At 40.1% G+C, this 69763-nt stretch overlaps 1 protein-coding gene across 1 annotated transcript; it reads left to right on the top strand.

Annotated features, from left to right (window-relative positions):
* Positions 1 to 13366: 13366 nt before the first annotated feature.
* LOC139448076 (thymidylate kinase-like) lies at positions 13367 to 56979 on the top strand. The gene is made up of 5 exons (XM_071229587.1): positions 13367 to 14111; positions 25893 to 26001; positions 35419 to 35509; positions 35985 to 36173; positions 56732 to 56979. Exons 1-5 carry the CDS (start codon positions 13802 to 13804, stop codon positions 56843 to 56845), a joined length of 813 nt encoding a protein of 270 aa, XP_071085688.1. The 5' UTR covers positions 13367 to 13801; the 3' UTR covers positions 56846 to 56979.
* The last annotated feature ends 12784 nt before the right edge of the window (positions 56980 to 69763 follow it).

Genomic DNA, 69763 nt, shown 5'->3' with positions numbered 1-69763 from the left:
GAGATAGCTTTGGTTGTATAATCCCCAGGGACTATAGAATGATCATAGGAATGCAAAAGTATCCTCTGGTTGGGGAACAAATAAACGCATTAAAGCATATACTAGTACCTGGATGAGTGTGGTATTTAATATTATTATGATCATGATAATGATTGCGATGAAGTGAGATTTGTGTAATATTATCCAATGGCTTCCAAATTATCATGCACACCAGCATCAGATGCCAATCTTTTTGTCCTGGACAACCTCTGACACTAAAAAGCATTCACTCTTCACCTCCTTTACAGGGGGGGAGGGGGTTTGGGATTTATAAAAAAAAAGAAATTGTTCCCTAATATTCTTGAAAACAAAATTATGCTTCAGACTGTTGGTGGGAAAGAAAGGAAATTGCCTGCCACCAAGATTACATTGTTGCAAAGTGTTTTTCTTTTAAAATATCAGGATCCTAGTTCTATCCTATATCTGGTTTTGTACCTGTAGCTGAAACAATATCTAATCTCTATACAAGCCCCCTACCCCATACCCCCGGCCTCATGGGATGACTGTCCTCGGATAGAACAAACATTTGACAACAAATAAAGAAGATTGAAATTTGCTGACAAAAACAACATTGTTACACAGGTACTCTTTTTGACTTAGACAATACCTCAAAAAGTATGGAGCTGCAGGATTAAGTAAACGAGTTACTTTTGATGTTTCATGTGAAAATGTTCCTTAGAGTCTCCACTTGACATAACACGTGAAACAGTTCAACAGCGGGTATAACTGCCAGGTGCCCGTATGACGCATTCCACCCTACGCCCTGTTAAGTTGCCCCTTGTGGTGACCAAATCCAACCTGCAATCATGAGAGATACGCCCCCAAACCATTACCGAGCCCCCGCCGTATGCAACAGTCGGTGTAATGTTCCTGGGGGTGTAGGCCGTGATCCGGTGCCTCGAAACTCTCGTTCACCCATCAGTGACGTGGAGCAGAAAGCGCCTCTGACCAGTGGATCCGCCTCGAAGTTCTCAGATTCCAGCTCTGTCGCGCAATACACCACGCTAAACGGCAGATTTGTGGTGATCTCTCAACAACGGACGCATTATGACTCGTTTAGCCCTCAGTCCTGCTGCTTTCAGCCGATTCCTGACGGTTCTGGTGCTGAAACGACGATTGGGCAACCACAGATGTTTCAGACGAGTACTTGTTAAAAAGCGTTCTCGGCGTATGAGAGGAAGAAGGTCCCTGTCTTCGCAATGTGTCGTCACAGGAGGTCTTCCGGATCTGGGACGGCCCTGTACATCACCGGTCTGAGCATGTTTCTCGACTAAATGGCTTACGACAGTGCGATCATACCCCAAATTCCGACCAATGGCATTACAAGACATTCCTGATGCATACCGATTATTTGCCATCTTGTGGCGTTTGATATTCGCCTTCGTGCCATTGTCACACAATGTCACGAGATAACTGTTTAAAAACGAGCTTAAGAAAGCAGTTTTATATTTGGATATACTGATATTAGAGATACTCGAGGGTAGCATGCTGCACGGATATACCACGCATGACTGATTACATAATCTCGAGAAAACATAATTCTTCCCGTAATTATATCTTTCATGGCTGTTACAGATATTGGGACCAAACAATAATGACATATAGTAGGGTGTACTTAACCTTTTTCTTTGTGTATACATTAACTGTAAAATGATAACCGCACTTCATATAAATTGGTGCAAATGTTATGTTATTGAAAATAACATCGATCGAAATATTTGGCAATTCGTCTGATCAATGTTTTATCTTAACAATCTCGTTGACAAAACCCATACTTGGTAACAGGTGACACAGCGACGTTAGACCCATGAAGATCCGGGATAGATTAGGTCTTCAGCAACCCATTCTTGCCGTAAAAGGCGACTAACGGGATGTGGTGGTAAGGCTCGCTGACTTGGTTGATGCATGTCAATCACTGGATTGTCTGGTCCAGACTCGATTATTTACAGGCCGCCGTCATGTAGGTGGAATATTGCTAAGAGCGTCGTTAAACAACAAACAGCGACATACCCTGAGATGCCAATGTCGGGTGTGACTACCATTTGCGTTGATACAGGTGAGTCACATAATTGGAAACAGCTAAGGGGATTTTGTTCCAAATGTCAACCAATAATCCCAATGAGCTAGCGGCAGTGTAATGTATTCTTATGATTGTATGTTTCTGTTGAGACTCAGTAGAAATGCACAGGATTGTGTTTTGACAATGGTTTGTTGTCAGGAATGTATTACTATCAAATGTAAGTGGTGGTGTGGGAGTTGCTATATGTAGATGCTTTCGGAGTCAAGTGTAATCTGGAATCTTCAAGAACAGCTAGACTAATCCAGCATGGAAAAGAACCTTCTAGAAGAGATTTAGACTGTACAAGTGGTCAAGACGCTGCCTCCCTCGTCTCACATCACATCAAGGGTGTGTGATGATCATTGCTTTCATCCTGGATATCCAGTTTATCCAGTTTACGCCTAATTTAGACGCTTGACCACTGTCGCTGCTAGGTGAATATTACGTGACGTTAGATCCCTGCTTCTGCATGGGGGTAGAACATGATCTCGAACGATGTCTTCCTGGTAGTCTACGCCATTTAAATTGCCTTCAACAGTACTGCGTTGTGTTCTCCCATGAGATGTGATGTGACCCCATACTATTACACTTCCACCCAAAATTGAAGACATTGACGAACGCAAGCGTATCGTCACACCTGGACGACTGGCCCATAAGTGTTGCCCTGCTGTAGATAACGACTCCAAACAAATGATATTGTGTTTCGATGAACATTAATATCTCTGTCAACTTCGTTTTGCGTCATTCCTTTTATTCATGCATACGAGGGCGGTGGGGTAGCCTTGTGGTTAAAGCGTTCGCTCTTAACGCCGAAGATCTGGGTTCGATTCTCCACATGGGTACTATGTGTGAAGCCCATTTCTGGTGTCCCCTGCCGTGATATATGCTGAAATACGAGGATTGAGGTAATGACCATCTGAACCAAACATTGTGTGCCGTGCACATTAAAAAACCACGTGTGTGAGGAGGCTGAATGAACATGTATCGAAAGATGCATTATGTAATTTCAGAATATATGTATTCTTATTGAAATGTATATGAAGCACAGTTATTTGTTTCGTTGACATATACACCACATACCCGCTGCATACCAATGCGCTTATAGTTTCTATTAGTAGTTTTAAAACAATGTCGTTTTACACACTTAAAGCATGGATTTCCCTTTGTACATGACTCCAATACAAGTATGAACTGTCGTTGGTCTTCAGATTTGACGATAAACAAGAAATCTACTCTCCGTATGCAGATAACATTTATCGACAATCACAGCCTGATGACCATCAGTTCATGTACGTATTGGCGAAAACACATTCCGAGGTCGATATCCTGCTGGAACACAAAACAAACCTGCTTTAAGAACGCCTTGAAGGTGTAATCTTATTTTGAATCCGCATGCAACTGAAAGTGTCTAAAGTAGACAACAAGTTTGTAGACAACATGACAACTAAACGCACTGTGCGCCCAACTTAAAAGTAGGCTTCGCCAGCCACTTACATGGACTACATGTAACCTTACATGCATGATGTGTAACATAACACGTTTGAAGTCAAGGCAGTAGTATTGAGCGCCCACGGCAAAATGTCGTGCGTACGATATAGTGAACTGTTCCCTGTTCATTTCATACGCAAGGTATACTATTTCGTGTGCATATTATAATGCATCGTGCGCAGAATGTAGTATCTCGTGCGCAAGATATGATGTAGAATTATTTTTAATCACGTCTCTTCATTCTTGCATTAGTATTAAGTGTGCACACTATACTACATCGTTTGCACGATGAATAATTATTTTTTTCTCCTATTCCTGTCCCTTCAGCGCTTCTGTAAAAGGCAGAAGGGAAATTTGCAGGCGATGGGAGGTGAGAAACACAAGAAAAAGTAAGGACGCCCTTATAATGGAAATGTAAACTTCAGGGCATTTTATTCACAAAAAAGTAATACAAGTCTTAACTTTAAATTCCTTTAATGGTAATATAAAAGTTCAGATTAATTTTAAAAATACCCCATAATAGCTAATAATAATAATAATAATAATAATAATAATACATGTATAACTTCCTCAGTTAATCAATCGTTCGATCACTGAGAGCCAGTGTAAAAATATAACAAATGTTGTATTTGGGATAACACTTTCTTAGTAAAGTACGGATTCTTGTACTTTTTGGGGTTGAGTCCCGTCCGGGATTCGAACCCATGCCGACAGAGTGAGGCACCTTATCGCCAGCACAGAAAGTACGTGATCTAGACTACCATTTGTCGGACTTTCATTTTTGTGGAAGCCAAAAAATTACGAGAATCTATACGTTACTAAGAAAGTGTTATCTCAAATATAACATTTGTTACATTTGACCACTTTATAAATGGCATTGTGTGTTCATAGTGTAAAAATCGCTTATCTTTTGTCACTGACCTTTGTTGAGCATCAATTACACCGATTACAATCTGTAAACGTTTGCGAAATCCGCGGATTGAACAGTCTGACATTCGTTTTAAGTTTTGGGACAAAAGACAAACGCAATGGTCTCATGTCACATATTTACAGAGAGAACTGTCAGTTTAAGAGCTGAAGGTCGTTGTTACACTGGCATTGCAGAAGTTTACAAAGGAACACGGAACGTCAAAGACAGATACCCTTCGTCGTGTAAAAAGAAAGAGTATGGCCGCCACAGACTACCACCACACAGGCGGTACAACGTCAGCGCATCGAGTTAGTGTCTGGAAGAATGCCCGAGGCAGGTGGTTCCACTCAAACACTAATCTCTGTTCCAATTCTGCAAGAGTGTTTGTCTGTCTACCCGCTGCAATAGTTCGGTAGGAGCCATATCTAGGCGAGAGAGATGACCATGTTGTTCTGAGCCAGATACGCCATCGACACCCTTGCTGAATGAGCACGTCGCGGACGTTAATGGTGTCGGGCCCATTGTCAGGGTCGCTGACGGTGATTCAAAATTGGTCCCACATACAGACGTCGACAGTGAGCATCGTGGAGACGTCGCCTTATCGTGTCTGCTGATAATGACCCGCTTGGCGCCTGAACTACACCTGCTGTTCTTGAGTGACCCCTGTGCAGGTATTGTTACTCTGGGTCGGCCGGAACGTGACTGATCAGCATTGTGACAGTGATGCGATGACATCCCAACTGTCTGGCTACAGCAGTTGCAGAGTTACAGACCTGCAGCATCCCAAGGGCCATTCCTCTTTCAAAAGGCGACAATGTCGACATCATTGACTTCAGCTATAGACCTTCTGGTTGATTGGTTAGTTGTTTTACGCCGCACTCAGCAATATTCAAGCTATATGACGGCGGTCTGTAAATAATCGAGTCTGCACAAAACAATCCAGCGCATGAGCATCGGTCCCTGCAATTGGGATACGATGACATGCATCAACCAAGTCAGTGAGCCTGACCACCCGATCCCGTTTGTCGCCTCTTACGACAAGTATAGTCGCTTTTTACGGCAAGCATGGGTTGCTGAAGACCTATTCTACACCAGATCTTCACGGGACTGGACAACAATTGCTACGGGGGGTTAACAACATTGAAATGAGTTTCTACCGGACACCTTAGAACCAGGCCATTCCTCAGAAGATTTGACTGAACAACTGTAGCATCTAATGGCAGATCCACATCCAAAGGTGGAAAGGGATAATACATCCCAGAGGCTGGAATTCCCCACAATTCCATGCAAAAGTTGACTTTTATGCAAGCCCCATGCATTTCACTACCCACGAGTGGGTATAAAAACATGTGCGTTAACGGGATTCCATATGCATTGTTTAGCATCGTGCTGATAACCACTCAGAAAAACAACACAATTACGCAAATATTCAACATTACGAAATGCCACGCCTTTCCAAAAATGAGCGTCTGCGAGCCATTGGTAAGCTTGAAGCAGGGTCGAGTCAACGTGATGTTGTAAGACAATTTAACGTTCACAGAAACACCATGCAGTTCCGAATGCAGACGAATGCAGTTCCGAAATCGATTCCAGCCGACAACAGTGACTGCAAGAATCATCCCTGGCCTTCGACGAATATTTTCACAAACCGTACATCGTCGCCTCAGATGTGCAGGGATTGTCACCAGAAGACCCATTTTGACAGGAAACCACAGTCAAGCACGTCTACAGTGGTGCAGACAGCATGGGGACAAGTTCTATCACTGACGAATCTCGTTTTCACTTCAGCCACAGCGATGGACAGATTCGAGTGTACCGACGCAGTTGAACGTTACGTCAATCATTGTGTGGGTTCGGGGGCGGCAGCGTTATGGTTTGGGGTGGGATTACAGCAAGACAGAGGACCCTTCTGATGGTGGTAGAGGGAAATCTCAATGGACAGCACTACCGCAACGAGATCATCGGCCCTGTTGTTCTACCGTTTTTTTGCGTCGTCATGGCCCAGGCATTACCTTTCAACATGACAACGCCCGGCCTCATATTGCTCGACTTGTTGAGGATTCTCTTCAACAAAACAACGTGAATGTCATCCCCTGGCCGGCTCACTCCCCTGATCTCTCACCAATCGAGCACACGTGGGATGAGATGGATCGGCGCCTTCGACGTCAACCACGTGTTCCACATACACTCCAGGAACTTCGAAACATGCTCCACAGATATGGACAGATATCCCACAGGACTTTGTGCGACCTCTGGTCCATTCCATGAGACGAAGATGTGTTGCTTGCATCGCTACCACACACGCTTTATGTGTATTCGTTGTTCATTTCTAAATATGTCACAGATACGTTATACTGGTTCTAGATATGACACAGATACGTTATACTGGTTCTACATATGTCACAGATACGTTATACTGGTTCTAGATATGTCACAGATACGTTATACTGGCTCTAGATATGTCACAGATACGTTATACTGGTTCTAGATATGTCACAGATACGTTATACTGGTTTTAGTTATGACACAGATACGTTATACTGGTTCTAGATGTGACACAGATACGTTATACTGGCTCTAGTTATGACACAGATACGTTATACTGGCTCTAGATATGACACAGATACGTTATACTGGTTCTAGATATGTCACAGATACGTTACACTGGCTCTAGATATGTCACAGATACGTTATACTGGTTCTAGATATGTCACAGATACGTTATACTGGGTCTAGATATGTCACAGATACGTTATACTGGGTCTAGATATGTCACAGATCCGTTATACTAGATTCTAGATATGACACAGATACGTTATACTAGATTCTAGATATGACACATATACGTTATACTGGGTCTAGATATGTCACAGATCCGTTATACTAGATTCTAGATATGTCACAGATCCGTTATACTAGATTCTAGATATGACACATATACGTTATACTGGGTCTAGATATGTCACAGATACGTTATACTGGGTCTAGATATGTCACAGATCCGTTATACTAGATTCTAGATATGACACAGATACGTTATACTAGATTCTAGATATGACACATATACGTTATACTGGGTCTAGATATGTCACAGATCCGTTATACTAGATTCTAGATATGTCACAGATCCGTTATACTAGATTCTAGATATGACACATATACGTTATACTGGCTCTAGATATGACACATATACGTTATACTGGTTCTAGATATGTCACAGATACGTTATACTGGATCTAGATATGTCACAGATCCGTTATACTGGTTCTAGATATGTCACAGATCCGTTATACTGGATCTAGATATGTCACAGATCCGTTATACTGGTTCTAGATATGACACAGATACGTTACACTGGCTCTAGATATGACACAGATACGTTATACTGGTTCTAGATATGACACAGATGCGTTACACTGGTTCTAGATATGACACAGATACGTTAGACTGGTTCTAGATATGTCACAGATACGTTACACTGGCTCTAGATATGACACAGATACGTTATACCGGTTCTAGATATGTCACAGATACGTTATACCTGAATTTAAATACATTGAACTGTTTATTTAAGTTTTCATATGAAATTCCCTCCATTTTTGTGATAAAGGTCATAAAAATGGGCTTATGTGAAACAAATGTTATTGGAGCATTGATGTGGCTGTTTGTGGATTGATCTGCTCAGTGTAACTGCAGAGTTACAGATTTGTAATGTTTTCATTTATATATAATGCAAACATATCTTTAAGAGTTGTATTTATTGTTGACAGAATGATTGTGCCAGTCATTGGTTATGGACCAGGTATGTGGGGTTATTCACAAGTTCAGACAGTTGAAAGTGTACACATGAGAACATTGTCTGTTAACACAAGTACAAATAAAGCGGTTGTTATAGTACAAGGATGTTTGTGGATTATGCACACAAAGTAAGCATATTTATGTAGAAATGTTTATAGATTGTGGATCAATATTTAGCGACAAACATGTAACCGTACTTTGGGCTGAATTCTGAATACAAACTTGAACTTGAAAGTACAACTGGAATGTGTGAGAAATGTTCAAATATAACAACTTTATTGTGTTTTAACAATTGAAATGATGAATATATGTACATAACACTGTACCCATGATATTACATAATGAAAAAATACCATTGAATGTCTCACATTTGTTTGTTGATCTGTGCTTAGGATATCTCTCTCTCTCTCTCTCTCTCTCTCACCACTTTAACAATGAATGCAATAGTACAACACCATCACACGGTTGTCAGACAGACATTCAGTCACCACCACATTCCCAAGGTCAGTGTTCGAAATAGACATCGGTCCGTATACCCATAGATGACAGATTTGTTCAAAGATGTTTTACAAGCTGATAATTTCCTTGATAAATGTATCACCATCCCTTACCACTGAGTCTCTGGGAACTCGGTGTGATAGCAGTAATAGCTTCTGGATGACTGGTTGTATTTTGTAATTTTATATTGCAAGAGTATATCTCACTGCTTCAGCTAACATGTTTGGGCCTACAGTTTTTCCATTAGGACTACAGCTAAGAATAGAAGTAAGTACTTTACACATGGTGTCAATCAGGGATATACCTACCGGTACTCATTTGTATCATTTACATCACCAGATTTCAATAGTTGAAAAGAACAAACTTTTATTTATTAAACTGTGAAAAGTCACTGATTTCAAATAATTTTTGAAAAGCGAGGCAAAAGTAAGTGTGATAAGACTCTTAGTACTTTTTAGATACACAGTCTTCACATGGATGTATTAATCCACAAAAGGATGTCTGTTCGTGAATCTTAACAAATGCAGTGAGTAGCAATGTAAGGCTTGAGGAAAGACTCAAAGAATAATGACAGTCTGGGAATCAAACTTCCTGTACAGTATTCCTCATCGTGTGATATTTTCTGAACAAAGAAGTCTTTGAACGTACAAACAGCAAATAAGCAGTATTTCCGCTTTGATAGATACATCTGACCCTGCACCTGAAAGTAGTAATTACTGTTTTCTTTCAGTTGCATGAGGCCATTTCTCTTACAAAGATAAGGAAAGAGTTTCCCAGGAGCAATGACCTCATGTCTAGCACTGTAAGGACATTTAACCTCAACAATGGTGTTGGAATCAATGACACCGTCTGGGGTTGCTGCTAGGAAAGGGAGTTCAGAGTCAACAAACATTCCACAACTGTGAACATGAACATTACAGGCTATCTCAAGTTTGGCAATAGCTTTGGGTTCCTGCTGTAACCCATGCCTCACAGAGTTACAAACAAGTTTTCTTCCAGAGACAATTTGTTCACATGATTTAGTTTTGTTTCTCCTTGTAGTACATTTGCAAATTGTCCCAAACTGAGATGTTGTCAACCTCCATCTCCTCTCCTCTCCTCATGCCAAAAGCTACACTTGGCCTGCTTTCTTGTCTTTGACTCTAAGTCTGCAGCCTGGTCATCTGTAATCTGTCAAAGATAGACAGAATAAAATATCACACAAAAACTTATCAATAAAATTCTTGAAACTCCTTTACAAATCAGAACAAAACATTTCAATCAGATAACATGGCTAAAACAGTTTAACCATATCGTATCTAGATCCAAGGGACCAGAAAAAATCCATTTGCATGTGATTCAACCTAACCATCAACTACTACACTGCAATGTCTGAAGATATTGTGGCTCCTGCAGTATAAAATCTGAAACAAATTTTACAATACACCTGTATATATTTGGAAAAAAATAATTTTTATTTGAAAATACTTTAAATTCAGTCGGGGTGGGGTGGGGGAAACCTATGAAGCTGACCTATGCATTGGATTACTATTAATAAAAATATTTTGTGCAACCAGACCCTTGGAACAGAAGTCAGATGTATTTGTCCAAAACTGGCGTCCAAAATTGTGGTTGTATGAAAAAAGTTAACATCACTTTTATGCATGAATCCTATTTAGTCCTATTGCTTTATAATGATAATATATCACCATGATAAGAATATCAAGTCATAAGCTACGTGTTGAAACAGGTCGTTTAGAAAGTGTAAACAGACAGTTAAGAGTGTGTAATTATTAAAAAGCACATGTCAATTAACCGTAATGAATCTGCCCAAATCTAGAAAATATTCCACCATTTGTGTACCATAATCAGATGTACATGTATAGTTCGGCCTCGAGCTACTTAATATTATGTGATATTAAGATGAGAGACTGATTGTCCAAATCTTTTTAATAAAACATATATGACTGTCTATTTATCTATTCAAGACATTATTTCATGTTGTGTCGAAAAGGCGTCAAATCTAGTTTTGCAAAACAAAATTGATCAACACTTACAAGTGTTGTTTTTTTCAAACTGGTTGAATATTTGCAGTAACATTTACACCACCAAATTGGAAATTTAATGTTCCCCATATCCTGGTAATTTTAAAGTCGGGGGTAGACCCAGCGCCACGCGAATGCAATTCACGCACAACGTTCACTTTTCAGATTTTATGAAAATGTGTGTCAAATAAAAACTCGGCATCTTGGGGTTTAACACATCCACTAAACTTATATGCTGCTGTTTGCTTTTCATTTCATTTTGGGGATTAGCTACAAAACATATCCACTTCAGCTATAATAACGGTGACGTTATTTTTGTAGGCATTATATCATTTGAAGAACCTCTCCGTCTGTTCACGCCGTGATATAGCGGCGTTGATCCCAACTCATTTAGTCTCTTCACCTACTTCCTTCGTCGGGCAGTAAATGGTAAAACCTCAGACTTCTGCAAATAATATTGCCCTAATAAATAGAGGTTAACACGCGGATTTGGGGGGTGGTAAATATCCTGTATCCTGTATAGTGTTTATTCCTAATACAGGACATTTACCGTCCCCATCCCCAAACACACAAGCGTGATAAATGTTCACTAATTTGGGGAAAAGATGAGTGAATAATTATTGGTTACCCAATGAAAAATGTAATAACCCAATTATAATAGAAACCCTGGAGTAAAAACTCAATTGGTCAAGAATTTATCTGGAGCTCTGCTCAATCAACGAAAATCCTCCTCCCGCGTACTGTTGTCAGTGTACACGCCATTTTGTAAAAGTCGGTCACCGGTACTGATGTCTTCAGGAAGTAAACATTGTTGTACATTTCTTTGAGGTGAAAACTTTTAACTCGGCATCCAGCATGTTCTTAGTTTTTGTCTTGTTTGCATTATCATCATCGCCTTGATAATCCACAGACAGAGCGGAAACCTTTTGGTGTAGGGTCACATTATTTATGAGTAGTAAGCAGTACATGGAACGACGTCACTTCAAGCTCCTCACAGCGATAGTCTGTTCGCAGAGCTCTCTATACTATCGCGATGTTACCGAGAGTGGTAACGAAGGTGTCACGCGCTGGGAAGGAGTTTGGACGTCACTTATGACTGGTGTAATGCGATCATGAGAATATACAAAATGCATCGATTTGATGCTAAAAAGGTGGGATTTTAGGGTGTTTAAAAAAGAGATTACTGCACTCGTGCCTGTCAGATACCATTGATCTTACAACTCGTTGTTACAATTTAAAGCGTATATAACTCGCTTTCGCTCGTTAGATACGTTTAGAAGCAACTCGTAAGATCAATCGTATCTGATAGATACTCGTGTAGTAATCTCAATCTCATTGAAATCAGATCTTAGTTCTCGTTGCCGCTAAACAAAGATCTGAGGACATCCCATTACGGGCCACGTAAGACCGACATTTCGCGAACACTGACCGACCAATGGAATTACTGACAAGAAGTCGACATTAGCCAATCAGAAGGCAGCTTTCTCGTGCTTTACGGCACTAATTTCAAATTGGCGATACATATTTTGACACATTCTCGCTTAAAAGTTTGAAACCTGAACAAAAAAACATCCTCCTCGAATGGCTAACATATGGTCTAGATTGTGTAAATTCAGGCGTTAAGCCCGTAACTATCGTTCGGAATATCCCGTTTTAAAATGTTCGAGGCTGCATGATTAGAAATCACATTCCGACTGTCACTTTCATGATCTGGTAAGCGACGCTCTGGTTGGTCGAATGAAAGGTCGTTCTAACGTGAACCGTAATGGGATGGGATGTCCTCAGATCTTTGTTTAGCGGTAGCGAGAACTAAGATCTGATTTTAATGACATTGGATTTTAATGAGATTGGTAGTAATCTCTAGATATCACTTGAACCGTATCTATTAAATCACGGATTGTCTATACGTCTTTGATTAAATGTATTATGAAAAGAAAAGCGACATATGCTTACCCTTTTACGTATTGGAGAACTGGGAATACATAACACAGAAAGGAGGGATGGCATCGATAAGACACCCCTGTTTTGTCCATTGTGCAGTTGAAAATGAAATTCATTTCATTCTTGTTTGCCCTATTCATGAATATATTCGCTCAAAATATTTCCCATATTTAGACTTTATTACTGGTAATAATCGTAAAGACATACTAGCTAGAATGCTAAACTCTTCTGATGTAAACTGTCTTGAGAACATAGCCAATTATGTTAAAGATGTTATCTGTCTTCTTTCTTCTTACCTGTAAATATTATTTTATGCAGCACATATGGGCCTGAGGCATTATTACCGAATAAACTGATTAATACACACCGCTAAATGTAATTTAAAACCGATTGGAACAATTAGCAATGTTCAACAAATCGTCCGCCCTCCTAAACTCTATCTGGAGGCCGTCCAACGTCCTTAATTGTGGTTCGTTCACATGGTTCACGTAAATCACGCAGTTGCCGTTTTGTCCTGTTACGCTTTGGCAATTTTCTACAATGGCCGTTTTTCACCAGCAGCGGGCTAGTGAATGTCTGTAGAGACCAGGACTGGGATACGATGTCAACATCCGGGGAAATATACGTGTTACGTGTTGTCGCACCCCATGACTGAGCATGATTGGACATTTATGCTGAAAATGGACCTCTGAGCTGAGTGACTCGTACTCGAGATAAGCCGAATTTTGTTCCCCTTCGACCTCGCTAGCACATGAACGTCACGTGATGTAAATATACGCCCAGTCGGCTGCCACGAACGCCTTGTCAGACAGAAAGGCCGCAATAAACTGATAATCTGGTAGTGGTATGGGGATACGATTATGAACGGCGAAAGATCATGATATATATTCAGCAAATTCAAAGACTGTATGTGTAGTCAATGCCAGCCATATTCACTCGAGTGCAGGTATATCTACCCACGTGCTTTTGTTTACAGTCAGTGGTGGAACAATATTTTCTAAAAGTTGTAGATCTACAGGTTACAAGTTCCTTTTGAACATATTTATGATAAAGACCCCTAAACAAATAACATGGGATGTATCAAGACTAGATCTAGATGTAATTGAACCGATCACTTCTTTGCAGTTACGGAAAGGGTCGAGGTTTACCGATTACACCCCAACCCCCAATCCCCTCATGATTCAATTCTGGCGCCAATTTAGAAATCGACTCATGTCCGTCTCGACGATGAAAGGGAGGGGGGCGTTGATCGTTTTTGAAGGGTGTGACAGATGTGGGAAAACCACCCAGTGTAACCTGCTGCTGGAGAAACTCACGGTAGACGGAACACCAGTCAAGCTAATGAAATTTCCAGGTAAGCACAGAAGTCCGTGTCTGACATTTTTTCAAGAAACTTTCAATATGTCCCCTCCATTCAACATTCAAAACAAAAATAGAATACCGGTAATGACAATTATTGCAAATTATAGACTGGATTTCAGTCTTGTGGCATATATCCCCGTGTAATGAGTTTTCGGATGCTTAAAGGGGCACTAATCTCTGGCTTCTTCTCAACAGTCTGACACTTCCCGCTGGGGCTCACAAGCTGGCGTGAGTCGATTTGCTCGCTAACGCAACTGAGCGTGACAACAGACAGGGGTATCGTCTGTAAGGACAGCGTAAATACACTTCGAGACAATATCTGTTTTACGCTTTGTTTGTTTGTTGTTTTACACCGCACTCAGCAATATTCCAGCTATATGATACGAAAGCCTATTAGGGCCAAATTCATTGATAACATTTTTTATTTAAAAGTTGTAATTACAAGTTGTAAAGGTGTTAATACAAGTTTAAAAAGTTGTAATTACAAGTTTAACCATTGAACTGCTTATAAATTCAGAATAAGGGGCAAATGAACATATCTTGGAGGGAGGACGTCTGTCCCAAATGGCATCAAGAAACATAAATAGAAAAGTGAAGTTGTATTATGATTTGGGGCTTGCACCAACAGAAATATTGTGCTTTCTGGTTTCATTTTGTCAGTTACAGACTTTTCAATGCCCAATTCATCTAAAAACATCCAAAATTGATTGTCCTTGTCCATACTTCTACGTCTGTCCTTCAGGCAATACAGAACTTCAAATGTTTCGATCATTCAGTGAAATTTCACATTTCTAACTCATAATTACACCTTTTCAAACCTGTAATTACACCTTTCAAAACTTGTTACTTCCTTTTCTAAACTTGTAATTACGCCTCTAAATCTAGTTATTACACCTTTAAAAACTTGTATTTTCATCTTTTAAACTTGAAATTACACCTTAAGAACATGTAACTACAACTTTTTATAAGTCGTAATTACACCTTTTTAACTTGTAACTACACCTTTATAACTTGTAAATACACCTTGGCAACTTGTAATTACAACTTTTAAATAAAAAATGTTATCAATGAATTTGGCCCTAATAGGCTTTCGTAATATGAAGGCGGTCTGTAAATAATCGAGACTGGACCAGACAATCCAGTGATTAATATCATGAGCATCGATCCATGCAATTGGGATTGATGACATGCATCAACCAAGTCAGCGAGCCTGACCACCTGATCCCATTAGTCGCCTTTTACGACAAGCATAGTCACCTTTTACGGCAAGCATGGGTTGCTGAAGACCTATTCTACCCCGGTATCTTCACGGGTCCTGTTTTACGCATTTTTGAACACTGATGTATGAAGATTTCGAAAAAGGGCGCATGTTTATTAATTTCTTCAGCCTAAACAAACAGACAAAAAGTACGGTGGAAGCTCATGAATGCTACTCCCAAGTTGTCATGTAACCCTACGCCTGTGTATTTGTCATTCATTTGAACCTCAGTTAATTAATTTATTACAGGTATAATTAGGGTAGCTCCACTCAGAATACCAGACAAAGGTTCCCATTTGGCATTTCTTGTGTCTGGGGTAATTATTTAATCTGAATCCCGGTATGTTATGTAATATGCACGTGGCAGCCCAGCAAGAGGAGTGATCAGCTGATTTGTAAATCAACTGAACATTCCTCGCCAACAAAGGATCAGCAGTAAATATGTTGATTGAATAATCACTGTTATTTTGCACAGTGGATTTGTCAAAAGAAAGTGTTTACATGTGTATACCCCAATATCTGGACGTGAAGTGCAAAGGTAAAAACAACATACATTGTTCAAAGGATTAGCTGATAAAACGTTGATTGATTGTTCATTGTTATCTAACTCTATATAAGAACCATGGACATTATGAAAATAGTTGTCTCGTGGGCTGTCTCAGCTGACCCTGGAGACTTGACACCTGTGTGAAACACTTCAAACAAACTCAGTGATCAGTTGAGAAACGAACACGGGTTATAACCAGAAAAGCTCCACTGTATTTATTTTGAATTATTTGATTGTTACAGAGACACATGACATCAAATAAGTTTATTTGTACAGCTGCAGACGTATGGGATATTGTTCCTTTGTGTGGATGTTCAAGGATTCATTCCTCAAACAAGGTAGCTGCCTACATTTATACATATACGAGGGGCGTTCAATAAGTTTTGCAACTTCAATATAAGACCAAGTCGCAGAATATCTTTTGCACTTATATTTTTCAATATAATCTCCATTCACCTCAATACACTTATTCCATTTGTCCTTCAAGCTTTTAATACCACTTTTATAGAAATCTACAGATTGGCCCTCTAACCACACCTCTGTGGCAGCCTTTATGTCCTCGTCATCCTGGAAGCGTCTTCCACGTAGGGCAGATTTCAATTGCTGGAACAGGAAATAGTCACTGGGGGCTAAGTCTTGGCTGTAGGGTGGGTGATTTAACTGTTTGAATCCACATTCACATATGGCGGCCTGTGCAATTCTCGACTTGTGAACCGAGGCGTTGTCATGCAAAAGTAGAATACCACGTGTTAACATCCCACGGCGTTTCTGGCGAATAGATTTTCGCAATTCTTTCATTACATTAGCATAATACTGTCCATTGATTGTAGTTTTTGGTGGCATGTAATCAGTAATATGCCTCTTGCATCCCAAAATATGATGGCCATTACCTTGCCAGCTGATGGTTGTGTGCAAAACTCTCTCGGAGGCAGAGAATTGGGGTGCTTCCGTTGTATGGATTCCAATTTACTTTCTGGGTCCCAGTGTTGGATCCATTTTTAATCACCTGTCTCTAGACAAGAAAGAAATCTGGCTTCATCAGCAGTATAGAGATCAAGGAAGTCTTGACAACTTTCAGTTCTCTGATGGCGATCTTGAGCTCTGAGGTTTCTAGGTACCCATCTTGCAGATATCCTGGACATACCAAGATGCTCATGAATAATGGTTCCAACAGTTCCAACTGATATTTGGGTCATCGTCTATGGATTCCCTACCCCTTTTATACTGGAGACCAACGGTAAACTGGAATAGTCAGGAGCATCCTTACCCATCACTTTACACATGCGATCATGGATTTCTTTTGCTATGCATCCCTCCTTGGATAAGAAACTTTATTACAGCGCGATGTGCATGTTTGAGAGAATCCATGATTGTGACCACCCTTAGGTGAATGAAACCATCACATCTAATTTATTGTTGTGTCTGGAACTTGTTATGACATGTGTCAACCTGATGATAATGACTAGTGTCACACCTGCCACAAGTTGACATTGTTTGTGTAAACACAAATGCCCAAGTTGCAAAACTTATTGAATGTACCTCGTAACTATGATATTTGCATTTGGTTTTCATTCATTTGCTGTCGCCATGAAAAGAATCATTCTTGTTCCTCTACGTTTTCGTTGAGAAGTTCTTTGATGCGAGACAGACGTTGTTTTCACAAGCCTTTTCGTTTATAGGAGTGTATATGTTACAATCAATGTCAAAATGTGATTTACTCAGGCAATTTATAAAATGTCTAAATATTTCAGTAATTATCAAATTGGCATGAATCATTTTCAGTCACTGCATGATGAAAGTAATGCAAAAAAAATTTAGAATTCGTTATCATTAACAGAAATGGACAGATTTTTCAGTAACTGAATGTTGAGGAGTTTAATAAATTGCTTAAGTGAAAATGTTACACATTTTGACTATAAGATATATACACATGATAAAATAAGCAATGCTCAGGTGAAATATTTTCTTAGTGTTGCAAGTCAAAATAGTGTAAACAAAAATTGCACAATACCAAGCAAGTGACTTATCAAAACTTCGTCACCAATACCTATGCAAAGATACCTACATTTTGTTATTATTTTCAAGACTTAACTGTATTTCAGTTTGTTGACCAATGTGACTATACACCCTTACACTATCAATAAAAGCGACAAATGCTCATACGAATGGTGCAGCACAGGCCGCAAACTAGTCTAGATTTCTGCTATATAATCCGGGTACTTACAGGGAAAAAACAATAACAAAGGCATCAATCAGTGCCCCTTTAAGAAACTTTAGTAGTTTGCTTGCTAATCACATGAACAGTTCAATAACTGAGATTTGGAATAGATGCCGATGGGGTTGGGGGGAGAACTAAGGGAGCTGGGTATGGTGGATGTTTGTTTGTTTATGTAATTTTGATTTGGTAGATTATAGTGTTTTTAGATGCGTTTTATTAGTTCCGTTTTGATTAAGAATATGCCTAAGGCCTTGAAGTTTTCTAGTTTATTTTGTGGGTTTAGTATTGCTTCTAGAGTGAGAGCCTTGTTTAGATTGAGGGTGGTTTGTAATGCGGTTCGATGTGTTAGCTAGTGTGTGCAGTGGATGAGTGCGTGTTCTGGGGTTTCTAGTTGTTTGCAGTGTGGGCAGTTACCTGTAGTAGGTTTTTTTATTTTTTTTAGGTGGTTATTTAGGTTGGTGTGTCCTGTTTGGAGTTTAGTGATTACTCTGTCGATTTCTTTTGATGGATGCAGAATTTTTGGTTTGGTTAGTGGTTTGCTGAGCACTTTTTTGATTTGGCTATTTGAGTTTAGATAAAGGTTATGCCATTTTTTGGTGACTTTTTGCTTATTTACGCTTTTAATTTCTGATTTTGAGATGGGTAAGTTTAAGCTTATTTCTGGGATTTTGAGGGATAGTTAAGCTGCCTTATCGGCATTTTCATTACCGTATATTCCTACGTGGGCGGGTATCCACAAGAAGGTTATTTGTTTGCCTGCCTTAGTTAGGTCGTTGGAGCTTTTAAGTATTTGATTTATTAATTTAGGTCGGTCTCAATCTCTCTGGACCAAGGCTTATATAGCCAAGGTCACCTGACATTTAGTAAGTAATAAATATAAATGTAAACAGTAAATCATCAGTGACATACTTGCACATCCTGTTCAAGATGGCAGACGGTCGATGTACACAAAAATGGGGATTAACAATTAGTATTAGCATCTTATAAATAACAGCAATTAAATGTTTCAAGGCATATAGCTGTCATGGATCCAGGGTAATGAGCCTTTGCAATTAAATGTTCTTCAGACAATGGATGTCGTAAATCAGTCGCCATGACAATACTAAGAACAACAAATAATTTAATAAACACATGAAATACTCAGTGTTATGTATCATTCTCTGATAATGATTTCATTTAAGATGTTTGGTGTGTGTGCAGAAAATGAGATTGTATGACAATGTTCTTGTTTATTTCGCTGCTGAGAGTGTTATATTGCAAGGAAAATTTCCCTTGGGATAATAAAGTCCATCTTATATTATGCTAAGGCGATTATATAGCCAATATGGGCATTGCTATGAAACTTAGTTATGTTCAATACACACTTCTTTTTGGCCTAGTCTGTGTAACAGGTAAGTAAGGCCTTAACTGAAACTGAAACTTAGTGTCTGAAACTCTGTATAAACCATGAATGAGTAGTTGCAGGTGTCAACTCTTTACCCTGTTCACCACAAGCACCATCACACATAAGTGCCCATCCAAAGTGTGATTAGTACCTGATTATTGCGCATGCACACAAATGTAAAATATCATTTGGGCCATTGTGGGTTCTGGTCAGTTGTTTTGTACAATGTACATGTATTTGTATGTATTATATAAGCAGACAATGACATTACAGCTGGTACTAAAAGGGAAAGTAAACTCAACAGAGCATCTTTGCAGATTTTCATACTCTACGGCATACTTCATCAGAAATGATTGACCAAAATTTAATTTGAAAAACATAAAAAATGTAATACAGCCGATAAAAAAATCTGCCATGGGGTGATTCACAGCAGTTATAAAGGCTTCCAGTCTATGACATTTTTGTTGTACGGTCTGCCTGGTTACGCCTTAGATATTTGATTACATTACAGCCTTTTACTGTCTGCCCATGCATTTGGTTACCGTGTTCACAAATTAATGTCAGTATATGCCGTATAAGTGAAAACATTGAAGATGACTTCAGTTGACTACTCAGGGAATTAATCCCAGACAGGCATTCATCATGTGGAATTGGATCAGTCCTCACTAAATTCTGTGACCATAAGTCAAATATGCCGTGGAAAATGTTCATATATTCTGCCACAAATTTTCATGAATTCTGCACAAATTCTCCATTCTTTTGAGCTATGTTTATCCTTGATTTATGAACTGATAAGTCACAATTATGAAACCGTAAGACGTGCTTCCGAAGTTGCAGGTTATTTGATTATTCTAAATTACACCATTAGTCTGGTAGTCTCGCTTATCTATACCACCCAACTAAAGTCTGGATTATAAAGTGAAACAGTACCATTTGAACAGTATAAATGTATTGGACCCCAATACAATTTGCAATATGTATCACAATACAGTTCCCTGCATTGTGATATATTGCAATACGAATGTGGCACTGGCAGCACAGTTCTTTTATGTCCGAATATATTCGATGTCGGGACGACACATGAGGACGCTGATGTGCTTAGCTTGGGGTCAGGTTTATTTTGTCTTATTCCGACCTTTCTGTCTTTGACTGGAGGATGGTTTCCCTGATGTTCAAAGATCTCAAAAACCACATCTTTAGTAATTGATTTGCCTCCGATGATTGTACTGATGACTCTCCTTTTCTTTGTTGACTTGTGATTCTTCACAAGAACATTCTGCTTGGTTAGATAGTTACTGATATTACCTTTATTCATTAATTTGAAGGAACACAAGTTGTGTCCAATATCACAGTGACACCTAAATGATGTACAAAAGTTGACAAGACAATCTGAGAATTTCCAATTTGTAGAGAATGAAGTCCAATCTGCGAGCATCAGTAGCTCTCATATTCTAAGGATTTTATCATGAAAGTAATCTGCAAATGACTGCACAATCTGTTGAGTGTATACCTTATCTGGTGGGGGTTTCTCACTTTTTACAATGCATAGGAGTCATAATTACTCTCCATGATCTTAGAGTTAATCAAATCCCATTTAGAAGAGTTTTATAACAATCGTGACCTAATTTCTGGATGACTGTAGAACTGACAGAATATTTAAAGGCATGTATTATGTCATCTTCCTTTCAGCTTGAGCTTTGTTGAAATATGAGTAAAAGAGCTAGGCAGCATAAGGCCTGGCACAAGCATGTGCAGCACCTTGTTATTTCAAACAGCCTCGTCTTCATATCTAGATGGAGGGTCGGCTAATAAAGATGATTCTCGGAAGGTCTGCTCGAAATCTTTCTGTGTCTATTTTATTGATATTTCTCTTATGATAACCTGATATATTATGTGACTATTCTTGTGACTATGACAATTGTGCGTTTCAAGAAGACTCAGCATTCTCAGATGTCACTTTTCATTTTTACATCAAAGTTGATGCTAATCGTGTATCTCTAATAATCACATTTCGTGTTCTGTTCACATGTATAATTTCCAGTGTTTTCTAGAGACTCTAAAACATTATATAAGATAACTGGTTCTTCTTTGTATGCTGGTGGACGATATAGTGCCACAATGTCTTTTGCCTTAGGTCACTTGGAATGGTATGGGATTTTTCCATAAAAGTATAGTTTTGTCGAAATTCAACCAAAGATTCTCCCTGCTGATAAATGTTTGTCCACCTCCGTGTGTCAATCTTGGCTGATGTGTTAACTTGTAGTGTGGGGGTGTCATGCTGGCTACTTTGGAGTCGTCACCATACACTTTTAACCACGTTTCCCTTAAAACCATGACGTCCATGTTACAGTTCATGTTGGTGTCACGTCCTCACGTTAGTTGCAGGCTGATTGGAATTCCAGTAACACAATGTCGAAGAGGATGGTAATCTGCGGGGCTCTATGTAGATGAATTTGTCAAACTTGATGGGGTGAACACTCTGATTGGTGGTTTGTATGGGAGCTCGAGGACCAATGAGAACACTGATATGTGTCTGTTTGCACCTGCTAGCCCGTCTAGCTCTTCTGACAAGTAACCTTTTCTTCCTGCTTTTCATGTGGGTTTATTGGGTTTATTTTCAACATTGATTGCAACTTGCGCATCCCAGAGTTGAGGCATGGAGAGTAAGATCCAACACGGGTAGTTGGTAAACCAATCACAAGGAATGGTGTCCGTGTGTTGGTGAAAGTGTTCAGGTACACTGGTGCTGGGCATCAGCTTGTGCTCACAACAATGTCAGCACGCAAATTGTCATCACCTTTTTTACAAAGAAAAGCATATTTTTAGCTCCTTCTGTGCAATAAACTGCAGATGTAGTGTGCCAATAGCCACCCGAAACAGGGAGACAAGTAGGAGCCAGTTGTGAGCCCTGCAGCCTGCTTGGCGCTTGCTAATACACACTTGATGGCAGAGGTACAAGAACCAGACTACAGTCAATTCCTATTTCTCTTGAGCTATGATCCCACAGGGTGGCAATCAGTCTCCCGAGCTATGATCCTACAGGGTGGCAATCAGTCTCCCGAGCTAAGATCACGCAAGGTGGCAATCAGTCTCCCGAGCTAAGATCACGCAAGGTGGCAATCAGTCTCCCGAGCTATGATCACGCAAGGTGGCAATCAGTCTCCCGAGCTGAGATCATGCAAGGTGGCAATCAGTCTCCCGAGCTAAGATCACGCAAGGTGGCAATCAGTCTCCCGAGCTAAGATCACACAAGGTGGCAATCAGTCTCCCGAGCTGAGATCATGCAAGGTGGCAATCAGTCTCCCGAGCTATGATCATGCAAGGTGGCAATCAGTCTCCCGAGCTAAGATCACACAAGGTGGCAATCAGTCTCCCGAGCTATGATCATGCAAGGTAGGAACCAGTCTCCCGAGCTATGATCATGCAAGGTGGCAACCAGTCTCCCGAGCTATGATCACGCAAGGTGGCAATCAGTCTCCCGAGCTATGATCAAGCAAGGTGGCAATCAGTCTCCTGAGCTGAGATCATGCAAGGTGGCAATCAGTCTCCCGAGCTATGATCAAGCAAGGTGGCAATCAGTCTCCTGAGCTGAGATCATGCAAGGTGGCAATCAGTCTCCCGAGCTATGATCACGCAAGGTGGCAATCAGTCTCCCGAGCTATGATCATGCAAGGTAGCAACCAGTCTCCCGAGTTATGATCATGCAAGGTAGCAACCAGTCTCCCGAGCTATGATCAAGCAAGGTGGCAATCAGTCTCCCGAGCTGAGATCATGCAAGGTGGCAATCAGTCTCCCGAGCTGAGATCATGCAAGGTGGCAATCAGTCTCCCGAGCTATGATCATGCAAGGTAGGAACCAGTCTCCCGAGCTATGATCATGCAAGGTGGCAACCAGTGTCCCGAGCTATGATCACGCAAGGTGGCAATCAGTCTCCCGAGCTATGATCACGCAAGGTGGCAATCAGTCTCCTGAGCTGAGATCATGCAAGGTGGCAATCAGTCTCCCGAGCTATGATCATGCAAGGTGGCAATCAGTCTCCCGAGCTATGATCATGCAAGGTAGCAACCAGTCTCCCGAGCTATGATCACGCAAGGTAGCAACCAGTCTCCCGAGCTATGATCAAGCAAGGTGGCAATCAGTCTCCCGAGCTATGATCAAGCAAGGTGGCAATCAGTCTCCTGAGCTGAGATCATGCAAGGTGGCAATCAGTCTCCCTAGCTATGATCAAGCAATGTGGCAATCAGTCTCCCTAGCTATGATCATGCAAGGTGGCAATCAGTGTCCCGAGCTATGATCACGCAAGGTGGCAATCAGTCTCCCGACCTTTGATCATGCAAGGTGGCATGCAACAGAGCAGGATAGTGCAGCCTTCCTGACAAATGTTCCATCAACATGCAGCCCAGACAGGGAATGGGACTTCTCCCAGGAAGCGCTGCCTTGTCAAACCCACCCAGAACTTTTCGGAGAATGTGAAGACACCTCAACACTGCAGCCTTCTGCATTATCCAGATTGTCAGAACCCGGGTACTCTCCCAATGCCAGTCAACAGATTGGGAGGTACCAAACCTAAGGCACTGAGAACTATAGGGAGTCGGACAACTTGGTACTTGGGATGCAAGCGTGACATTTCGAAAGTGAGGTCCACATATTTGCCATGTTTTTCCTCAATCCTGTCAATCACATTAGTGTCAAAAGGGACAGAAAATTCAATATTATTATTGGGTATTTGTTAACTGAATCATTGGTAGATTGTGAAAAAACATGTGTACAGCTGATTGCTGTTTCCGTCTTAGTTTATGAGAAAATACATGCGGTAATCTTAATCTCTGCATATAAGACAATGCCTTGTAGAACTGGAAATACAATTTAACGTTGAATCATCATGTCTGGTGATGTTTTATCTCCGTATTGACCACAGTTTGTTATTGCCTGTTGGCTGAAGGAATACGATGTATAAAGAATTCTGCTCATAATACTCAATCTTTTCCCCCCCAAATACTGAGTACCCTGCAGGGGTGTGTGCATTATGCACTACATATACAATGAAAAACGTATTGCATATTATTTATTGACCTGTTTACATGAGAGGAGCAATGCTGTGGTGCATGTCTAAAATGAAATACATGATTAACCCATTAAATTCCATTCAGTACTCCAAGTGTACTGTTTAGTTTTGCCATTACTCCTATATTGACATAATAAGGAGTACATACTCCTGATGCTGAAAACATTATCTGGAGCCCTGTTGACAGGATGTCTAGAAGGAAATTGGCGGTATTTCACTCTCCGCCGGCAACTCAGCGTATCATTTGACAAAACCTGTAAAACAAATGTTTCTTATTGGTTTCTAAAGAATCTCACATATCTAATTTCACACGATTAAGCTATCTTCCATAGCTAACTTCCATACAAAAATGACATCCCCAGCACCATCATGTGATGAGTCATATCATGTTTTCTAACTTGGTGCAGTGCTCCGGATAATTGTTCAGTGCTGGTCATTATCAGAACTGATGAGTACCACACATATTTTTTCAAACCAGTAAGTACCGTGCTGACCAATAAGTACCATGCTGACCAATAAGTACCATGCTGTTTGTTGTCCGAATTGACCAGCAGCCATTATTATCCCCCACCCATCGAAGTTGGCGTGGGATATAAAAACGGGCTCCGTCCGTCCGTCCATACGTCCGTCCGTCACGTTTTGTTTCCGGAGCATAACTCAGAAACCGTTCAATATTTTTTCATGAAACTTTGCATCTCTGTCAGGTACATGCTGAACTGGTGCCTTTTGCTATTAAGAAATTTTAGAAATTTACATTTTTTACGTTTCCATGGCAACAAGATGGACTTAGGTTCTGTGAGGGTAGGATTCGTTTCCGGAGCATAACTCAGAAACCGTTCAATATTTTTTCATGAAACTTTGCATGTCAGTCAGGTACATGCTGAACTGGTGCCTTTTGCTATTTAGAAATTTTAGAAATTTACATTTTTTACGTTTCCATGTGCGGTGTTAATCTGTATATATATATGAATTGAGGTTTTTCCATGATGTACATATCACAATATCATTTTGTCATGCTCGATATATTGAGTGATTCAAATAGCGATTTTTATGATGTGTTTATTGTTATATACTTGTCAAATGCCTATGCTGCCCCAGAGCATGTATCTGGGTCCCCAAGATGGCTGCGTATTTATTGACTGAGTAAACATCATGTTGTACATCTTGTTTTGTTCCATTTATGAACCATTTATATAAGTAACGCAATACAGCCTTGTGCATCACAAAATATTGTGAAACACTATAAACCCCCAATACCCATCCCTACATATCTGTATCTGAGACCACATTGTCTGTTTCAGACAGGACAACTGTCATTGGTCAGATGATCAATGGATATCTGCAGAAGAAGGCAGAGCTAGATGACCATGCTGTACATCTACTCTTCTCGGCCAACAGATGGGAGTGTGTGTAAGTCCCACCACATTCAGACATGTATAACTGGAGGGGTTTTGTGAATAAATCACACAAACGCAGGTGGAGCTTTGGATGTCAATTGTTTCACACAAACGCAGGTGGAGGTTTGGATGTCAATTGTTTCACACAAACGCAGGTGGAGCTTTGGATGTCAATTGTTTCACACAAACGCAGGTGGAGGTTTGGATGTCAAGTGTTTCATACATATGCAGGTGGAGGTTTGGATGTCAATTGTTTCATACATATGCAGGTGGAGGTTTGGATGTCAATTGTTTCACACAAACGCAGGTGGAGCTTTGGATGTCTATTGTTTCACACAAACGCAGGTGGAGGTTTGGATGTCAAGTGTTTCATACATATGCAGGTGGAGGTTTGGATGTCAATTGTTTCATACATATGCAGGTGGAGGTTTGGATGTCAATTGTTTCAAACAAACGCAGGTGGAGGTTTGGATGTCAATTGTTTCACACAAACGCAGGTGGAGGTTTGGATGTCAATTGTTTCACACAAACGCAGGTGGAGGTTTGGATGTCAATTGTTTCATACATATGCAGGTGGAGGTTTGGATGTCAATTGTTTCATACATATGCAGGTGGAGGTTTGGGTGTCAATTGTTTCATACATTTGCAGGTGGAGGTTTGGATGTCAATTGTTTCATACATATGCAGGTGGAGGTTTGGATGTCAAGTGTTTCATACATATGCAGGTGGAGGTTTGGATGTCAATTGTTTCATACATATGCAGGTGGAGGTTTGGATGTCAATTGTTTCATACATATGCAGGTGGAGGTTTGGATGTCAATTGTTTCATACATATGCAGGTGGAGGTTTGGATGTCAATTGTTTCATACATATGCAGGTGGAGGTTTGGATGTCAATTGTTTCATACATATGCAGGAAAGGAATGAAGGTCTTGTGGAAAAAAATACACAGAGTTAAAATATGCAAAATAACTTCACATACTAACATGTCACTAATAAAACATTATAAATATAACTTATTATGATCACATTTATTACTATGATCAATTCTAGTTACCCATAGTTTGCAGTAAATATCAATGAAGATTTGTCATAATATAAACTGACAAACATTGATTATAACTAGAGGGAGTAGGGTGATAATTACATTTGTACATCGCACACTATTTCAGTGGCTGAACACTGCACATGCAATGGTGACTGTGAAGCAGTTTAGATTGGGTTGTTGAGCAAGGACTAAGACTTCAGGATTAAAATAAAAGCTAACATAAAATAAACTTGATGATATAATACATACATTATTACATACTACTACGCAAGTCCCCACCACATTCAGACACGTTTGAGATAGGAGGATGTTTAAGTCCTCACCACATTCAGACATGTTTGAGATGGGAGTGTGTGTAAGTCCTCACCACATTCAGACATGTTTGAGACGGGAGTGTGTGTAAGTCCTCACCACATTCAGACATGTTTGAGACGGGAGTGTGTGTAAGTCCTCACCACATTCAGACATGTTTGAGATAGGAGTGTGTGTAAGTCCTCACCACATTCAGACATGTTTGAGACGGGAGTGTGTGTAAGTCCTCACCACATTCAGACATGTTTGAGATAGGAGGGTGTGTAAGTCCTAACCACATTCAGACATGTTTGAGACGGGAGTGTGTGTAAGTCCTCACCACATTCAGACATGTTTGAGACGGGAGTGTGTGTAAGTCCTCACCACATTCAGACATGTTTGAGACGGGAGTGTGTGTAAGTCCTCACCACATTCAGACATGTTTGAGATAGGAGTGTGTGTAAGTCCTCACCACATTCAGACATGTTTGAGACGGGAGTGTGTGTAAGTCCTCACCACATTCAGACATGTTTGAGATAGGAGGGTGTGTAAGTCCTAACCACATTCAGACATGTTTGAGATAGGAGGGTGTGTAAGTCCTCACCACATTCAGACATGTTTGAGATAGGAGGGTGTGTAAGTCCTCACCACATTCAGACATGTTTGAGATAGGAGGATGTGTAAGTCCTCACCACATTCAGACATGTTTGAGATAGGAGGGTGTGTAAGTCCCCACCACATTCAGACATGTTTGAGATGGGAGGGTGTGTAAGTCCTCACCACATTCAGACGTTTGAGACGGGAGTGTGTGTAAGTCCTCACCACATTCAGACGTTTGAGATGGGAGTGTGTGTAAGTCCTCACCACATTCAGACGTTTGAGACGGGAGTGTGTGTAAGTCCTCACCACATTCAGACATGTTTGAGATAGGAGGATGTGTAAGTCCTCACCACATTCAGACATGTTTGAGATAGGAGGGTGTGTAAGTCCTCACCACATTCAGACATGTTTGAGATAGGAGGATGTGTAAGTCCTCACCACATTCAGACATGTTTGAGATAGGAGGGTGTGTAAGTCCTCACCACATTCAGACATGTTTGAGATAGGAGGGTGTGTAAGTCCTCACCACATTCAGACATGTTTGAGACGGGAGTGTGTGTAAGTCCTCACCACATTCAGACATGTTTGAGATAGGAGGATGTGTAAGTCCTCACCACATTCAGACATGTTTGAGATAGGAGGGTGTGTAAGTCCCCACCACATTCAGACATGTTTGAGATGGGAGGGTGTGTAAGTCCTCACCACATTCAGACATGTTTGAGATGGGAGTGTGTGTAAGTCCTCACCACATTCAGACGTTTGAGACGGGAGTGTGTGTAAGTCCTCACCACATTCAGACGTTTGAGATGGGAGTGTGTGTAAGTCCTCACCACATTCAGACATGTTTGAGATAGGAGGGTGTGTAAGTCCTAACCACATTCAGACATGTTTGAGACGGGAGTGTGTGTAAGTCCTCACCACATTCAGACGTTTGAGACGGGAGTGTGTGTAAGTCCTCACCACATTCAGACATGTTTGAGATAGGAGGGTGTGTAAGTCCTCACCACATTCAGACATGTTTGAGACGGGAGTGTGTGTAAGTCCTCACCACATTCAGACATGTTTGAGATGGGAGTGTGTGTAAGTCCTCACCACATTCAGACATGTTTGAGATAGGAGTGTGTGTAAGTCCTCACCACATTCAGACATGTTTGAGATGGGAGGGTGTGTAAGTCCTCACCACATTCAGACATGTTTGAGATAGGAGTGTGTGTAAGTCCTCACCACATTCAGACATGTTTGAGATAGGAGTGTGTGTAAGTCCTCACCACATTCAGACATGTTTGAGATGGGAGTGTGTGTAAGTCCTCACCACATTCAGACATGTTTGAGATAGGAGTGTGTGTAAGTCCTCACCACATTCAGACATGTTTGAGATAGGAGTGTGTGTAAGTCCTCACCACATTCAGACATGTTTGAGATGGGAGTGTGTGTAAGTCCTCACCACATTCAGACATGTTTGAGATAGGAGGGCGTGTAAGTCCTCACCACATTCAGACATGTTTGAGACGGGAGTGTGTGTAAGTCCTCACCACATTCAGACATGTTTGAGATAGGAGGGCGTGTAAGTCCTCACCACATTCAGACATGTTTGAGATAGGAGGGTGTGTAAGTCCTAACCACATTCAGACATGTTTGAGATAGGAGGGTGTGTAAGTCCTCACCACATTCAGACATGTTTGAGATAGAAGGGTGTGTAAGTCCTCACCACATTCAGACATGTTTGAGATAGGAGGATGTGTAAGTCCTCACCACATTCAGACATGTTTGAGATAGGAGGGTGTGTAAGTCCCCACCACATTCAGACATGTTTGAGATGGGAGGGTGTGTAAGTCCTCACCACATTCAGACATGTTTGAGATAGGAGTGTGTGTAAGTCCTCACCACATTCAGACATGTTTGAGACGGGAGTGTGTGTAAGTCCTCACCACATTCAGACATGTTTGAGATAGGAGGATGTGTAAGTCCTCACCACATTCAGACATGTTTGAGATAGGAGTGTGTGTAAGTCCCCACCACATTCAGACATGTTTGAGATAGGAGTGTGTGTAAGTCCTCACCACATTCAGACATGTTTGAGACGGGAGTGTGTGTAAGTCCTCACCACATTCAGACATGTTTGAGACGGGAGTGTGTGTAAGTCCTCACCACATTCAGACATGTTTGAGATGGGAGTGTGTGTAAGTCCTCACCACATTCAGACATGTTTGAGATAGGAGTGTGTGTAAGTCCTCACCACATTCAGACATGTTTGAGATGGGAGGGTGTGTAAGTCCTCACCACATTCAGACATGTTTGAGATAGGAGTGTGTGTAAGTCCTCACCACATTCAGACATGTTTGAGATAGGAGTGTGTGTAAGTCCTCACCACATTCAGACATGTTTGAGATAGGAGTGTGTGTAAGTCCTCACCACATTCAGACATGTTTGAGACGGGAGTGTGTGTAAGTCCTCACCACATTCAGACATGTTTGAGATAGGAGTGTGTGTAAGTCCTCACCACATTCAGACATGTTTGAGATAGGAGTGTGTGTAAGTCCTCACCACATTCAGACATGTTTGAGACGGGAGTGTGTGTAAGTCCTCACCACATTCAGACATGTTTGAGATAGGAGTGTGTGTAAGTCCTCACCACATTCAGACATGTTTGAGATAGGAGTGTGTGTAAGTCCTCACCACATTCAGACATGTTTGAGACGGGAGTGTGTGTAAGTCCTCACCACATTCAGACATGTTTGAGATAGGAGGGCGTGTAAGTCCTCACCACATTCAGACATGTTTGAGATAGGAGGATGTGTAAGTCCTCACCACATTCAGACATGTTTGAGATAGGAGTGTGTGTAAGTCCTCACCACATTCAGACATGTTTGAGATAGGAGTGTGTGTAAGTCCTCACCACATTCAGACATGTTTGAGATGGGAGTGTGTGTAAGTCCTCACCACATTCAGACATGTTTGAGATAGGAGGGCGTGTAAGTCCTCACCACATTCAGACATGTTTGAGACGGGAGTGTGTGTAAGTCCTCACCACATTCAGACATGTTTGAGATAGGAGGGCGTGTAAGTCCTCACCACATTCAGACATGTTTGAGACGGGAGTGTGTGTAAGTCCTCACCACATTCAGACATGTTTGAGATAGGAGGGCGTGTAAGTCCTCACCACATTCAGACATGTTTGAGATAGGAGGATGTGTAAGTCCTCACCACATTCAGACATGTTTGAGATAGGAGTGTGTGTAAGTCCTCACCACATTCAGACATGTTTGAGATAGGAGTGTGTGTAAGTCCTCACCACATTCAGACATGTTTGAGATGGGAGTGTGTGTAAGTCCTCACCACATTCAGACATGTTTGAGATAGGAGGGCGTGTAAGTCCTCACCACATTCAGACATGTTTGAGACGGGAGTGTGTGTAAGTCCTCACCACATTCAGACATGTTTGAGATAGGAGTGTGTGTAAGTCCTCACCACATTCAGACATGTTTGAGATAGGAGTGTGTGTAAGTCCTCACCACATTCAGACATGTTTGAGACGGGAGTGTGTGTAAGTCCTCACCACATTCAGACATGTTTGAGATAGGAGGGCGTGTAAGTCCTCACCACATTCAGACATGTTTGAGATAGGAGTGTGTGTAAGTCCTCACCACATTCAGACATGTTTGAGACGGGAGTGTGTGTAAGTCCTCACCACATTCAGACATGTTTGAGATAGGAGTGTGTGTAAGTCCTCACCACATTCAGACATGTTTGAGATAGGAGTGTGTGTAAGTCCTCACCACATTCAGACATGTTTGAGACGGGAGTGTGTGTAAGTCCTCACCACATTCAGACATGTTTGAGATGGGAGTGTGTGTAAGTCCTCACCACATTCAGACATGTTTGAGATAGGAGGGCGTGTAAGTCCTCACCACATTCAGACATGTTTGAGATAGGAGTGTGTGTAAGTCCTCACCACATTCAGACATGTTTGAGATAGGAGGGCGTGTAAGTCCTCACCACATTCAGACATGTTTGAGATAGGAGGGTGTGTAAGCCCTCACCACATTCAGACATGTTTGAGATAGGAGGGTGTGTAAGTCCTCACCACATTCAGACATGTTTGAGATAGGAGTATGTGTAATTGTGATTATTGGTTTTTGTACTTTCTTATTAAAAAACTGAAAAAAATGTTGACTGCCTCTGTGGTCTAACAGATAGAGCCAGCCTAGCTCAATCCCAAGCAGGTTCATATTAAGAGACGTTACAAGATGATACTTGTTGTTTCCCTGCTTGGTGCTCGGCATTAAAGGGGCACTGATCTAACGCCATTCCCCGGACTGGTTGTTGCCTTTGTTATTGTTTTTTCCCCCGTGAGTACCCGGATGATACGCAACGCAACTGAGCGTGACCAGAGACTGGGCTACCGTCTGCAAGGACAGCTAAATAAACTGGGAGGCTGGAGGCAATATTTGTTTTACGCATTTTTGCATAAACACTGATTGGTTAACTGTGATCTATAAAGATTCGACAAAGGGCGCATGTCAATTAATTTCTTCAGCCTAAACAAACAGACAAAAAGAACGGCGGAGCTCATCGGAAGTCGTCATTTGGAAATACCCCAGATGGGTTATAGTTTATGCTAAAAAAAGTATCCATGCAGTGAAAGCATTTTCTGATTTCGGATTGCGTCGATAATACGATTACTACTCCCTTGTTGTCATCCACGAAGTGAGGTGAAATGTGCGTTATGTAATATGCACGTGGCAGCCCAGCAAGAGATGAATGATCAGTTGATTTACTTTTTTTGGTAAATCAACGGATCGTTCCTAGTCATCAAAGGATTAACAGAAAATACGTTGATTGATTAATCACTGTTATCTTGCACAGTTGATTTGTCAAAAGTGAGTGTTTACATGTCTAGGATTACTAAAACAAAGGGAATACACTCATATCATGGCGTGAAGTGCCGATGTAAAAACAACATACTTTGTTCAAAGGGTTAACTGATAATACGTTGATTGGTTGCTCATTGTTATCAAACTCAATGGATTTTTTAGGAACCGTGGACGTAATGAAACTAGTTGTCACATGGCCTTTCTCAGCCGACCCTTGAGACTTGACACCTATGTGAAACACCTGAAACAATCCAAGTGATCAGTTGAGAAACGAACACTGGTTATAATATCCCGAAACGATATATATCTTTTAGAATATTTGATAGTTACAGAGACACGTGACATCGAATAAGTTATTTTGTATAGCTGCAGGCGAGTGGGATATTATTCCTTTGTGTGGATATTCACGGATACATTCCTCGAACAAGGAAGCTGCCTATTTATACACATAAATTTGGTAAGTTGTAATTATGGTATTTGCATTTTGTTTTCCTTCATTTGAACCGATTCGTTCTTGTTTCTCTACGTCTTGGTTGGGAAATTCTTCAATGCGCGATAGACGTTGTTTTCACAGGTCATTTCCTTTGTAAGCGTGTATAGATTACCGTCAATTTGTAAAATGTGATTCTCTCAGGCAATTTATAAAATGTGTAAATATTTCAGTCATTTTGACTAAAAAATCTGTCCAGATTGATTAAGACGATAAAAAGGGCCTACAAACATCACAACAGATTATTATGTAGGATTAGAAGCCAAACAACATAGAAATGTACTTTTCAACGTAACATTTTCAGTCTCTTGGTGATGACATTAAACATCAAAATGTTTGGAATTCGATATCATAATAATACAGATGGAAATGTGTTTCAGTCACTTTGTAAAATAACTGAATATTTAGACGTTTAATAAATATGTTACACATTTTGACAGTAAAAAAATATACACACTATAAAAAAAGCAATGCTCAGGTGAAATATTTACTTTGTGTTGCAAGTCAAAATAGTGTAAACGAAAATCGCAAAATTACCAAGCAAGTGACTTATCAAAACTTCGTCACCATTACCGATGCTACCCACAAAGATACCTACATTTCCTTAATATCTCGAAAACTGTATTTTCATTTTTTTTATCAATGTGACCATACGCTCTTATTACTACCGGTATCCATAAAAGTGTCTAATGCGCTTACGAATGGCGCAACAGAGGTCGCGAGCTAGTCTAGATTTCTGCTCTACATCCGGGTACTCACTGGGAAAAAACAATAACAAAGGCAACAACCAGTCCCGGGGAATTGCGTTAGATCAGTGCCCCTTTAAGGGGATAAAACAAGGACTGGTCAGCTCGGATTCAGTATACTGTATCTGTGTCTGTGTGTCCTATCCATGTTAAACTGAGGCATGGTATCTCAGTTGGCTATCACCAGCATTAAGGGGATAAAACAAGGACTGGTCAGCTCGGATTCAGTATACTGTATCTGTGTCTGTGTGTCCTATCCATGTTAAACTGAGGCATGGTATCTCAGTTGGCTATCACCAGCATTAAGGGGATAAAACAAGGACTGGTCAGCTCGGAGTCAGTATACTGTATCTGTGTCTGTGTGTCCTATCCATGTTAAACTGAGGCATGGTATCTCAGTTGGCTATCACCAGCATTAAGGGGATAAAACAAGGACTGGTCAGCTCGGAGTCAGTATACTGTATCTGTGTCTGTGTGTCCTATCCATATTAAACTGAGGCATGGTATCTCAGTTGGCTATCACCAGCATTAAGGGGATAAAACAAGGACTGGTCAGTATACTGTATCTGTGTCTGTGTGTCCTATCCATGTTAAACTGAGGCATGGTATCTCAGTTGGCTATCACCAGCATTAAGGGGATAAAACAAGGACTGGTCAGTATACTGTATCTGTGTCTGTGTGTCCTATCCATGTTAAACTGAGGCATGGTATCTCAGTTGGCTATCACCAGCATTAAGGGGATAAAACAAGGACTGGTCAGCTCGGAGTCAGTATACTGTATCTGTGTCTGTGTGTCCTATCCATGTTAAACTGAGGCATGGTATCTCAGTTGGCTATCACCAGCATTAAGGGGATAAAACAAGGACTGGTCAGCTCGGAGTCAGTATACTGTATCTGTGTCTGTGTGTCCTATCCATGTTAAACTGAGGCATGGTATCTCAGTTGGCTATCACCAGCATTAAGGGGATAAAACAAGGACTGGTCAGCTCGGTGATGAATGTGTTTATGTGTGGTTATGTTTATTTACAAATCAAAGGAATGATTGAACGAACACAGTTTGCATATCATATTGCAAATAGTGCCTCTTTGAACTGAACATAACTACCTACAGCCATCATGTGATGTTGCTGATGCTGCAGCAGGGTTTAACAGTTCTATGAATATTAGCTTCCGCGGTGATGTGGCTGTCAAACCAGCTGTTTCAATTAGAGGGGGTTTATTGTGATTTAATAGCCTCTGATTGACCAATCAGAATCGAGTAATTTCCAAATTCATGGTAGAATGTATATTTCACAAAATTCGAGGCTACACTATATTTACAACCAAATGATGAAGGCGTTGGAGGTCCCACATGTGATGTGGAGTGTTTTATTTTTTTTCAGAAAAGACATCAACCAATTGTTGAATGGAGGCACAACCTTGATAGTTGACAGATATGCATACTCTGGTGTGGCTTTCACAGCAGCCAAAAAGGTATTCATTAATGATGCTAATGGTAATGAACAACATTATGAAATAGAATGCTGCAGAATGATGCTTGCTTTCAGATCAACATTTAGACTTTTCATTCATGTCCATTTTTTTCGCTGTTTGAATTGATATTCAATCAGTCATTTAACCATACGACACAAGCAGAGTTATTTTTTCAGATTATTTTGAGCTCCATTGCCCTGTTTTTAAATAGTGAGGCTACATTACTAGCGTAAATGCATGTGTACCCACGCTTCACATACATATAGGCCCAGCGAAAATGTCAAAGCATTAACCAGCATAATGGCATTGTGCTGTTAACATTCCTATTTTTCACATGAAGTTACGCTGTTTTACCCCACTGATTCCTCTAAAACTTCAGTTAGGGTTTGCATCTCTGTATACATGGTTTTGGTTGATCATGTGCTCATTCAGTGACCACTACATAGATATTCTAGTGGTGTTTTTTCCTTGTCAGGGTTTTACCTTAGACTGGTGCAAGCAGCCAGACATTGGGCTACCCAGCCCAGACAAAGTACTGTACATGACCTTAACCTCAGAAGCTGCAGGGAGGCGTGCTGGATTCGGGGGAGAGAGATACGAACAGGAGGACTTTCAGAAAAGGGTTGCCGAAAACTTTGAAAAATTGCAAGATGAAACTTGGCAAGTAAGTGTTTTACGATTGGTTGAACATACTTCCTGTTGCAATTTGTGTAATGTACACTCACTGATGACACTCACAGAGCCCCGACAGACAATCATGTCTGATGGAGTAACCACTGATGACACTCACAGAGCCCTGACAGACAATCATGTCTGATGGAGTAACCACTGATGACACTCACAGAGCCTTTACAGACAATCATGTCTGATGGAGTAACCACTGATGACACTCACAGAGCCCCGACAGACAATCATGTCTGATGGAGTAACCACTGATGACACTCACAGAGCCTTTACAGACAATCATGTCTGATGGAGTAACCACTGATGACACTCACAGAGCCCTGACAGACAATCATGTCTGATGGAGTAACCACTGATGACACTCACAGAGCCCTGACAGACAATCATGTCTGATGGAGTAACCACTGATGACACTCACAGAGCCCTGACAGACAATCATGTCTGATGGAGTAACCACTGATGACACTCACAGAGCCCTGACAGACAATCATGTCTGATGGAGTAACCACTGATGACACTCACAGAGCCTTTACAGACAATCATGTCTGATGGAGTAACCACTGATGACACTCACAGAGCCCTGACAGACAATCATGTCTGATGGAGTAACCACTGATGACACTCACAGAGCCCTGACAGACAATCATGTCTGATGGAGTAACCACTGATGACACTCACAGAGCCCTGACAGACAATCATGTCTGATGGAGTAACCACAGATGATACTGACAGACAATCATGTCAGATGGAGTAACCACTGATGACACTCACAGAGCCCTGACAGACAATCATGTCTGATGGAGTAACCACTGATGACAATGACAGATGATCATGTCTGACTGAGTAACCACTGATGACAATGACAGACAATCATGTCTGATGGAGTAACCACTGATGACACTCACAGAGCCCTTACAGACAATCATGTCTGATGGAGTAACCACTGATGACACTCACAGAGCCCTGACAGACAATCATGTCTGATGGAGTAACCACTGATGACAATGACAGATGATCATGTCTGATGGAGTAACCACTGATGACAATGACAGATGATCATGTCTGATGGAGTAACCACAGATGACACTGACAGATGATCATGTCTGATGGAGTAACCACAGATGACACTGACAGATGATCATGTCTGATGGAGTAACCACTGATGACAATGACAGATGATCATGTCTGATGGAGTAACCACTGATGACAATGACAGATGATCATGTCTGATAGAGTAACCACTGATGACACTGACAGACAATCATGTCTGATGGAGTAACCACTGATGACAATAACAGAGCCCTGACAGACAATCATGTCTGATGGAGTAACCACTGATGACACTCACAGAGCCCTGACAGACAATCATGTCTGATGGAGTAACCACTGATGACACTCACAGAGCCCTGACAGACAATCATGTCTGATGGAGTAACCACTGATGACACTCACAGAACCCTGACAGACAATCATGTCTGATGGAGTAACCACTGATGACACTCACAGAGCCCTGACAGACAATCATGTCTGATGGAGTAACCACTGATGACACTCACAGAGCCCTGACAGACAATCATGTCTGATGGAGTAACCACTGATGACAATGACAGATGATCATGTCTGATGGAGTAACCACAGATGACACTGACAGATGATCATGTCTGATGGAGTAACCACAGATGACACTGACAGATGATCATGTCTGATGGAGTAACCACAGATGACACTGACAGATGATCATGTCTGATGGAGTAACCACAGATGACAATGACAGATGATCATGTCTGATGGAGTAACCACTGATGACACTGACAGATGATCATGTCTGATGGAGTAACCACAGATGACACTGACAGATGATCATGTCTGATGGAGTAACCACTGATGACAATGACAGATGATCATGTCTGATGGAGTAACCACAGATGACACTGACAGATGATCATGTCTGATGGAGTAACCACTGATGACACTGACAGATGATCATGTCTGATGGAGTAACCACAGATGATACTGACAGATGATCATGTCTGATGGAGTAACCACAGATGATACTGACAGATGATCATGTCTGATGGAGTAACCACAGATGACACTGACAGATGATCATGTCTGATGGAGTAACCACTGATGACAATGACAGATGATCATGTCTGATGGAGTAACCACTGATGACACTGACAGATGATCATGTCTGATGGAGTAACCACTGATGACAATGACAGATGATCATGTCTGATGGAGTAACCACAGATGACACTGACAGATGATCATGTCTGATGGAGTAACCACTGATGACACTGACAGATGATCATGTCTGATGGAGTAACCACAGATGACACTGACAGATGATCATGTCTGATGGAGTAACCACAGATGACACTGACAGATGATCATGTCTGATGGAGTTACCACAGATGATACTGATGCTGCCATTTTGTTTGAAGAAAATGCAAGTGAAAGGAGAGGTGGAATCTGATTGGTCAATAGGAGGGACGTAGAAGGGACATAACTTGTAACTGGCACTGGTGGTGCCACGAAATTCCAGCCTAGATGGCAATTGTGGAAACTGAATTTTACAGTCAGTTTACTTCCTTACCTCAGGAAGATGTGGGGGATATCACCCGTAGTGTCTACAATTTGGAAACCGGCTCAAACGTTAAGGCATCAATATATATCTCCAACATCATAATTGTTCTTCAGCTGATGTTGGAGTAGAGTCAGGGATGTTAGTGAGCCCTGCTCACTTTTTGCCTTGTTTAGCTTCAATTTCCTTTGTTTTGTAAATGTAAAGGTTTGTGTGTGAAATAATGGTACTGTGTCTGACACATTTGAAAACAATATTGGTGTAAAGCAAGGGTGCATTTTAAGTTGGTTTTTATTCTCCTTCTTTATCAATGAAGTAGCTCAACAAATTCAGAAGAACTGTTCTCATGGTGTCCAACTTCATCTGGAACCTTTAAAGTTATTTTTTCTTTTGTTTGCAGATGATATAGTAATTTTTTCAAGCACAATACTTGGACTACAAAAGCAAATTAATCAGCTGGAATGTTTTTCGAGAAAGGAATTTATGTCAACAAGAATAAGACAAAAGTTATTGTTTTTAAAAATGGTGGTACACTAGCTGGAAAAGTGAAATGGACATTCATTAGATGTTGTATCATTTTATAAGTACTTATGTGTATATTTTACAAATAGATTGTCATGGAAGATGCATGCTAATCAAGCTGCTGTACAAGCTAAGAAGATCATAATTGTAATTCTTCAACATATGAAAGTTCTTGGAAATGTATCCTATAATACATTCTTTAAGATTTTCTGTAAAAAAATAAGCCCAATTTTGTTATATGGAGCAGCGGTTTTGGGATTAGAAATGATTGATTTTATAGAAAAAGTAAATCTTTATGCATGGAAAAGATTCCTTAGTGTGAAACCTAGTACCTCTTATCTGATTGTCTACGGAGAATGTCGACAATACCCATAAACTATGTTTGCAAAGGTAAAGATGTTGAAGTACTGGATTAAATTAGTTAAAATGCCTGTTACAAGATATCCAAAGAAATGTAATAACATACTGTTCCTCTATGACCAACAAGGACACACTTACTGGGCATCTTCTGTTCAGCATCAGCTTTGTCCATGTGGTAATGCTTTTACTCAGACCCCGAAAGATATGTACATTCAAACTTGGCATTCTTCCTTATCAGTATCCAAGAAACTATGACGTTATTCCCTCTTTAAAAACAGCTTCTGTGGAGAGCAATACCTATGAAATGCAATAGAGAAAACATTTTGAAATGCACTTGCAAGATTCAGATGTGGTTCACACAAACTCTTTATCTAGATGGGAGGTTATATGGAGATCGTGAGAGACCACAGAATTTGCCAGTTTTGTGATTTAAACACTGTAGAAAGTGAATACCATTTCTTACTCCTTTGTGTGTTGTATGCTGAACTCAGAAAAGTTGTGACAACTTTTTCTTGAGTTGGGTTAGATGAAACGAGACATGTAGATCTATACTCTTTGCCCTTGAAGTGACACATAATGGACACATCATCAGTCGTTAATGGAAGGATTTACTTGGGGATTTCTCTTTATGAGCCCTTGTGTCTCAAGAATGATTTTGAGGGGGGAGTGGGGCAGTCCCTGGCTTGATAGTGGGGCAGTCCCTGGCTTGATAGTGGGGCAGTCCCTGGCTTGGTAGTGGGGCAGTCCCTGGCTTGATAGTGGGGTAGTCCCTGGCTTGATAGTGGGGTAGTCCCTGGCTTGATAGTGGGGTAGTCCCTGGCTTGATAGTGGGGTAGTCCCTGGCTTGATAGTGGGGTCGTCCCTGGCTTGATAGTGGGGTAGTCCCTGGCTTGATAGTGGGGTAGTCCCTGGCTTGATAGTGGGGGTCCGTAATGACTACTGTCAGAACAACAAATGTAATTTTAGTATTGGTGAAGCCTTGCACAAATTATGGATGGCCTTTCTTGTTTGAAACAGAATTTACTGAGCACAACTTATCTTGCATTACTCCTTAAGTTAAAACATTCATTAAGGAGTAATGCAGGATAAGTTAAAAAATCTAGTAAAATCTAGATATTTTTAATTTATTTATGTTTTACCTTACCTGAGGTTACACAGTGCTTTCGGTGTAGCGACAGATAAGTATAAAAACATTGCATTTAATCAGAATTGCTCATATTTGTGTGGGGGGCACGGGTGGCCCAGTCGTCTAAGGCGCCGCGATTCGTGTTGCGTCCCTTGGGCATGTTAAAAGCGGCGTTAAAACCCAAGTCACTCACTCATATTTATGTACTTATCCTGCATTACTACGTCTAAGGGCCCACCCATCACAGACATATGACCAAAAGTAATATGGAGATAAGTCATCAACCACTTCCAGTATGACATTGCCGCTAGTAATTGAGAGGGTTCTGCTTCAGAATGGAGCAACCTCGTTTTTCTCTTCAGCAGGATCAATCAGGGCGTCACTCTGTCAAAAGGTAAGCAGTCGATACATAGACGAGTAATGCTGGATAAGTGTACAAATATAAGAAATATCTAGATTTTACTAGTTTTGACATGGACAGTAACATACTTTGCAGGGCCACATTTGAATTTGCTTTGATGATTTTGTTGAGTAAAATGGGAGTGAGAGTGCAAAATATTTGCTGCCACTCGGATATTGCTATCCAGGGAGTAGTATAGGTAATGATGGTTCTGGCTCACTTCCACTGGAGCTGGATTCATATACCTATACTGCTACTACAGGTGGCATTTTTTATGCCAAAATGATTATGCGATTCAACGATAGTCATGAGATGTATTAAACGAAACATCAATATTAATTAATAATGAATAAAATTTACTATAGCCCACGAGGATATTGGAAAGGTATAGGAGCAATAAAAAAATTAGCCACCGCGGCTAAGGTATCTAAAGATGTGGCCAAGGATTGGTTAAAGAAACAAGCGTTGTGGCAAATATATTTACCGGCACCGCATTATATACCGAGGAAGAAGTTTGATATTTCTACAACGAATGAAGTTCATCAGGCTGACCTCTTGCTTCTTCCCCACGATAAGGTAAAACGCAAAACGTATAAATACGCTTTAACGGTAGTGGATGTGGCTAGTCGATACAAAGAGGCTTAGCCATTAACCTCGAAAGATTCAACAGAAGTAGCTAATGCACTGAGTCGCATATATAAACGTGGACCACTAAAATGGCCTAAGCTATTTCAAGTAGATCCCGGTCGCGAGTTTATGGGATCGGTAACTAAACTTTTAACAAAGCACGACGTCAAAATCGTCCGTGGTGAAAGAGAGGCCCACCGTAGTCAAGCTATCGTCGAAAGATTTAACAGGACTCTAGCGGAACGTTTGTTTGGCTATCAGTATGGGATCGAAATGAAATCCGAGCGATTGAGATCAACCGAATGGGTGACACGATTATCAGCCGTTGTATCAGCGCTGAATAATGAAGTAACGAGATTAATAGGGAAGAAACCATCCGATGCGATTAAAATGAAATCCGTGACTTCCGAATCTTCAGCACCGAGGAGAGGCAAAGAACAAAAACTTCCGGATAGAGTAAGGGTAAGATATTTATACCAGGCAGGTGAACTCGAAGGAGGCCTACGTCGCGCAACCGATCCCATATGGTCCCTTAAGACGTATAACATTAGTCGATTGGTTACGAAAGAAGGAGAGCCTATTCTTTATTATCTTCAAGATGGACCGGGTAGGGCATTTGTACGAGAAGAGTTGTTCATAGTTCCCGACGGTACGGTATTACCACCATAACCATAAGCATAGGTAGTTACACCATCATTATCAATCCATCTCTTTGTATCTAAGGGGGATAATGATGTCTTGTTCATTCTTAATCCATATATCCTATGATCGTAACTTCTTAAAGAGTTCATCTCGTGTTTGAACGTTCTACTGTTGAATAATGGTTCTTTATACTGTTCGTGTTTGATATGCTTTTTTACCACATACTTTTTAACACCCTTAGCTTTTCTTATCTCTCCATTATCGGACTTTTTTATAGAATACATCTTAGGTCTTAATCCCACATACTCCGCTATAGGGGTCCCAGCACATTCATCCTTCATCTTACCTAACACCTTTTTATTTACAACGCTGTGCAGTGGATTATCTTTTGGGTAATCGCTCGTGTGGTACATATCTATTTTTTCTGCCATATCTTTATACACATCCTCGGTTTGTATTTCCATCAACAAAGAATCTGTGTCGGTATATAACACCTCGCATCTATCGCCGTATTGCTTCTTAAGTTCGTTGTAATAAAAGTCATACAATAAGTGTTTTGACAAGTCGAGAATACTCATACCGACGTACACCGGTCTGTTGAATTTTATATTACTTTTCTGCATATGCAACGCGGCTAAGTCGTTATCGAATATCTTGCTTCTGTTAAAAGCCGGACTGGCTATAAGTTTCCTGAGTCTTTCTTCCTCATTAGATCTGACTAATTTAACATCAACACGCTTCCTTAGATTCTCCATAGTTTTACCGAAAACCGAGTTATTCATGAGCTTATACAGATTCTTTTCGAAATCGCTGGTGGCTATCTTTCTTAAATCTGTGTTCAGCCTTATATAGGGCTCCATCCAAGGGCTTTGATCAAACTTTAGAACTCTGTGTATTTTCTTTAGTTTCATACCTAACGATAGATACAACTGGAGATTTCTGTAGTGAACTATATATTTTGTCTTATCCATCAAATTTGGTACGAGTTTTTCTACGTTAGCTAACCTACTATTACCCATCAAGGACCGTTGATATTCCGACATCCAGTCTTTATTAACCATTAATCTTTCGGGAGCTAGCGGATAACTGTTATGGTCTTTATGTAAGGAACTCGGATATTCTAGGTCAACTTCTAGTATGTACCCTTTATTCTCATCATTATTATCGATATCATCGACCCACTCAAAACCACCCGTGGGTAAAGGTTGACTCATAGCCCATCCGTACAAATTATTAGCGTCGAGATATAATATGTGCGTGTCGGGTTTACTCGGATCGTATCCTTCCACTAATTTATTATTAGCCTTAGAATACCTTTTCCCTGCCATCGATATACCACCTCTTAATCCTTTCTCAATAAACAAGTGCATATCGTAATCTGTGAGTAGTTTTAGTTCTACGCCGGTCTTCTTCAACAATGCATCCCACGATAGTCCGGGACTGGAATAGTACCATGCCGGGTCCAAGCCGTATTGTTTTAAACACGTCTTTCTAAATATCTCGAATATATCGGCGAGTAACAGTACATCTGTTTTTAAGTACAGATCGTGATAATTACCTAAATTCATACAACCTAATTTATCCCACCCAGTCAGAGCGTGTTCATAATTGGTATCTGTTATTCTAGATTCCGTTAAGTTACTATAGAATGATTCGAGGGGTGGTAATTCAGTTTCTTCGAATCTAGACCAATCATCCATATATTCGTAAGGATATACACCTTTTCTCAGCAACAAATGACGAGTTATCTTATCGGTATATTGATTTGTTATCGCGAAGTCATCGGGATTGTTTGTTTAGCTAAATTGTCCAGGGAAGATAACAGAAACTGTACGGAGTCTATGAATCTAAGCCCATTACTTTGCTTTATTCTAGATTTCCCATCCTTGTCCCTATAATGTATAGGTTTAGTCAACGAGAACGATATGTATTTTTCCATATTGTTAGGAATGCACGTTAAACCGCCGTCAGTCTTTGAGATAGCTTGCATAATGAGATGTGAATCATATCCTCTAATGTTTGAGCATTCATTTTTAGTTTCAAGTTACACTCGTTATGAGCGGCTCCCCTATAATTACCCGTGACGTGACAATGATCTCTTACGGAATCCCCATCCAGGGGTTTATTACAAACGTGACAACTCGTTGACTTCTTGTGGGCCCTCCAATCATCTATCGTCATACGCATGGGTTTCTTACACGATAATTTTTCCCTGATTATTCTCTCTTCATTTTGTAGATATTCTAGGAACTTTCTCGCTGCATCGGGACCTCTGTAAATCACGGGAGTGTTTGTTTTCCCATCATACCTTACAACTATATATCCAAACCCACAAGGAATATGTTCTTGAGTTTTGTACGTACTACCATTATCTTGGTTGGTATTTTCTATGGGTTTGATAAGCGCTTCGAAGTCAGCGTAAATTACGTACGGTACTGGCATTTGATTACAATAATGTTCAAATTTTAATATATTTTTCCCCTCTTTAGGCATATCGATCCTGATAGCATTCTGTCCAACACCTCTACAGTCTTCTTTATGCGCTTCTAATAGATCTTGTCTGCTGTACCCATGTAGGCATCTTTCGCAGAAATATTTCTTTCTAGCATGTTTTGTTTGATCGTATAATAGCCTGTTTAAACTCTTTATCCATGTATAATGATATTTACCATCTTTTTCGATCAGAAATGAATTGATTCTGGGAATATGTTCCGGAGCGGAGCTTATCCTGTGTACAACAATTCCTTTAGAATGTCCGAATACATTTATAGCTAAATTATTTTGCTTTTCCACCTTATCAATTTGTGATATTGGTGTAGGTTCATCTATACCATCGAAGTTGAGTCCATCGTTTTGGGGATAGCTAGAAGGTCTATCCGGATTCTTGTCTACGGGGAACAATGCAGATCTTATCATCATTCTTAAACAGTCATCGGATTTATTTTTTACGTTAATTATGGCTTTTTTCTTCTCATAATACGGGGGTAAATCTATATAAGATCCACCTTTGAAGGGTATATAATTCGCTATATCTAAATATAAACTATCGATTTTATCCACACCCCAACCCGAACCTCTATTGGTCCAGCGTTCTAAAGTTTCCTGTATCCTCTGAATTGATGTATCTAATGATGCGTTTATAGTATCGGATTCGGTTATAACTTCTTGATTGCTACGGAAATATGGTTCGGTATATTCGACGCTATCGTCTGCGTTACTTTTACTCAATGACATTTTAATCGTCAGCTGGTATTTTATACTTTGTAAATCATCTAATTCCTCGTTAATTTTACTCGATATGATGGGCTTAATATCGTTAACATCCATGTTGGAATTAATATCCATCTTCCAACCTCTTAGATATTTACCAATGCCGGCGGATGTGGGTACAAATATTAATTCTTGTTGTTGAATATCATCACCATTATTATTATCTAGTAAAGCGATCAATTCAGCTCTTCTCATTCGAGAATAACCTCTCAGCCCACTGTTTCTCGCTCGAGCTTTGAGTTCTCTAACAGTCAGGGGTGGTTCCAAACCTAGTAAGGTAATCAATTCAGCTTTTCTCATACGAGAATATCCACGTAGACCACGTTGCTTTGCCATAGCCTTCAACTCTCTGACAAAAACCATAGTGGTTGAATGATATATGCAAAATGAAACAAATGTCTAATTGGTTGTTTTCATATATCTAAATACGTATTCTCCCCAACCTATTCCTCTCATTGATGTAATCTCCCTTCCTAGCATAAATAATCTGGTTCCTGACCCTATCAGCACCGTGTTTCTTACATAAACAATAACATCCTTTGACCCCTATCCCGCATTCAGAACACGTATAGTTTATGTGTCCACGCTTGATGTAATAATTGTGTATACCGCAGTAAATTTCAACACAGCGTCTGTTACTTAGAGTCGTCTTCCCCATGAGTGTAAACTTGCAGTTATTCATGGTATATACATCTATCATATCATTTGTCTAAATGCAAATCACATCTACACTATTGTATAGCTGAAAATCAATACAGCAGTCAATCCCATAATCACAAATGTGACCTCTCGGTCTTTCTGAGCCTCTGATGGTGTATAAAACTGACTCATTGTTGGTCTAGGTATTGGGTCGAGTTTTTTCCCATAAACGAGGTAGTATTCGTGCATGGCGGATTCAACATCCTTAAACGTTTGAATTGAATGTCCTTCCTTAAGCAGTTGTTCATGAATAAAGTCTAATCTCTTCATTCTCTGCTGCGTATATTGTAACTGGGCTGCTTGTAGTTGTTCTAAAGCTTCGTCATGTCGTTTACGCTCCTCTTCAACTTCTTTAGCGTTTGATTCCCTCATACTGGAAAATAAATAATTACTCCCCGAAAAAGCTAGAGCATTAACAACAGCTCCACCGACCATCATCGCAATTGATGCCATATAATATAAAATATTCAAATGTTTAATTACTTCATTATGTCTTCCGGGATAAGTCCTTGTTTGATGAGCATATCCTTCGTTGCCATTGCTAATCCAATATCCAGAACCATCATACCTATATCAAATCCATTAAAATCTAGCTTGGGAGGTGTGGCTTTAGTAATCATTTTAGCCATACAGGCATAGCCAATGGCCAAGCCGGTGACCACCGCTGAATGATACGTGGCGTTTACCAACATTTTACCGTCTGTAACTGGAGTAGTCATGCTTCTTATAGCATTATATGAGGACTAACCTCTAATTGAACTTCTCCGGTCTTATAAAAGAACCATACAGCCGCTATACCAGCAACTCCTAAAAGTGCCCATGTTTTAATCGGATTTGAATTATTTATTAATTTTGCTTTGCGCGCCAGCCCTCCCTTTTTTGGGGGGGTTCTTAGTAACTCTGGGTTTCTCATTCACTTGTGGTTCCTCATTCACATGTGGTTCCGTTTCCGCAATCTGTTCTGTTTGCGCAATCTGTTGTGGTGTCACCTGTTGAGTCTCCATTTATATTATTAAGTGGGCATGTATGTTTAAATTGACAATACCTAGCCGTTATTAAAGCTGTGGTGAACGGAGCTAAGAACATTCCGAATCTATGATAAAACTCACAGCTCACTGAGCTTATAGCGTGTTCGATGAATGGGTCTTTCTCTAGAGATTCGCATAAATACATGCGATGTTCTGCCGGGATGGGGAGAAACGTACTAGCTACGACTGTGTATAGTTGTAATATAGAAGACCCTATTGTTTTAATCATGGTAGCTCCCAGTCTAGACTCGTAACGGGCGTACAGTTTTTTAATCTCTTCGTCGGTCATGTTATCAATTTTTTCGATGGTATAATTTTCTCCCAAATATTGGGAACATTTTCCACCGGTTACCAAAGCCGCGAGTCTTTCTCTATGTTTATCTGTAACTACTTCAGCATCAGATTCTTTGAGCATTTGTTCGACGAGTTCGTCGCATTCCATAATGTAATACCTAAGGAGATATTTAAGTCTAACATAATATAATATGACATATCCAATACATCCCGTAATAATGAACTGTTGCGAAAGAATGAGGATTTCGAACCACATTTTATGTAATATTAACCTCTAATGTTCAATTTGCTACATTTTTGCTACAATTTTGCTATATTTGCTATCTTTTTGCTACATTTTGCTAAGCAATTGCATAAGCAGCTGGTTGATCGGTTTTTAATACGAGTTTACAGTGCTTCGTTGCTGCTAACAGTTTTCTGACTTTGTCACGTTCACCCTTGGTATAAATGACATCATTTTCGCGTAAACATTCCTCGAATGAATCTCGATCTTTGCAATGAAAGAGTGCTACCCATTTGGTCTGCTCTCTGAGATCTTTCAGGACAGAGTTGTATTTTTGAGTAAGTACCCAAACGCTATGTTGAGTATGACGTCCGGAGAATGCTAAATACGAAAGCATATCCTTCTTTTTTGTTAATTCTTTGCTCGCGCTGCAGTCGTCTATTACGAAAAGGGTTGATTCTCCTTTGTATTTTTCGTGACATACTCGGAGACAGTCTTGTAAACGATCGCCCGGATCGACTCTGTATACCCCATCGTCATTCATTACCCAATCTCTCGATAAGTATGTTTTATTAACGCTTATAGTCGGGCACAGAATAATAATATGATCGAAAACGTCCCGATAATGACTTTCTAAAATATCTAGAATAAAGGCTGTTTTTCCGCAGCCTGTTTGCCCGCATATGATAGCGCAGTGCGGATCTTTAGGTAAAAGATTATCAATAGATTGCTTGCACGAATCTCCCATTTTGTATATTAAGTTGCGCATCCATAATCACGTACAAATATATGTTTAATTTACCAGCCGATTCCTGGAGCTTCGTTATCTGTATGGTGACACCCTCGCTAGCATTTTCTATTCTCCTCCCACTGCCGTGTAATTGGTCATCGTCCGTTGTTCGCATGTCGAGCCATAGCGCGTTCTTCGGGGTGAGGTATTCACCCATCGATACACTCCCGAGAGACAGATCTTTCACGACCGCGTTAACTTCCGGGGAGCGTTTTATAGAAGGAAGTTTTTTAATCTCATCCCACTGGTGATACGCTAGCATTCCTTGGCTATATAGTTGATTAGGAACGCCCTCGATAGTCAATTCTACTTTCGTAATCTTAGGATTGTAGAACTTCTCGGTATTTCTTTTAAACGCATCGGAGGGGTCCTCGAACAACATTAAAATACCCTTCAACGACCTCGTGGGGACGTTTAGATTGATATTCCACATCGTATCTTTTTTGTCCCTCGTGATCTTTCGGTGTCGCAGCACGCGGTCGTACAAAATAGCTAAACTTCCCGAATACTGGTTACGAATTTGTCTGGCTAATTCGGGATCCGTTATCATATCGTACTCGAGCGAGATATTATCAATGGAATAGCTAGCATCTTCAGCAGCTCTGATTACTCTACCGTAGTCGTTAAAAGTGAGTTCGTATTCTAACCTATCGCCTAGGGATGCTTGATAAAAGGGCATGTGGGAATCTAGTAATTCAAAGTCTAGGGGAACATAGAATCTGTTACCTAATGCGTCGGCAACGGCCTTATCTTTTTCGTTGGTATCAACACCATTAGAAGCACCCACGTGCAGTCTCAATGTGTTCTTATTACAAATACCTTGGTACTGTAAGTTTTCCCGCTCTTTATCCGTTCTCCAGAGATCCAAGTAACAGTAGTATACATCGCTATCGTCGATACTCAAAACCTCATTACCGCTTATTTTGATAGCGATTTTCTTAACGATAGCACGACCCATGTTCTGAACGGGCTCCCTGTTAACGTCGGCAGAAGTCAAAACAATCGTAAATGCTAGTCGGACAGTTCCCGGAACTAACACATCGTGTGCGCCGAGATTAGGAAAGCGAACCAGAAGCGTTTGATTCTGATCGATGGTACTAGGGTTATTAGTTATAGTTACAGACTGACGAATTGCCTTGACCCCTAATGGATCTCGAAGTCTACGTTGTGGGTTTAACTTGCGTCCGTATTGCGAAGACATTGTTATATTGAAAACATGTACCCTATGTTTAATATAAAAATGACTAATTTTGAACATAATGACTTTGATCTAAGTACCTTTGGTGACCCAATCGAAGATACTGATTTTGGTGGCACAAATCTTAACGATGAAATTTTGCAATCAACCGTCAATGATTATTACGATGCATTAAAAGATGATAGTCCTATTGTTCGTGACTATTCAAAGTTTACGATAGATAGTAAAGGAATATTGCGACTGCGTGGCGCTCCGGATATTGATCTTATGCATTCTCGTACTCGTAAGCCCCTAGCCTTGTCTACGATAGCCGCTAAAAAAGGCATCGGCTTTGTTCGTGATGAATTAGGTTTTGTAGACTACCGACGACTTTCCGCGAAGACTACTAAGGCTCTTCAGACTATGAGGAAAGAACTTGTTAATACAGATGATTTGGAAGCAGCCTCGATGGTGGCCTCGGACGGACTCGGAGAAATCTTAGATACCTATTACGATAATTCCACGTTACAGGTATCGGAGTTTAGTATTAGGGAATTACGAGGTCTTGACAAGGCAATGTGAACAATGCGGGGAGAACTGATAAATAATATAGCCAAGCTATCCGAAATCGACAAACATATAGCTCAAGAGAAAACAAAACTCGAACAGGCGGGCGATGAATTCAGTAGACGCCGCGTTGCTGAAAGATTGCGTAACCTAGAAGAGGAAAGATTGGCCCGCCTCGAAGCAGCTTCCAGTAATAGAAAGGCACTTCGTTCGCAAATCAGTCGTATTCGAGAAACTATCGATCAAGTCCTCAACGATGACACTACACTGGCCGATAAAATTAAAACATTGTTCAGAGAACAGGGAATAACAATTGCCAGTATTTTAACCGCGTTGGGATTTATTATATCGACTTTGACTCTCTCGTTAACAGGTGGCAGTACAGGTGGTAGTACACCCCCTAACGATAAAAACGGTATAAAAGAGTGGATAAAAAATCATTTAAAAGCATTAGGTTCAGCACTGGGAAAGCTCACTGAGAAAGCCGCGGCTGCACTTCCCGGTATAATAGGGAGTGTTGTTTCCTGGCTATTGAATTTATTAGCTAAGACCACCACTTGGCTTAGTTAAAACTTGTGCGGGTTGATCGTAGCAATTGCAGGGCTGTTGTACGTATTCGCTAAAGACTATTTAACCAAATCATGAGTAAACCAACCGAGACTCCACCCACTACAAGCGCTGTTTTTTCTTCGATATGTTGTTGATTTTTAGCCGCAATATGCGGTGACACTTGTGCATCAGTAGATGTTTGTGAAACATGTGGTGTTTGTGGCTTGACTATTCCCTTTTCGCCCGTGATCGTTTGCGTTATTAATTCGACGTTCATATCTGAATTTATACCTGGTTTTTGTTGATCGGTAGCGATAACAATTTTATTATTATAGCCTATCACTTGACCGATCTTAAGTTCCATATTACTCGGAGACATGTATAGTCCCGGCGCATAAACGAAGTCCACTTTGGATTGAGCGTACTGTAATGCATCTTGAAAACGCTTTATAGATGATGGTATGTCAACTGGTGAATTAATGGCGTCCTCCACGTTTGAGACAAACTGTTTTTGCGCATCGAGCGCCGTCCCAGAACCGATAATGGACGTTCGTGTTTGAGATTGCGCTCCGAGAATTGCCCATACATAAGTTCTTATCGATTCATTAACTCTTACAAATCCTGGATTAGTAAAATTATTTTCCGTTTTATCATTAAGAAATTCATTCCAAGCGTCTGCGGTATCGTTCATTTGTATAAATTTTTTAACAATATAAATTAAACCACTCTTAAAACTCATAATATCCCCTCTCCAATCGTTACTATAAAGTTCCCAGCCTTTATACCAATCACCGGTTATATTCATATATATATTCTTGCGTAAAGTTTGCTGGTGCTATACAACTTACCAAAATTAACTGGAAGTTTATTAAGTACTTTATATACATAATCGCTTTCTTCTTTGACGGATTTATTTTCCTCTGTGTAAGGAACACCTAGACCATGGTTTGCTCCTTTAATACGCCAATCTTTACTCGTAGAAACATTAAATTCCTGACAAATACGCTCATACGCGGACCTATCATAATTATTATTTGTGGAATTCCACGCTCGATCCTGCGGTAATGGAGCACTAATTTCTTTAAGTATACGTCTAATCTGATAGTACACGTGAAATGACATAACAGACTTATTCAGTTCAAATCCTGGAGCGTAAAGAGATACGCCACATCCCGTTGTGGCACACCATATGGCAAAGTTTAACTGATTCTGCCAAAATTGCATCGGATTGTGAAACCAATCGTGCACCATTTTATCGCTAGTTGCCGTGACTCTGTATTTTTCAAAGATATCGGGGAATTTAACTAAAAAATCAGCACCAGAGGCAGTTACTATAATCGATTGATTAGTAATGTATCTCGATTTCATATTTAAGTTATGATATAGTATCATTGTATATTTAATATGTATGTTACACTCCAGGGAATAACAAATGGTCAGTCTATTGAACTGCTTCATACTATCGATAACTCGGATGGACAGCTCGAAGTCACACTATGCGATGTAACGTATTATCCACGGTGGATCAATATAAATGCTGCGAAAAGAAATAATAACATAGATATATTATACTCAAATAGTACTGTTAAATCCATTACTATACCTGATGGGTATTACAGCGTATGCTCACTCAATGATGAATTTTTTAAGCCTAATGGAATTAGTCTAACACAAAATGAGTCAACTGGGATACTGAAAATCGACACTGGAGAAACAGGTATATGGATTCCTGAGAACTTAGCAATTACACTTGGATTTAAGCTTAGAACGGGAATTATACATTTTAACGAAACAAAACATGGAGATACATTACCCAATTTAGTTACCTATAAAGAGTTGTTCATCCATCTTGATCAAATCAGCACGATGGATAATATTCAACTCGAAAGTCCTTCAACTCTGCTCAGGAGTGTTCCAGTGAAAAATGAAAAATACAATAGCGGTAGAACGGAATCTTTCTCGTCATTACAATATAAAAAATTAAAGCGTGGTATTATTTCAGACCTCAAAATTTCTATATTAGATGTAAAACACCAACCTGTGCATGTAGGATACTTAAGTGTAACACTCCATATTATAAATAATTGCTGATTCCATATTTAAGTTATGATATAGTATCATTGTATATTTAATATGTATGTTACACTCCCGGGAATAACAAATGGTCAGTCTATTGAACTGCTTCATACTATCGATAACTCAGATGGACAGCTCGAAGTAGCTCTATGCGATGTAACATATTACCCGAGGTGGACCAATATAAATACTGCAAAAGATAATAATAGGATGATTATACAAGGTGAAAAAAGGGGTATGGAAAAATCCATTACTATACCTGATGGGTATTACAGTGTATGCTCACTCAATGATGAAATTTTTAAGCTTAATGGACTTAGTATCACACAAAATGAGTCGAATGGGACAGTGATAATATACACTGGATTAACAGGTATAATTATTGAAGAGAACTTAGGAATTACACTTGGATTTGGACAGTCAGTAATATTACCAGTCCACAAAACAGTGACTGTATATGCATTACCCGATTTAGTTCCCTATAAAGAGTTGTGCATCCATCTTGATGAAATAAGTACAACGGATAATATTCAACAAGAAAGTCCTTCAACTCTACTCAGAAGTGTTCCAGTGAAAGATGAAAAATACAATAGCGGTAGAACGGAATCTTTCTCAACATTGCAATATAAAAAATTAAAGCGGGGTATTATTTCAGACCCCAAAATTTCTGTATTAGATGTAAAACACCAACCTGTACATATAGGATACTTAAGTGTAACACTCCATATTATAAATAATGACTGATTCCATATATAAGTTATGATATAGTATCATTGTATATTTGATATGTATGTTACACTCCTGGGAATAACAAATGGTCAGTCTATTCAACTGCTTCGTACTATCAATAACTCGGATGGACAACTCGAAGTCGCTCTATGCGATGTAACGTATTACCCACGGTGGACCAATATAAATGCTGCAAAAAGAAATAATGAGATAATGATATTATCCGTACGTGGTACTGCTAAATCCATTACTATACCTGATGGGTATTACAGCGTAAGCTCACTCAATGATGAAATTTTTAAGCTTAATGGAATTAGTCTCACACAAAATGAGGCGAGTGGGACAGTGAAATTCGACCATAAAGAAACTATAGTTTTATTGGACCGATCACCTACACTTGGATTTACACGCTTAGTTGGTACAATATACAAGTTACCAGATCAGGAGGTTAAATTACCTGATTTAGTTCCCTATAAAGAGTTGTTCATCCATCTTGATCAAATAAGCACGACGGATAATATTCAACTAGAAAGTCCTTCAACTCTACTCAGAAGTGTTCCAGTGAAAACTGAAAAATATAATAGTGGTAGAACGGAATCTTTCTCGTTATTACAATATAAAAAATTAAAGCGGGGTATTATTTCAGACCTCAAAATTTCTGTATTAGATGTAAAACACCAACCTGTACATATAGGATACTTAAGTGTAACACTCCATATTATAAATAATGGTTGATGCATCAGGCCCTGGAACGATAAGACAATGTAATACAATTGCGCTTTCCGATCTCGGAGACACAGAAGGATTTGATAAACCCGGTTACAATGGTAAGTTATACGCTTTACACTTACACGATAATGTATACAAGCGGAAAGAAGTCACATTCACAGGTAATCTAGAAGATTTAAGCGATGTCGACTTTAGTAGACTCCTTAAAACCACTCCGTACAATACTATTTACAACAGTGAGAATAAATGGACTATGGTCGAAGCAAACATCAAGTGGCTACTGAATATCGTCATTACCCCACCTTATGCGATGATGGGTAAGGGACATAATTTAACGAAGATAATAAATAGTGGCATCGTACTCGCGGCCTATATCCCGTCAAAACGAAAAAGTGTGTTAGTCACTCCCCTGCCAGAAAAACCAGGTCATATGTTATATAGTCGTCCGGCAATCCAAAATGTTAGTTTAAATTTGGTTACAGAATTCGATGATATTAAACAGAACTTGAGTGCAATACCTAATATTTCTACGCTTATTATTGAAGTCTTGTTCGGAGATGCACCGGTAGATGCCTTCGAAATATTACCAGGTCTATCGATTAAATGGCTCAAGAAACACGAGCGTCAATGTTGCAGTATTATTCATGTTGGAGCATCACCCGTTACAACCCTCGAGGGGGTTCAAATTATTAAAAGTGACAGAATTTCTCTTACTAAGATATTCTTACCGTATAATATACATTTGATAAGGTTGATGTATACTATCAAAACATTTAAGCAAGACCAATTAAAGACTATTATATATTCGTAATATACACTATGAGTTTATATCCAGCGCTCGATGAAAAGATGGAAACTGTTGATGGATTTCGATTACATCAAATAAGCGACATAAAACATCGAATAGAAAAGGATAGGGAGTTGAGACTTGGATTGTAAAAAAAGTATCGCAGAGCCGTGAATGCTCTGGACGGAGTTGACACCGCTCTTGTAGTGGCTGGCATGGGACTCGGTGTAGCCGGTGTCGGTTTACTATCTACTATAATCGCCGCGCCTATCGTGCTCGGCATGGAAATAACCGCCGGAGTCTCGGGACTGGCAGGAATAGCGATAAAATTCATTTCTCGTAGGTTGCAAAAGAAAGCATTAAAACACGATAGTATTCGGATACTCGCCGAAGCAAAGTTGAACAGCATTGAGGATCATATTTCGACAGCAATGGCCGATTGTAAGATATCCGAGGAGGAGTTTCGTTTAGTGTTGTCGGAACTCACCAAATACAACGTAATGAAGCTGGAGATTCGATCAAAATCTCGTAAGACCAGTGGTATTAGCGAAGACGATAAAAAAAAGTTCATAGAACAGGGGAGGCAACAAGCGCGTCAATTATTCCGTGCCAAAACCAAAGAACTGGTTGGAGATTAAAAATAAATTGCTTACTATCGTGTGATTACATTTAGACAAATGCTTACATAAATATATAATAATGGAAAAAACTATTAAATGGAGAGAATTACCACAAGGTTTTTATTATATCAGTGATGTCAAACCAACCAAATACGGTAATCAATTGTTTCTTATCAATTTACAAAAAGAGTGTAGTTATATAGTCTGGTCTCCTAGTAAAATGAACGAAGAACTTAATAAAAATGTTGAATATCGCTTTATCGATAAAAATAATGAAGAATATTTTTATTACCATTTAGACTCATCTAAAGCAATGATTGGACCCAGGTATTGGTGAGCTAGAGCCATGACTATCGTTAAATCGCATAATCATTTTGGCATAAAAAATGCCACCTGTAGTAGCAGTATAGGTAATAAATCCGGCTCCAGTGGAAGTGGTCCAGAACCCTCATTACCTATAAAAATTTATATCATAGACTCCAGGTGGTGGTCAATTTAGCTGAATCTTATGACTATCATTGAATCGCATAATCATTTTGGCATAAAAAATTCCATCTGTAGTAGCAGTATAGGTATATGAATCCAGCTCCAGTGGAAGTGAGCCAGAACCATCATTACCTATACTACTCAGGGTACAATGGCTCTCACTGTACATGATATGATAGTGAACCAGTCGGCCTGACCTGCCCAAAAGGATGACTCTTATGAACTTATCCATGATTACTTGGTGTTTCAGAGGATCGATGCTGACAAGACTATAGAGGATCTCCACAAAGAACTATATGCCATTGTGAAGCTTACCATCGAGGAGGCAAGGAATAAAAAGATTGATAAATTGTGGGTAGAATGATAGCGCACGCCACAATCTCCTTCGACTACTGGTGGTGAAAGGACTGTTACAAACCCCCCAAGATCAGTTCAACATTTGCTGCAGCAGAATAATGTTTGAAACAGCCACATCGCCAATAAGGAATTAGGATCTTGTCTTGGTGTTTGTTGTTCTGGGCCTGCCACCGCCAGGTCTCGTTGCAACCCCACCCTTTTGACTGTACGTGTCCCACAGTCGAGATACTACTTTTTTTATTTACCAAATATTGGATATTGACATTTCTTCTCCACTATGGGCGCACACAATCTGGCATTAGGTGCAAATTCATGCATAATGTGAAATTTCATTATGATTACATGTTACATTCACATGCAATTCCATGGTGTTGTACATGTTCACCTCAACAATAGCTACAGTCAACTCATTAGTTCCCTTTTATTTTGTTGGTAGTATAGTATTTGACCTACTTTTGCATGCATGTAATATCTTAGTCTTTCTCTTCCCTAAGGCCTCCTAGATCCTGCTTTCAAATCTCGGTACTCCCTGACTATGTTTGTATGTTTGTATGTTTGTAAGCTCCATACATGGAATAGGAAATTTACGTACGTAGAAAAATCTCAATCATTTCTTGAAGTTCTTAAATGAATCATATTTGATACCCAAACATTTGTACAGTTCACAGGAGTTGAATCCGCAAGATTGTTTGTCAAAAACGTTTGTGGATGTGTCCCCGAATTGCAATTTCGTGGCCCTATCGTCATTCATTTGTTATTAATTATTAATGTTCCGTAACGGCTTTGTAATCGATTCTTTTGCATTCTTGGCTATTCTTAGCGATTCATGGCTCCCACAATTTCTTGACCTCAACCTGAAAACATCCCGAAACAGCCACGAATGTCCCGAGTCAACTACGATCCGTACATGAATCTTGTTGTTCGTACATGTTTCTCAACCCATTCTTGGCATTCTTCATATTTTTCAACCCAATTAGCCATTTGTCATAGCTGCTTTGTACCGATTCTCCACGAAATTATGCATTATTGGTCGAATCATCACAAATTTCGAAAGTTTCCGATTCAGGGTGATTCGAGATATTCAGGGTCGTAGGGGAGCCTAAAACTTGCAGCTGTCCTCCCACATCAAGCTGTCATGCCGTGAGATAACTGAAGTGGTGTTTGAACCAGCTGAATAAATGCCTTCAAAAGATTGTAAATTAGAATCATACTGGTTGTCCATGTGGGCTGATGTTTTGAAGGCTATTCTCCCATTTCTCTAATAATGTGCATGCTGGTGTTTGGTGATCCGCCTGTGATTGACATCACATCACAAGAACTTTAGGCACCAAAGTAGGGGCTCTTTATTATGGGCTGTGCAATTTAAGTCATCTACAGGAGGGTGATTATGGCATAAAGCTTTCTTAGTGTTGCATTTAATGGAGCGGACATGTGAGTGACCTCAGTCGGTGCCCTACCAGTTGCAGTCCCGCTGGTAATGGTTGCCTCCAGAGTTAGTACCCCTGATAGGTATGCTTGTGCCATACCAGGTGATCCCTTGGATGAAACACACATTTAAAAGTAGTCTGCTGTTTTGCACCTTGTTGTGGGACTCGTGAAGATCTGGGGTAGAATAAATCTTCGGCAACCCATGCTTGTCGTAAAAAACCCTAAAAAGTACAAGAATTTGAACTTTACTAAGAAATTGTAATCCCAAATATAATATTTGTTACATTTGACCACTTTCTAAGTGGCATTGTGTGTTCATAGCTTTCAGCCATGGGAGCCGAGGAAATTTACACTTATCAGAGGGGTACACAAAGAATGTGATCCTGACTACCAGTTGTCAGACTTTCCCATTTTTGTGGAAGCCTTAGTGGCTGTGTGGGTTAGACCACTTACTTTCTGTACTGGCGAATAGGTGCCTCACTGTGGCAGTTTGGGTTTGAATCCCGGACGGGACTCAACCCCCTAAAGTACGAGAATCTAAAGTTTACTAAGAAAGTGTCATCCCAAATATAACATTTGTTACATTTGACCACTTTCTTAATGGCCTTGTGTGTTCGAATCCCTATTATGAATTTTCGTTATCTGAATGTCTCACAAATAAATTATGACATGTACTACATCCAGTTATGAGAATATATCGAGTGTCGAATTGTATGGAACCCAGGCAGGTTCTATTAGTGTACACCTTGAAAATGCTCAGCACAATCCCATCTGTATTTTTTTATATATATCCGGAACTTTTTATCTTTTAAAGACCTCAACATATGACTTTCCTATTTAGATCAAGATAATCTCATACCTGGTGACAAAATTGTCCATGACATTAATTTTACTTAGTTCGCAAGTACGGTCATATACATGGGCTGGCTTAAAGTTCTGAGCCTAACTTTGATGAACTGCTTTGATGGAGTTAGTTGCTTTTTCAAAATAACCCTCCCCAGACATCCAGACACTGATAACCAAATATACTGGAGTGCCTGAATCCCACTGGGTAGAGAAGACTTCCTGCTGGTGGTGCAAAAAGTCCACAACAGAAAGGATGTCATTATCATTTGCATAATACTTGCCAGACAGCTCCTAGTTTGTGGGGACACGGGAGGCCAAGTCGTCTAAGGCGCTGTAATTCGCTGTGCACCCTTGCGCCCTTGGGCATGCTGGAAACTAGGAACGGGGCTCGAATCCCGGTTCGAGATGTTTCTAGGTTAGTCAGAACTGTACCCAAGCTCATGGGTTTCACCAAAGTGGTAAACATCTGAGACCTGCATCACTTTTGGCTTTCGACCCATTAAGCTGACACGATGAGATGTGACTGGAACACTGTTCAAAGCAGTGTAAAACCCAACTCACTCATCCAGAACAGAAATGTTGACAAACAGATATACAGAGTATTGAAGGTCCGAGAACCAAGGTCGGATAAAGGTTTATACTACATTTAGGACAAAGCTAAGAACATACATATTATCCCTGTATTATCCCTCTTTCCACGTTGGTGCCCATGTGTAGTAAGTGAATTTATCTACGCAAATGTTTGATTGTTTCTTTAGAACTATTTCATATGTCGTTACTGTCAGTGTCGTTTCACAATCCCAGGGTTCCTTTTACAGCAAGAAATAAACTATTTGCGTTTTCTATTTCATTTAATTCAGTCTCCCAATAACTTTTCAAATTGATAAGCGGACATGAATGGCCCAGTCGTTTTAGCCCGGTTGTCCTGGTTGGAGTCCCCCCAGACTTGTCATGATCGTGTGTTCGAATCCCAGAACCATTCACAAGCATCATTTCTGGCTTTCCTCCTCCCTCATCAAGCTAACACTCTGTGAAATAACTGAAATATTTTATATCGGCGGCGTAAAACCAAACTCGTTCACTCATTCAAAACCATGAATATCCTGTGCAGACTTTTCGCTAATAGTGAACTAGGGTCAGATATAGGCTATTCGTATATTGTATCGCCATACCAAGATTCATGTTACCAGATGTAAGGTACACGGAACTGTCCCCAAGTGCTGAGATATCCCTCTTTACTTAAAAACCAATACTAATTTACATTCCATGAATCATTATCAAAACGCAATTTTCTTCAAAATGCTTTATAGCAGACATGTGGAGCACAATTCCAAATTTGACGCATAAATGATGTCAGATACAATTCCGGTCTTTGACTTGAACCATGTGTTACTGTTTTTCATTCAGGTTAACAATTGACTTGCCTTTGCACGTTTCTGTGATTGGTGCCACTGGTGGGACAGGATACACTCACCTTATCGCGAACACCTGGTATTATCACTATTTGATAGTGGTTCATTAAATAAAGCGACAAAACCCTTTCCATATCCAATAGAAGTCGATTGTACAATTCCGACTATATCAAGAGAATGTGTTTATGCATCACTATCAAATAGTAATGATGCCAGGTGTTCGCCAAAAGGTGAGCATATCCTGCCCCACCGGTGGCACCTGTCACAAACACATACAAAGGCAAGTCAATTGATCACCTGGAAAAACACGGGAACATATCTTACAAGTCAGAATAGGGAATTGCATCGGACATCATAATTTTCACTGATGCGTCAAATTTGAAATGTCCTCTGCATGTCTAGGATAAAATATTTTGAAAGCTTTACTGTTACCTGTTCCAGTAGAAAAGAGACAAGTCATGTGATAGATTTGTAAACGCTTTTGGTCGTAAGCTACTGAAACTGTGTTTCACTCATGATTATATATCGTCAACGGCAGGACAACTGGAGATAAAGAGGGTAGTTTTACTTACATAACAGATCAAGGATGTAACGTAATCGATTATTTTATAGGTTCAGTTAACGTTCACAATTGTTGTCAATCCATGTTTGTGGATACAAGAATTGAGTCAAAACATTTGCCTGTACGTCTACATTTGGACATATTTCTCCCTAAAGTATCTACAAGTGATGATTATCTTTCCACCAAAACAGTCAAATATAAATGGAATACCCTCGTAAGCGTGATGTGTTTATAGGAAGTATAACAAATAGAGGTCCATCTTTTAACGAGCTTATCGATCTTTTAACTTTTGATTTCAATCTTGCCCTCGAAAAATGTGTTAATGTTCTTAGTGCCGCTGAATGTATGAAGGTACCTTGTGTTTAAAGTTCACCCCGAAATACGGGGTTTTATAATAGTGAATGCAGACGAGCAAAAGGGGAAGCAAGGCGATTCATGAGGAAATTCAAAGAGAAGAAATCTAACGAAAAGAACAGCAAAATGAAACTATTATGACACGAACAAAACTAAAGCTATCTCTATCTGATTCAACCACACTTAGGAAAGAGTTACGGAGTATATCAGGTCGTAGGGAAACAAACGTTTTTCAGTGTACAGATGTATTACATGCTGAAGTCGATTGTCAATATCAAAGATTTTATACTTGATGAGATTGACCAGTGTATTTTGGAGTCGCCCATTACCGACTCAGAAATCCACAAGGCTATAAATTGTTTAAAGAATGGCAAATCCCCTGGTGTTGATGACGTGGTCATTGAAATGTTAAAATGTTGTGAAAATGTAATAACTCCTTTCCTACGAAATTTGTTCAATAAGTTATTTGATTCTGGATTATTTCCCGAGAAATGGACGAAAGCTATCATCCTTCCAATACATAAGAAAGGTAACAAAAAAAAATCCAGATAACTTTAGAGGGATATCTCTATTGTGTACAATTAGTAAGGTTTACACAAGTGTCTTAAACTCTAGACTTACAAACTGGGCTAATATAAGTGTCATAGCGACTGATTTACGACATCCATTGTCTGAAGAACATTTGATTGCAAAGGCTCATTACCCTGGAGCCATGACATCTATATGCCTTGAAACACTTAATTGCTGTTATTTATTAGATGCTAATCCTATTTGTTAATCCCCATTTTTGTGTACATCGACCGTCTGCCATCCTGAACAGGATGTGCAAGTATGTCACTGATGATTTACTGTTTACATTTATATTTATTACTTACTAAATGTCAGGTGACCTTGGCTATATAAGCCTTGGTCCAGAGAGATTGAGAGATGAAGGAAGGAGAAAAGAAAGGTCTTACCCTTAGCCTAGCTAGGGTTAGGCTGGGTGCTCCGGGGCACCTAGACACCAACCACTACCACCATGTGCTGACCTGGCACATAGTGTCTTCTGTATGTTTATATCTACATGTATAAAGTAAAACTGTATAAACCGCAAGCCATCGTCTCCAAGTTGTCACTTCCTACTGAGAACCATACGTCGGGCTCTTGCATATATGAGTATGCAGATTGTTCATTAATCAACGTCGGACTGACACGCGTTGTTATAAGAAGTACACTACCCGAGACACAAGCAGGATTTAGACAGGGATATTCTCCTGCTGATCACATATTCACGTTGAATGTAATTGTTAAAAAATGTTTATCGAAAAGAAAAGGAAATTATACGTTGCGTTTGTGGATTCAGTGAGATCTTAAGCTATGTGAGTGTCTGCACGATGTAGGCTTGGGTGGAAAGATGATGAAAGCACTTAAGGGAATCTATGCCTCTGTGAAAGCGTGTGTGAGATGTAATAACATCTATACAGATTATTTAGATTTTCCTAACGGAGTGAAACAAGGCTGTATATTAAGCCCTCTATTGTTTTCCTTTTTCATCAATGAACTGTCAAATGACGTTTCATCACATGGGAAACACGGCGTACAATTATTTCCAGACTTGTTTGAAATATTATTATTATTGTTTGCCGATGATGTTATCCTTGTCTCTGACACAGTCACTGGTTAACAGAACCAACTTAATATTCTTAAAAAGTTTGCAGATTCACACGGATTAACGGTAAATTTAGATAAAACAAGTGTTGTTGCATTTAAACGAGGAGGGCGGTTATCTGCTAATGATAAATGGTTGTATAAAGGCAAACGTGTTTCAACCGCCAACTCCAATAGATATCTTGGATTTGTATTCTCATATACATCAAAGGTGAACCAGTGTGTTTCAGATCTAGCATCAAGGGGTAAACGAGCTTTAATGGAAATATTTCGCAATCTACGGAAGATTGGTTTTGTTGACACTTTAGTTTTCTTTAAAATATTCGATACTCAGATTCAACCTATTCTTTTATATGGTGTGGAAATATGGGATGTAGACTGCTTTGAAAAAATAGAACAAGTGCATATCATGGCTTGTAAGAAGTTTCTTAACGTTAGTTTGCAAACACCAAATGCTATTGTGTATGGGGAATGCGGTCGATACCCACTATATGTAAATGCTATGTGTCGTTCTGTAAAGTAAACACCAAAGGGTGGATACCCTGGAATATTGCTCCACATGAAGGGAAAGTTGACTAGAAAGTCACCCCTCTTATAATACAGTTATGTGGAGAATATTTCATCACCCTGAATCTTAATGCATAATTATAAATATGAAACAGACGAGGCGTTCTCACTGGTCTCCTTTGTTTCTAGTTCAGGTGGGTAAATCAGTGGCTATTTGATACCTGAAGCTGAAGTTATAATAACTTCTTGGCCAAAAGACCTTGTTTTGACTTTGCCAATAACAACAGAAATTCCTCCGATTCATGTGCATAAAGTGAGTGCTTTTAACTGTATTACAGCTTAATGTGGGAGGGAAGCCCGAAGTGGTGCAGGTCTCAGACGTTTACCACTTCAGTGAAACCCACGAGCACGGGTATGGTGCTGACAAACCTAGAAACACAATCGGGGCGAACCGGGATTCGAACCCACAATCATAGGTTTCTGGGGTGCCCAAAGGACGCAACTCTGCACAGCGAAACGCGGCGCCTTAGGCGATTGGCCACCCGTGTCTCCCATATGCATGAAGAAACAGATCCGCAAGAAAAGGGAGCACTATTGGTGCCCATAGGCCCATTCCTGCTTCCTGCCTAAATGTCTTACCCCTAAATTTTATGTAGATGTTATCAATGAGGAAGTTCACATTTCACATATTGTTTTCTCAGTAAACTTCAGACGGCATTTGCTTTCTTTTTTCACAAATTGTCCTGTCGATTATCTCATTCTCATGACATAGTCGGAATCGTACAATGGATTCTGCATTTAGTAGTCGTACATTAAAATGGAATTAGGGATATGATTTATTGTTCTTAACAATAGGTTACATAACACTGCTAAAAGAAAAGCCATAACAAGTTGCCTGAACCAGTGATCAGCTTGCACTGGTTGTGGGTGTGGCCCAGACTACTCCACACCGACATCTACCACCATAGCAGTGAGAGTGAGGCACTACAGAACACGAACTGTTCACCTTGCATGGCGACCTAATTGTGACAAGCCCTGTATCAAACATCAGTGAAGAGGAGCAGGAGTTTTACCTTAGTAACTCCACAAAGTCAAGCTGGTGTCTCGAATCATTTGTGTATTTATATAATTCCTGTGTTCTTCTCTAAAAGTGGAGGTTAGTTATTTTGATATAACACTCGAACCGTGGTGACCTTGATCTGTGGCAAATTTAGAGCAACATATTCTGGGAAAAGGAGAAACAAACTAGTTTTTCAACCTCGCCTGGGACAGATTTTACCAGAGAAATGTTGACAAACGTATACTCAACAAAAGAAGTTCCTGTGACCCCAATATTTTAGTGTATTTTTCAAACAAGTAAAGTTTGTTTTTCAATATTGTAGTACATGTATGGAATCAAATCACAAAAACGCAACTGCTACAGAAAAGCATGCATTCCATGGAAAAGTTGACATTTATGCAAGCCCCATGCATTTCACTACCCACGAGTGGGTATAAAACGTGCGTTAACGGGATTCCTTATGCATTGTTTAGCATCGTGCTGACAACAACCACTCAGAAAAACAACAAAATTACGCAATTATTCAACATTACGAAATGCCACGCCTGTCCGAAAATGAGCGTCTGCGAGCCAATGGATAGAGTCAACGTGATGTTGCAAGACAATTTAACGTCCACAGAAACACCATTTGGTGTTTATGGCAACGTTGGCAACAAACGAATGCAGTCGGAGTGGCAGGCCACGCGTAACCAATACTCGACAAGACAACTGGATTCGAACAACACACCTACGAAATCGATTCCAGCCAACAACAGTGACTGCAAGAATTATCCCTGGCCTTCGATGAATATCTTCACAAACCGTACGTCGTCGCCTCAGATGTGCAGTTATTGTTGCCAGAAGACCCGTCAGACGTCCCATTTTGACAGGAAAACACCGCCAAGCACGTCTACAGTGGTGCAGACAGCATCTACGCTGGACGGCCATGCAGTGGGGACAAGTTCTATTCACTGACGATTCTCGTTTTCACCTAAGCCACATCGATGGACGGATTCGAGTGTACCGACGTTGAGGTGGACGTTACGTCAATCATTGTGTCATGAAAGAAGATTGGTTCGGGGGCGGCAGCGTTATGGTATGGGATGGGATTACAGCAAGACAGAGGACCCGTTTGATAGTGGTAGAGGGAAATCTCAATGGACAGCGCTACCGCGACGACATCATCGGCTCTGTTCTGTTCTACCGTTTTTGTGTCGTCATGGCCCAGGCATTACCTTTCAACATGACAACGCCCGGCCTCATATTGCTCGACTTGTTGAGGATTCTCTTCAACAAAACAACGTGAATGTCATCCCCTGGCCGGCTCGCTCCCCTGATCTCTCACCAATCGTGTGCATGTGGGATGAGATGGATCGGCGTCTTCGACGTCAACCACGTGTTCATCATACACTCCAGGAACTTCGAAACATATACACTCCAGGAACTTCGAAACATGCTCCAGCAGATATGGACAGATATCCCACAGGACTTTGTGCGACGTCTGGTCCATTCCATGAGACGAAGATGTGTTGCTTGTATCGCAACCAGAGGTGGACACACACGCTATTGATTTGTAAATCGACATTTTGGCATGTTCATGTTGTTGTTTTTATGAAATCACGTATTTACTGAACTTAGTATGGCAAATTGAACACTTACAGAAGTGTTTTATCTGTTGCAAACCTAAATTGTTTCAGATTTGGTAAAAAACATAACTTTGCATTAAATCTTATTCAATGTCACAGGAACTTTTGTTGTTCAGTATATTTTCAGAGTGTTGAAGGTCAGAGAACCAAGGTCAGATAAATGTTTATATAAATACTCAATATACAAAATGTAGGTCAAAGATATTAAAAAAACCCATACGTATTGCCCCAGAACAAGCCACAAAATACTTTCATGAAATATGTTTAAATATTGATATGCTTACCTTTTCCATTATTGGTGCGCATGTGTAGTGTAGCATGAATTAATCTACGCAAATGTGTGATCGTAAGTCCCCACGGTCCCCAGTATGGTGATCTAACTTTGGATAATGGCTCTGTTTTATATTGTACTGTAATTTGATTGTTTATTCTTTAAATGCTATCAAACTCGTTTTAAATACAATCTGTGATAATCTAGATTCTACTATCCCTCGATGACAGAATTTTATACACACTAAGAATATGTATTGTTAATTAATACTTTTGTCTCGTCATACTTTGGCTGAAATATTGCCGATGTGACGTAAAGTGTACACTCACTCACATTCAACCAACTCGTAAGAATGCATCAGCAATAACGCTGTCTTTGCCTTTCATATGCTTGATGTCTAAATCACATTTTTGCAAAGACAGGTTTCAGCGCATCAAGCGTTGGTTTTTGTTCATTTTATGAAGGGGGCGGTCGGGTACCCAAGTGGTTAAAGCATCGCTTGTCACGCCAAGACTCGGGTTCGATTCCCGACATGGGTACAATGTCATTATATGTGAAGCCCATTTCTGGTGTCCCCCCGCCGTGTTATTGCTGGAATATTGCTAAATGCAGCGTAAAATCACACACTCACTCATTTTATGAAGAAAACTCAGTGAATTGTGATAAGTGTACACTTGATAGGAAACAAAGTAGAACCCAAGTACACTTCAAATTGTTGCAAAGCTGACAATAGAGCAAGGGTTTCTATTTCAATGGTGGAATAATTTTTCTGAAGTTAAAACTTTTCGTGAATTATAACAAACAGGATGATCAAAGCCTGATGCATCTTCCTGCAACAGGACAGCGCCAGTACCATGTCACTAGCATCTACAGCTAATTTGAAAGATTTTTCAAAGTTTGGTGTCTGGAGAATTAACGAGAATGAGCAGCCTGGCAATTGCTGTCCCCAACAAATGTCACTTGTTTGCCCAGCAAATTTGTGAGAGTTTCCACCACATGTGACAAAATTTACGGTAGAAACCAGTCACACCCAGAAATCTCATAAGTTCGTTTTGGTTTTGTGGAATTTTGAATTTTGAAATAGCTTCCACCTTTGCTTGTGCGCATTGTACCCGACCTCGGCCTATAACGTAACCTAAAGATTGTACACGTGCCTGTGCAAATTCACTTTTTACTAAATCAATTGTTAACTTGGCTTCAGCGAGTGTCTCCATGAAGGCACGGATCCTCTTTAGGTGCTCGTCCAACTCCAGGTAATGAATGATGACATCTTCAACATAGGCTTCAACGCCCTCAAGATTGTCGTTCTGTAACTTGTATTTAACTTCCTTCTTCAGAATTTCAAGCTTAATTGGATTCATCCAATGGGGATGTTATTTCACATGTCTTTGTCCTTTTACAACGGCCTGGTTACAAGAACCGTGGTACCTAGCATGTAATGGTTGACCAGGGGTAGGCAGAAACACTCAGACTTTATCACCGAAACTGAAATTTCTCTCTTGAGACTTTTTGTCATAGAGTACTTTCATTCTGTCCTGGGATTCCTTCAAGTTATCCCAGCAACTTCACAAGCTTTTGAAAGCCTAGCCCGAAAGGATGATACGTTCTCCAACAAACTCATTTCAGACCTACATTAAGCCAAATTGAAACAATATGTTAACCCTGAAATCTGTACGTATAAGAACTTAGTGTGAAACCAAAAAAACACAAACAAAGGGTACACTATCAACAATCATGATTGAGGATTATTTGGGATTCGCTTTCTTGGTTGTATGGTATACAAGAGACATCACGTTTCACAGATACGCTGTTCCAATGGGGTTGGTGATTTTGTATATCTACCAGTTTCATTTTTTACTTTGTGATTACTTAAACTTAGGTTTTGAGAAATATGACCTATGAGCTTTGTTTTTACAATATGTAAGGTAATTCTCACTATTTATAGATGACTTTACCAACCTGTATGTTCTTAACTTGCTGTTGGATAATAGGAATCCCTTAATGAATGTATGAACATGTTTTTAAATTTGGACTGAAGTTTATTTACAGTGGATTCATTACATTTATTTGTAACTGTTTAAAAAGTTTGTTTTATTTAACCCAGCCAACAATTTGACCAGAAATATTGATATTTGCTACCAAAGCATGTTAAGAATGACATTTGTTGTGTTATCTATATAGGACGTTTATTTTTCATATTATTGGTACTAATAGTGGCCATATGTCAAGTTTTGCCAGACAGGCCCAGTTCTGTGTTTTCTTGCCTTGGTTTTCCTTGTGCTGACCATTTAAAGACTCTGTTTCTTTTATTGTGCCTTCAAAAGATAACCACATTAATAATAACCAATTTGTACTTTACACCAATCCTGTCCTCTCATAGCTTACACTTCCTTCATCTGCACATTATATTGTATGGCGAGGAACAATTGATGCACAGCCTGGTTCCCTGGGTATGTTGCGCTGGCGCATCGATGCACTTCAGCAAGAACCGAACCATGCCCTATAGCGGCTGCTGCGATGAGCGCAAGCGCTCTAGGGCTGCCTAACCGGTCTAATAATAACGTTGACCCGTCTCGGTCAAGTCCCGGAATCCATTCACGTTGTCATAGAACAGGTAGGTTGTGTGCTGATGTATGTGTTTCATTGTGTTCTTGACAAGAAATGAAAAGGTTATAAAATGAGAATATTTGGTTAATTTGAACTCCCCCAGCTGACCCTGATTAGGCTTCACGCATCACTGGCTGTCGATCGTTGTCATGTTCCAACAGCCCGGGAATCACTCGTATACAATGACGCCATTGGAAAACCCAGAGACCCAAGCTCCTTCCCAGCGCGTGACACCTTCGTTACACACTCGGTATCACCGCTGCCACCAGTGTTGGCGCGACCATTACAAGAATCTTGAAATATGCCCTCTAACCCCATATGATAAAGCGTTTATACTTTTGTTTCTGTCTTTGAGAATGCAATCATATTTCATTTTGAAAAGGTTTACGACTGACCATGTTTTCTAGATGAATTTACTTTGTTGTTTTAGTAATCAGATTGGTTCGAGATTGCAGACTAACGGAAAATCAACCAACTTCTCCCTTACATTCTTACTATATCAATAACACGATAGTTTTAATATAACAGAAATTCAAACTGACAAACAAAGAAAGTAATTTATCAGCGGTAAGTGTATTCGGCGTCACGACAGTCGTCACCTGTTTG

The sequence above is a fragment of the Haliotis cracherodii genome, unplaced genomic scaffold, assembly GCF_022045235.1.
Source record: "Haliotis cracherodii isolate W230 unplaced genomic scaffold, xgHalCrac1.p SCAF_7, whole genome shotgun sequence".
Taxonomy (NCBI): domain Eukaryota; kingdom Metazoa; phylum Mollusca; class Gastropoda; order Lepetellida; family Haliotidae; genus Haliotis; species Haliotis cracherodii.
The sequence above is the reverse complement of the archived record's forward strand: the minus strand, read 5'-3'. Positions and strand labels throughout refer to the sequence as shown.

Bases quoted from the DNA above. Each gene is read 5' to 3' on its own strand.
- LOC139448076 (XM_071229587.1), top strand. From the start codon at position 13,802: ATGATAAAGACCCCTAAACAAATAACATGGGATGTATCAAGACTAGAT. The intron at 26,002-35,418 runs GTAAGTCCCACC...ATTTTTTTTCAG, and splicing joins GCCAACAGATGGGAGTGTGT to AAAAGACATCAACCAATTGT. The intron at 35,510-35,984 runs GTATTCATTAAT...TTTCCTTGTCAG, and splicing joins CTTTCACAGCAGCCAAAAAG to GGTTTTACCTTAGACTGGTG.